The following is a 72089-nucleotide window of genomic DNA, read 5'->3' as shown; positions in this document are numbered from 1 at the left end:
AGGGTTACCTGGCACAGCTGTGGAGCTTGCTCATCTTTCATGCAGCAAAGGCAAGGCATCCCCACTGAGCCAGATAAGATCAGGGTAACACAGAGTTACCAGAGCTGAATGTGTTTGCCTGGAATACACAGGACAGCACCAGTGTACTCTCCTGTGAGGATTGATATACTTCTCTCTTCCAGATCCAGGAAAGGCTTCTTTTCTTTGTGATGCTCGGGATTAAACCCAGGGCCTTGTGCATGTGAGGCAAGCACTCTACCAACTTAGCTATATCCCGAGCCTGGGAAAGGCTTCTTGTGTTTCCAAATGACAATTCTTAATTTTTGATCCCAGGAGAATGGAGGAATTAATGGAGAAATGAACATCTCATGCTTAATATAAAAAGAATGAAGGTAGGTGGGAGGTAGAATCTGTGAACTCTCTGACTACTACATGATTCTTTAGACATTGGCTTTGCTGGACCACAAGGCCAGGGGATGATGGAACCATTGTAATCTGTCCTTCATGCCTCCATCTCTCCAGAACACTCATCCAGGCACAGGATGGTTCCTCTCTTCCCTAGAACAGCAGGCCTAAGGCCAGTCAGGTTCTTTCTTAAGTGTCTTTTTGGAAGAAGTTAAAATAATTTTAGAAGGATGGTTTTGTTTCTCTCGTGATTGCAGTGAAGCTTGAAACTCAGTCCACCCTGGAACCCTGTGCACTGAGCAGTTACCTGCTCCTTGCAGAAGGCTCAGGACATGGGGTGGACAACATGCAATTGCAACCCATCTTACCTCCCACTCCCTTCTCTCCACTGTGGATATCACCAGAGTCTGGTCATAATGTCTGAATGGGCTCACTGGGCATTCTGAACCCTCTTGAATTCACAAGAACAATCCATCCTCACTGCTCACCTGGGACATCCTCAGAGTATGGGCTTTTATTCTCCCCCCAGCCTGGTCCACAACTGACTTGTATTCTGACTCCATGCCAGGAATCCCTGAAGGAGGGCTCTCCTTGTCAGGTTGTGGTTATTTCAGATGCAAAAGTAGATTAGATAATGTGCCTGAGTTTGCATTTGGGGAGACACAGATCATGTGCAGAGCCCTAGCAGCCCTGTGGTCCTGAATGCAGGGCAGTGCTCACAAGCCTTAGTGGCCACCACAGGACAGGATCACTGTTCCTGTCCCAGGGCTTCCATACCAGATTCCTTGGATTATTTATTGTCTGGTGTGTTTGCTCTGTAGTGTCATGTCTGTGGAACATCAACATAGATGTTTTGTATTCTGGAGTCCCAAAGTCTTGACCATGGATAGTTTCTCCCCCATTCATGAAGCTCTTCCTCTTCCTTCATCACTAGAAGAGATTCTGTAAGAAACTCAAATGATCCCTCTCCTAAGAAATTGTCCAACTGCTGAAGGACAAATGATTAACAATTCATTAGGAATTCAAAACATATACTTGTCTCAGGGCAGTTGACATCTAGACTCTGTGACCCTTATGAGTTGCCAAAGATGTGGTTTTGACAAACAGAATGGGCCTAGTGTCCCTGAAGGGCACAGGCAAAGGGTAGGGGCAGGCTAGGCCTCTTCATCTAGAACTTCCAACCCTGATCCATGCTTCCTACTTCAAACCTTCCAAAAGCCCCTGTGAGATGCTCAGCTTCTGAGGGGTATTAGGCCCAGGGCCAACATTCAGCAGTTGGGAGGGTTTTGCCAAAGCCCATGGAGTGCATCAGGAGAGGGTCCAGAGGTGTTGCAGCTCCAGACATCACTGGACCCTGTGTCTCTTTCCAAAGCATCTGCAGGGTGCTGAGGAAGGGAGAGTCCTACCCTGAGCACCCCTGCTCAGACCTGCATCTTCCCTTTAGAAGTCTCAGGTCTCCAAGTTCATATGTGACTAGTGTTTTACTTGCCATTGAGAGAATTTCTTAGATTATTAAATCCAAAGGCAACTTTCTTGGATTATTTTTTAAATCAAAAACAGACCATCTTGGAGGTGGACCAGGAGGATGGAAAATTTGTGACACCACAGGTGAGGCTGAACCAGGAGCTTGGTCCCTGGCTCAGGTCTGGAGTCAGCCGTGGCAGCAGATTTTCAGCACATCACATCTGTGACTCATCCTGACCACTAACACAGGGACTGAAGACAAGGAAAAAGGAAGAGAAAGTGAAGGTGTCTGAGGCTCACCAGCACAGGAATCTTCTCCAGACAACACATACTGTGGAGGTCAAGTTGATGAAGAGAACAGTTTGTTCCTCTGTACTGAGGTTCTCCCAGACCTCCAACTCTCAACCACCAAAAGAGGAGCAGAGACCTATATATTACACAATTTATCACAAAAAATGAGTTATTTTGATGCATGATTTTCTATGTTCTTGAAAGATCCAAGTTAATAAATATATGTTAGGGTGTTCTATAATATTCCCAGCAAGAAGTTTTACTGGGCTGGGGAGATAGCTCAGCTGGTAGAGTGCTTGCCTTGCAAGCACAAGGCCCTGAGTTTGATCCCCAGTACCGCAAAAAAAAAAAAAAAAAGGAAGTTTTACTGCTGAAATCAGGACCTCTTAACTAGCAGATTCTATAGTCACAACACTAGAAAGTCATGCCCCTTAACTTCCTAAGACATACATTCCTGTGATCTTTGTCATATTATTAAAGATGAAGCACATCTTGAAGGAGACTCCTGCAGTCTGTAGGAAATTATCCCCAAGTAGGTTTTGGGTGATGCTGTGGTTGGAGGACTAGTGGAAGCCCTGATTATACACTTACTGTTCCTTATCCTGCACCACACAGTAGGTCCTGGTGTGAAGATTACTACTCAGTCAACCCTAACCTCTGTAGGGCCTGGATACTGATGCTCCTCAGAGTTCCATGGGCAGAAAAGACAAACATTACCCACAGCACAGGCATAATCCAGTAGGAATGCATCACAGCCCTCCAGGAGACAGTGATATAAAACTCCAACTTCCCACAGGTGGCTGGTGATATTTGGTTCTGTTGATAAGTAATCAGATATGCAGATTTGGCAATAGTTCCAGCAGTACCAGTACAGGTGGCTTTGGTGAGATGTGACTCCTGTCATTATCCCCATCCCTGCTTCCAACACTGATCAAGGACCTATCATGCAAATATAGAGAAATACAAAGACAAGGCAATCTGCCCAAAGATGGAAAATTCTTTTACCATGCATTTTCACTTAGCTCTTCTTATGGTTTAAATGTGATGTGTCCCCTAAAAACAAATGTGTGAGACAATGTAAGAAGGATCAGAGAAGAAATGATTGAGTTTGAGAGTCTTAAACTAGTCAGTGAATTAATTCCTGATGAGATTGATTGATGTGGTAGGGTGTGTCTAGAGGAGATTGGAATTGGGGCATAACTTTGGGTATATATTTTGTATCTGGAGAGTGAAGACTCTCTCTTCTTCCTCCTGATGAAAACTCCATCATTACCGCCAAAATGTACCAACCAGATTCACTTTCAGGTTCTGACCATATGTTTTGAAAAAAAAAAATTATATATTATTTGCAAACTTTTTTAAAGACAATGTAGCACTGACATGGGATAGAAGATGTCTCTGGAGATGGTCCCAGGGGTTTACAGTGGAGAAGGGGAACTTGCCTCAGGACCAGCAGGTATCTTTACATATATGATGGAAAAAAAAATTCAGCCTGAGCCAGAAAAAGGCATAGACAGATGTTTATTGAGAAAGGAGAGGCACATTCAAGGGAGAATGAAGGCTGTCTTGAGAGTGAGCAACACTGCATTGGCTGGGGGACCAGTATTTACAGCAGGACTGTATCAGGGGCCAGCCTGGAGATGGAGCCAGGCTGGAGGTGCACATTTTAACCTGGTTTTCCCTGTGCTTGACTGGCATTTCCCTGATTTCAGATGGGCATGGCCAGAGCATGTCCAGATGTTTTGTGCATCTCAATGGTTTCTGCACATTTCCCTTCAGACTCAGTATTTCTCTGATTCAGTGTTTCTTACTGTCTACACAGTCTAAAACTCTAAACTTCATGAAAAATTAAGAATTTTTCATTTCAGTTTTGGATTTCCAGTGGTATTTGGAAAGTTTTTATATTTCAAATCTCCTAGTTCATGCTTTTTAAAAAAATAAGCCCAACATTTGATATTTCAAGAACTCCTTTTTTTAATCAGGTACAGGTAACTGACAAAGTTTTAGCATGAGAATTTTGTATATGATATTAATTTAGATAACCATATTCACTAGCAAAACACCAACACTTTCCCTAGTTGGCCCTGGCCAGCTCCCCCTGAGGAAGTCCACTGTGGGAAGCACTCTCCACTGTATAGGCAGTAGGAATGAGTGGTAAATAGGGGAACAAGGCAGTGGAAATACTCTGCAGCTATGTAGAAAAAATAAAACTCTAAATATGCCATTGAATAAATAGCTGGTATTTAGGGCAAGAGCAACAACCACTGGAAGTGCAGTTAATCAAGTCAGTAAAAAAAAAAAAAAGTGAATAAACAGTCTGTGTTCACAAAGTTGAAGTATAGTGGGATAAATAAAGAGAAAAGTTGAAATGGATAGATAGGAAAACAGGACTGAAAACCAAAACTAAGAATTAAACATTTTTCTTACAAAATAACTTAGTCATTAAAAGATAAAAATAAGGAAAATATAATTTAAAATGCTACTTCTGTGTCTAGTAAATATATGTAAACACAAATTTATTGTGGTCTGATTTCTAGGCAAAAACTTATATGAAGTGAAAAAAACAAATGATTTTTACATGTTGAAGTAATAAGAAAAAAAATCCAAAAGATATGAGGAAGTGTTTTCAAAGAAATAAAAATCAAAATTTCTTCAACTTTGCAGTCTGCAAACCTAACTCTCAGAACAAAGTGCAGGAATATCTAAATGATGATGAAAAGTGATTTTGTTCATGCATATGAAGTAAGGAAATGACCAAGTCAGAAAAGCATGCAGTCCAGAAGCCACAGTGCAATGCAAAATTCTTGAACATACTTAAAAAAAAGAATGTACTCCAGTCCATTGATCCCAGTGGATTGACAGTTGAAATAGAATGGAGTACTTAACAAGAGCTGTGGTATGTGGTATTACAGGCTGCTGGGAGAGAGATCCTCAGGTTTTGTTAGCATAGGGATGAGCTGGGGATGAAGCATGGGGGGATGATGCTCTGCTCCTCCACCTACCACCCCCACACCTCAAGTCCCTTCCTTTAAAACACACCAGTGACCAGTGACCAAAATTGTCAGACAAAGACACACACACACACACACACACACACACACACACACACACACACCAGGCCAATAAAAATTAATAAGTTCTTCCTAGAGTAGAAATCATCAAACTTAGTATCTAAAGTCAATAAAATTCATTTAAAAATTCATTCATCACAAAGGAATAAGTCCTCAAATATAATTCATGCAATGCAACTCAATTCAATTATAATTTTCTTGCAAAAATGTAAAGTAATATTGGGTTAAGAAAGAATATAAAGAAGCATATTTTGCCATTATAATAATTTTAAAAATGGTGCAAGTTAACTGATATTTTTCTTGACAAGAAATATAAAATGGATTTACGTAGGCTAAACAAAAATTTAAATGTGCATATATAATTACTTTCATGGTTAGATTTAAAGGAATATGTGAAACAATGAACATACAAGCTATATGATTTCTGAGATGACAACATGATATCTATTTTGCACTCCTGAGAAAAAACCCAGGTGATGGTGCTGACAAATCAGGGTCCTACCCCTGGGAGGGCACCTGTGACCTGAGGGCCCTCCTCCCCTCTCTGGAATCAGGACCCTCCTGCATAGGAGTGAGCATCATCCTCAGGACAGCTCTGGCCATCAGGTTCCCACAGCCAGCTGTGCAGGCAGCCTGTGCTCCTGGAACTGAAGAGTAATCTACCTATAAGTGTGTGTGACTGCACAGATGCATATGTATGCATCAACAAACAACTATACCCATTTGATTTCTCTTTGGACTTTCATAATTAGATGTGATAGTTTTAATTTGATAATTAAATAAATAATGTTTTTAACATATTTTAAAACCTATTTGAGTGTAAAATTATTTGACCCTTGCTGTGTCTCAAGTAAAATAATACTGATTTTTAGTGTATGATTTGTAATGAAAATAAATTATCTCACATCAGAGATATGAAAATCCATGTTTTTGTCTCCAAGTGGAGTAGTTTCAAGTGGAAAATAAACAATCTGAAGCTTGTTTCATACATACCTTTACCACTTTTAACATTTTTAACTAAAGAAAATGTTTAAGAAATAGGATTTATTCTTGGGACCTATCTCCTTTGTCTCCTGGTTTTGTTGCCTTACTGTGAATCTTTTCTACTATAAACTTCTGCTGTTATTGAAGTATTCATTTATCACAAAAAAAGGATAACAGGATGAAAGAAAGACTGTTTAGACCATATGTCCAGAGGGTGTGTGTGTGTGAGTGCAGGGTAACCAGCTCAGTCTAGTTTGTCCTAGTTGTATCAGTTTTTACAGTGAATTTTTTCTTAGTCCCTGGGCAAACCAATGTGGTTGGCCAACCTTCCTGTTTATAGCTCCTGAGGGTAAAAAAATTGCCTTATTATAATTGTGTCTTTTCTTTACTACTGTTAAATGTTCTATATCCTAAAGGAAGTAGGGGAAGTAAAAAAAATCTAAGATTAGCTAACTATCCTACAAATGCTAGCCTTTTTTGGATACATGCAAAGAAGTAATAATATAGAATCCCCAACCCCTGATATCCAGGGATATGTTCCAAGATCCCCAATAGATGTCTAAAACCATAAACACTAGCACCACCCCCCAGTAATTTTTTTCTAGGTAGCTTCAGTGTTGCCAAAGTGTACTGGAATTTATCCATTCTTAATATTTTATGCCCTGGTGTCTCCTTTGCATCACTATTCATATGCTTTGAAGCTATTATTAAATAAAACAAGCTTATTTGATAAAAAATATGTGATACTGCAACAATCTAATAACTTGGAGGTAGCATATACAGTATGGAGACACCGGTCAAAGGTATGATTTGTGTCCTCAGAGAGATGGAAGAAGATTTTATCCTGAGATTCTGAGTCATGTGCCCAAGGACACATGCTGTGATGTGTCAGAGACAGGATTCAAACCCATGCAGTCTGATTTCCAAGATCACATTCTTAGCTACCATTTTGATCATTTACTCTTTTGAGTATTTACTAGTTATATATTTCTAAAGATGTTAAGATTAGTAAGATAACAAAATTAAACTAAATCAGGGACATTTTCCATGAACAACTCAGAAATAGTATTTTTTTTAAATTTAATCACTAGATGCTATCAAAAATTCCATGACTGCCACATTTACTTCTTCACAGTGTAAAAAAGTGACTAAATTATACTCAGGGCATTTACAATTTATTCAAATTCATAAAGAGTGTAATAGGTAAAGGTCAAGCACTAAACAGCTACACAGTCTAGCCAATATAAAGCATCAAAGATAAGCCAAAGGCAGGGTACCAATGCCTCTTTCTCTTCAAATTTAATTAATGTATTGTTTCATATTTATTTATACAGATAAATTTCTTAAATTTAACTGAAGTTTAACTCAGTAAGGTTAACCCGCATACAGAAACTTCAAACAAGATTAGGATTTCTCTTTATTTGTCCATTTTAAAATTAAGAAAAAGTTAATAAATGTATTGAGAGTGACTTAGTTGTTCAATGTACTTGGCATGATAAATTTGCAGAGAGAATGTCAAATTCTACAGAGAACAGGTAAATGATAACTTAGATCACTAAATTGGGCAATAATGGTTTCTCAATGATTTCACAGATTGAAGGATAGGAGTTAAAAAGACCATGAGCACAGTCTTCACAAAGGTGATTTTCTAACCACCAAAATAACTCAGCATTGACCATTTTCAAAATTGGTTCATGCATTAAGTTATAGAACCCAACTATAAAATATAAACATTGTGTATATCACAAGAGGATATAAATTATCTCTCAGATATCATAATTTGTCTTTTCTAATAATGGGCAAGTCTAGACTGAAGAACAAAAGATTCATGCTTTCAAAAGCTAAGAAAATTCTAAGGATACCCCCTCACTTATAACCTTCCAAGGTAAAACAGCAACAAGCAATAAAACAAAGCATTAAAACATGAAAAATCAATCTGGATGAAGCATGAACTAGTGCTTCAATGGTTGTCTATTTTTACCATTCTAATCAGTCTACAGCACATTTTTCCCCAGGGAACTTTTCAATTTATAACTTTGCTGAGGGTGGAGCTGTACATTTTCTCAACCAGACTGTGGAGCTGAGTCTGTTATGTTCAGGTTTTACTCAAAGAAAATGTATGCTATAAAGAAAGGCTCCCCAGCCCCATCCTCTCTTCTCACTTTTCTTCCTCATACCTCCCAAACTCTGCCTCTGCTTTGCTGATTTCTTATTCATTTCTTTTATATGGAAAACACCTCCTATTGACTCAAGACTCCTCAATAAAGCTGGAATTAGCTGAAAAGTATGATTCCTGTTGACTGCATGCCACCAGGCTCCCCTGACATATTCTCAGCTGCACTTTTGTGGAATCTTATCTCTGTTGTTTTATGGATGTAGATTATTTGAGCTTGCAACTCTTCTCCCTAGAATCTCCCCCTAGAAGGGTTTGTCCACTAACATGGTTTCAAGTACTCCCTCCACACTGAAGAATCCCACATCTGCTTATACAGTCCCAGCTTTCCTGTGAGCTCTATACCTGCGTGTATGTAAATGTCCAGTTAATCATTCTTCCTAGGGTTTTCATACATGTATCAAAGTCATTTGAATCCAGATTTCTTAACTTTAGAGAAATGTATACCAAAGAGTTCAAATTAGGCCCTGCCTCCACTTTACACTCACCCATCTTTAATACCTGTCCATTCTCATTTTGGCATAGCTTTTTGATGTGTCCACTCTGGTTTATTTCTTCTATCCTGTCTTAACCAAGGCTACCAGTGCCAATGGATAGGACATATGAAGAATCTTTCCAAGTATTTTCTTCCAATTTGACCCTTGCATTTCATTATTCAAAGAGCAGCCAGGTTTTCTTAAACCAAATCAGATCATAGCACTGCACCTGGAAGAATCCAAACCTGTTTCACACAAAAAAGAGCCAGGTGATCATGGCCCTGCTCCTCTCACCTGGCGCACCCTACTAATAGCAATGCAGCCATTCTGGCTTCCTTTCAAACCTTGGAACTCATCTGACTCCTGAAAAACTTGGCTCCAAATGGTTTACCCAATGTTTAGCCAAATCTCTGTGTCACTGAGTTCTCTTTCAAATTTTGGTATAAATATTTTATCCTTGGACAGTGCTTCTCTGATCATTTGATTACATTCATGTGTGTGTTTTGCTCATGTTTCTCATTGTACCTTTAGCAGACCATGAATATAGTGAGAACAGAAACCCATGGAATGTGGCATAAAGGAGGCATCTGACAAATACCTGTTAAAGAAAGGAATGCCTTTTCTTTACTCCAAAGATCTCAGACCAGAAAACGGACCAATGAAATGACTCAGTGAAGTATAATGATGAATAGAAAAAGGCAAGAGGAAGGAAAAAGAAAGCTGACTTAAGGTCGTGAATGGTGTCAAAAGGCCATGCACTGTATATTACTTCTGTATTAAGTGTTCAGAGTGGACAAATCATTGAGACAAAGCCTCACAGCTTCTGGAGCTAAAGAAGAGTTATAAATGGGAATGACTGCAAATGGGAACAGGGTTTTCTTTAAGAGTAAAGGAAAATTTCTAATATTAGGATGGTTTCAGTTTCCCAAGAACATTGTCACAGTGGGAGAAGTGAAGGGGAGGGCCGATGGAGCACAATTTCTAACAGTCTGCAGAGGTAGGCAGCACTTAGAAAAGCCTGAAAATTTATTTTGCAAAATCTACCTAAAAACAGTTCTGAAGGACATAAGAAGCAGGTGAATATTAATGTATATTCATGTGTCTAATTAGAGTGTAATCAGCAGAGATGGGCATGGAAATAATAATGTCACCACATGATGTTTACTTTACAGGTGAAATTATGTTTTCCCACCTACAATTTTATTTAACAAATAAATACTTGCAATCATAACTCCAATAATTTAGGAGGGCAACTACTACTACCTTCATCTGAGGTATCCCATTATCTCAGCTTTGTTGAGGATAGTTATCTGACTTGCCCAAGGTCACAAAGTCACTATTTTCAGGTTTGAGGCTGAATCCTTCATTCCAGTGTACTTCATTCAACAACACATTTCCAGATGTCATATGCTATCTTGTTTACTTATTAATTAATTCAATAAATACTTATATACTTTTCTGATAAATATTCACTGCTCAGTATGGGCAATCACTGTGATTAAGTTTCTGAGCCATGTCTTTGCCTCCAGGGATTACAGTTAGTACAATTAACCCAGAATCGCAACGTGTATACATAGATAGGGCAGCAATAAAGAAACACTATTTTATAGCACATAATAAAAGCACTTAAAATGCTTCTTGCTTATGACTGTTGCCATTTCAAAACACTACATGGACGCAAATTTAAGAGTTCAAAAATAGAAAGGTATGATTCAACTAACATTCCAGGATTGATAACTTCAGAATTTATTGCTCATTAAAACACTACTTTAATTATCCTTGTTTTAATTAAAGCAATTATTAGAGTTGGTGAAATGCAATTATGAGCAACTGACTTCAGATATGTAATAGACTAATATTTCTTTAAAAATGCCTTATTGTCACTAGATCTGTGCATGTAAAATGAAGTGACATTTTATTTCAAATGAAAAATTGGTACACAGAATATTAAACTGTTGCCATTAAACACTACATTGTCAATTGAAGTGGAACGAAGTCATTCTTAGAGTCCACCATTCTATGGCTGTTCAGTTTGCAAAGAACTAATTCCTGACCTCACACACACCTTCAATAGCAGCACAGCTTTAGCTAACTGCAGACACTAAGAGAAGATACTAAAGACCTCAGTTACTTCAACTGCACCAGCGAATGATTCAGACCTCAATCTTAACCATTCATCTACTGCCAAACAGTGGCCATAACCTGGTCTAACACTGCCTGTGAGAGAGCCTTTCTCATGCCTCCTGACAATGTCTAAGAAAATATAAAATTATTATAATAATCTTGGCCACTGAGGCTTTCACTATGCACAGGGGGATCCTGTGTAAAGCATAGGACAGGCAACTGAATTAGCAGGCTGGACACTATTTGCTTAACCAACTGACAACACATTAGAAGAAATGCCAGAGAAGGAATTTAGAATGTACATAGTCAAACTGACCTGTGAAGTAAAGTATAGAATCAGGAGTAAAATCAAAGAAAAATACAGGAAATGAAAGATCACCTAAATAAAGAATTAGAAATTGTGAAAAAAAATACCAAGCACAAATCCTTGAAATGAAGGAATCAATAAACCAAATTACAAATTCAATAGAAAGCATCACCAACAGCCTAGACCACTTGGAAGTTGGAACCTCAGACAAAGAAGACAAAGTACATACCCTTAAAATAAATTCAACCACCCAGAGAAGATGGAAAAAAAAATGGAACAAAACTTCTGAGAAATACGGAATAACATAAAAATACCAAATTTAAGATTTATCAGAATAGACGAAGGCATGGAGATAAAATCTAAGGAATGAACAGTCTTTTCAATGACATAATAGATAATTTCCCAAATCTAATGAATGATACGGGAAATCAAATACAAGAGATTTACAGGACCAGAAGTGTACAGAATTACAACAGATCCAACACCAAAGTAAATTATAAGAATAACTGACATAGAGAATAAAGATAAGATTTTAAAATCTGTGAGAGAAACAAATCAAATTACATTTAGGGAAAAGCCAATTTTGATTTCAACTGATTTTTCAACTAAGACACTCAAAGACACTCACAGACTGAAGGTGAAGGTTTGGGAAAGAAAACAAATATCATATATATGGCCTTCATAAACAAGTTGGGGTTTTCATCCTCATATCCAAACAAGTGGACTTCAAGCCAAACTTAGAAGGGATAAATAAGGGTATTTCATACTGCTGAAGGGAATCATACATGAAGAAGATATAACAATCTTAAATATATATTCCCCCCAAAATGGAGCATCTACATACAAACTCTTCTCAACTTCAAGAATCAAGTAGAATACAAAACAATAATACTCACTTACTTTAGTACACCTTTCTTTCCCCTGGATAGATCCTCCAAACAAAAACTAAACAAAGAAATTATAGAATTAAATAATACAATCAATAATTTAGACCTAACAGACATATATAGAATATTTCATTCATCATCAATCAAATACACAAAGGCAGCCCATGGATCCTTTTCTGAAACAGACCATATGTTACAAAGAAAGCAACAATTATCCAATACAAAAAAAAATAAAAAACAGAAATACTAACCTGCATTCTGTCAGATCATTACAGAATGAAACTAGAAATCAATAATAAAATGAAAATAAAAGCTGCTCCAACACCTGGAGCCTAAATAACAAATGGACTGCAACAGAAATCAGGAAGAAAATTTAAAAATGTACTTAGAGGTAAGTGACAACATCTAAAAAACATATCAAAAGGTCTAGGACACTATGAAGGCAGCCTAAAAGTAAAGGTCACTGCATTGAGCTCACTCATTAAAAGAATTAAAGGTCAACAAATAAATGACCTAACTTTACATCTCAAATCACTAGAAAAAGAAAAAAATCAACACCAAAAGTAGTAGAAGACAGGAAGTAATTAAAACCAGAGCTGAAATTAATAAAATTGAAACAAAAGAAACAATTGAATAGATTCAGAAAATAAAAGTTGGTTCTTTGAGAAGATAAATTGATAATTCCTTAGCTATACATTGAAGTGAAAGAGAGAGAAAACCCAAATTGCTAAAATTATGATGTAAAGGGAATATCATGATGGACACTAGTGAAGTACAGAAGAAAATAAAATTGTTTTGAAAATGTATACTTCAATGAAATAGAAAATTATGAAGACCTTGACAAATTTCTAGAGACAAATAAACTACCCAAACTGAGTCAAGAGGACATGCACAATGTAAACAAACCAATAAAAACAATAAAATTGAAGATGCTATCAAAATTCTACCAACCAAGAAAAGCTACATACCAGAAATGAATTTTCAGCTGAGTTCCACAATGCCTTCAAAGAAGAATTAACACCAATACTCCTCAAATTATACCATTACATAGAAGAGAACCCTTCCTAACTCATTCTATGAGTATTGTGCTGATACAGAAAAAAAAAAAAAACAGACAATGACACACAAAAGAGTGAAAACTTCAGATCAATATCCCTGATGAAACAGACACAAAAATTCTTTTAAAAAATTCTGTCAAATCACATACAAAAACACATTAAAATATGGTGCTTCACAATCCAATGGGGTTCCTCCCAGAGATGCAAGGTTAGTTCAACATATGGAAATCAATAAACATAATTAATCACATCAATAGACTTAAAGTTGAGAATCATAATGTCATCTCAAAAGATGGAGAAAATACATTTGACAAAATGCAGATCCACTCATGTTTGAAACACTAGAAGAACAAGGGATAGTAGGAACATAGCTCAACATTGTGAAAGTCTTCTATGTTAAGTTGAAGGATAACAACATTCTAAAAAGAGAAAAAATGAAGCCTTCCCCATAAAATCTGGAAGAGGAAACAAATGCCCTCTTTCACTTCTTTTTAACATAGTCCTTGAAATTCTAGCCAGAGCACTTGGACATATGAAGAAATTAAAGGGATATGAATAGGAAAATTATAATGTAACATATCATTATTTTCCAAAGACACAATTCTACATTTAAAAGACCCAAAAACTCCATCAGAAAATTTCTACACCTTATAAAGAAACTCAGAAAAATAGCAGGGTATGAAACCAATACCAAAAATCAAATGCATTTCTATACATCAGTGATGAATCAACTTGAGGAGAAATTATTAAAACTAGTCCATTCACAATAACTTCAAAAAAATGAGAATCAACCTAATGAAAGAGGGGATAGACCTCTACCATGGAAACTACAGAATCCTACATAAGAAAATGGAGGACATCCTTAGAAGATGGAAAGATCTCCTATGCTCTTGAATAGGCAGAATTAATATTGTCAAAGTGATCATACTACCAAGACTGTTACAGATTTAATGTGATTCCTACTAAAATACCAATGACATTCTTCACAGAACTGAAGAAAGCAATTATGAAATTTATTTGCAAAACAAGAGACCCAGAATAGCCAAAGTGATACATACTAAGAAGAGTAAAGAAGGACGGATCACAATGCAGACCTAGAGAGTAATGGTAACTGCCTCTTGCCACCGACCAGCGGAACAAATGACACGTACACTTCAGAAGTTCATGAAGCAGCTTCCTCTTTATTCAGATAACACCCTCAATATATAAGCAGTCTCTTGCATAAGCAATTGTAATCAGATATGTCCATCCAATCCTATTAAAGGTCAAGAGATCATGAGCTCAAGCATACATGTAAGATATATCTGTCCACACGCTAAGCGGCTGAACTAATTATCATAGAACCAATGGTAAATGCTTCCTGTTTTTCTCAAGGCACATTCAGCATGCCCTTTGGCTCTCTGCCAGTCGCCAACTTAGATGCATGTGGCATAACCCTGGGCACTGGGTCTCACCCGCCATATCTCCCCCTTTCTGTTTATAAAAGAGACAGTGCCTGTCTTAGGTTGTCCATGGCAGAGCAACATCCTTACCCATCATCAAACAATGAGGCTCTAGCCCTCATTTCCTGTCTTAGGTGGGTATGAGCTCCCCATGAATCATACCCATCTTTGACTACCAGTCCAGCATATTTAACCAGTCTTGGGGGGATGAGCTAGCATCAATTGCGACGAGAGCTTGGTGAATAATGGCTGTTTCTCTGCGCCGATGTATATGCATTTTGTATAAACACTATATGCACAGAACAGATACAACACACAATAAACCTCCCATGGACAAAAACCCAAATCATTCTTTACCCCATTGAACAGCAGACCGGAGAAATGTGGCCAATTGTTGTAAAAATAGGAGGATACAGAATAGAAGAGTTGGTAAGGGGTACAGGATAGGGCCACATCTTTACTATCTCCCATAGTTCACGCGAGTATCCTCCATTAACTTGGTGAGAAATCGCCAGCACCATGAGTGGGAGAAGCCTCCTCATCTTCTTCCTGTTTTTGGGTCTCTGTTGAGGCCTTGGCCAATCTCTCCGGCACCCAAATTGGCGATTGTGCATCCTGTGGGAAAAGACAAACAGATCCTCCGATCCAGATTAACACCAGATCTGGGCCTTTCCATTGTCCAGATAGAATGTCCTTCCAGAGCACTGGAGGTAGATGTTTTTTTATTAGGCTCTGAATGATGGTCAGCAGCCGATCGGCCCTCAGAATTGAGATTTATAAAATTTAAGGTGAACAAGGCAACAGATAATTTGTTTTTTGGGGATCTGTATGATGCCCCTATTCCCCCTTTTTGTTTATAAAGCATGTTTTTAAGCATTAAATGGGCTCGCTCAACAATGCTTTGTCCAGTAGAATTATAGGGAATTCCTGTGACATGTTGAATACCAAAGGTGGACCAAAATTGTTTAAAGGCCTGGGACGTATATCCAGGACCATTATCTGTTTTAATTTGTTTGGGAACATCTTTGGTTTTTTCTCCAGTACGAGCAGAGGCCATAATAAACAGTGTGTTATTATTAACAATGTATTTGCTATCAGAGAATAGGTTAAAAGGCTCATGGTGGGTTTTGAATACTTCTATTGCTACTAATAGTTCTGTTTGTTGTGCAGATAGAGTATTAAACAGCAACATTTCTGTAACATTATCTATAGTAATAGCACCCGTTCCATTTTTTGATATAAGTGTAGCTCCTGTAATAGGTTCTTTTTGGGTGATTTAGGGAAAATTATAAGATGTTGACTCCAAAATTGGAGCAGAGAATCTGATGGCAAATGATTGTCAAACACAGCAGAAGTACTAGTAAAGACTATAGCCCATGAATTTGAATTATTAATAAGATATTGTATCTGATCAGTAATATATGGAGTAGTGATTGTTGAGGGATGTGATCCAAAGGTGGAAAGGGATACTTTTAATGCCTTAAGCATTAATTCTGCCACAGATTCAGTAAACAAAGATAAAACCTTGCTAGGGACATAATTCATGTGAACCCATACAATTGGACCCTTTTGCCAAAACACTCCTGTGGGTAACTTACTTGTGGTCATGACAATGAATGATAAAGGGTTAGCTAGGTCAATACGATCAAGATGAACCTTTTCTATGGCTGTTTCAACAAGCTTGAGAGCTGTTCGAGACTTAGGGCTAAAAACCAGCTTAGAAAGGGGGTCAGAATCACCTTTAAGAATATCAAACAGGGGGCCCAAACTTGAGGTGGATAATGAAGGTAAGGTCTAATCCAATTAATGTTGCCCAAATTTTTTGAAAATCATTTAAAGTTCTAAGTTTTTCCACCCAAATGGTAATTTTTATGGGTTTTACCATAGTTACATTTATGAAAGTTGCAACTATGAAAGTTGCATTTATGAAAGTTGCATTTATGAAACTTCCTGGGGGAAGTTTTTGGTGTCTGTCATTTGTACTTTATCAATGGCAATATGTAAGCCCCATCTTTCCAGTGACTTTAGTAAGGAATTATAACATTGATCTAAGACAGGTTTTTCCTCATGAGCTAGGAAAGTATCATCCATATAATGATAGATTAAAAGTTGAGGGTTAATTTGTTAATACACACTGTGGTGGAAATTAGTCTGATTACCTTGCTCTTCATATGGTCCTTGGCCTGTCAGCATGTTTAGATTCCATTGAGGATTGCCCACAATTGCATTATGTCGGGCAGTATCAGAACATAACTCCTGGTTAGCCACCTTCCACATGAGATATTGTCCCCCCAGATAAACATGCCTTTGCTAAATTACTCCAATCAGTCGGAGTAAGATTTTGACTTGCAACATTCTCTAATAAAGAAATGGTAAATGCAGCTTGTACTCCATAGGACATAACTGCCTCTTTTAATTGTTTTACTAATTTTATATCTAATATTTGATGATATCTCTGATTGTTTTGATCTTCAAATACCAGGAATATTGGGAACATTGATCGAGATTCTACATCAGCCCACTGTCTGGGGGCTGTCCCTGTGCAGCAAGTACATGCACCCCTACAACTTGGAAACGAGTGGTGATCTGGATTATACACCAGAGGGTGTGGTGCAGTAGGGGTTAAATGCCACTGAGGGAACTTCTTTTCTAGCTCTGTCTCAGATATCTCCTGTTCTTTAGAGTCACATCCCTGTTCTGAGCCTGAACATCTACTTTCTCTTTTAGAAGCTTGACTTGATTGTTCTTCTTTTACAGTTTCTAATATCTTTTCCCCTTCTCTTAACTGTTCTTGAAATTTTGGTTTTTTGGAAGTCAGACAGAAACGAACTAATGTCCATATTGCAACAACAACAAACAGAAACAAAACAAGAAAAGGTAACAAAAATAACACCTTACACATATTCATTTACTTCAGGGCATCCTTTGCTGTCTCTTGGGACAGCCTTTCGTTACATTCCCTCACTAGGGAAATCTTCCATTACGTTCCCCTCTAGAGGAACCTTCCATTAAAACTTTAAGGCAACCATTTCCTCAAATAGGGAAACCTGCTAGTTGACTGTGCTACTGAAAAATTTTCTTCTTTTTTGTTTGTTTGTTTTTTTGTGGTACTGGGGATCGAACTTAGGGCCTTGTGCTTGTGAGGCAAGCACTCTACCAAATGAGCTATCTCCCCAGCCCAAAAATTTCTTCATTACTTACCTGAGCGCTCACCATTCCCTGTACAGGCCACCACTTGCCACTTGCCGCCAACCAGTGGGACAAATGACAGGTACACTTCAGAAGTTCATGAAGCAGCTTCCTCTTTATTTGGATAACACCCTCAATATATAAGCAGTCTCTTGCATAAGCAATTGTAATCAGATATGTCCATCCAATCCTATTAAAGGTCAAGCGATCACGAGCTCAAGCATACATGTAAGATATATCTGTCCACACGCTAAGCGGCTGAACTAATTATCATACAGCCAATAGTAAATGCTTCCTTTTTTTATGAAGGCACATTCAGCACATCCTTTGGTTCTCTGCCAGTCGCCACCTTAGATGCATGTGGCATAACCCTGGGTCCTGGCTCTTGTCCACCACAGGTAAAAAAAATGGCATGGAATTGACACCAAAAAAGACATGTAGTACAATGGTACAGAACACACAGTGAAAAAACCAAATAAATAGGGTTTTCTCATAATTAAGGCACCAAAATCACATTGAAAAAAAAGATAGCCTATTGAACAAATGGTGCTGGGAAAAAATGGAAATTCATATGTAGCAAAATAAAATCATAACTCTATCTCTAACCCTGCGGACAAATCATCGGAAAGGTGAATAAAGATAGGCACTAAAACAGAGATCCTGCTAATAATAGAAGAAAAGTAGGACCAAATCTCCACTTAGTCATCTTAGAAACTGACCTTCTTAACAAGTCTCCAAAAGCACAAGAAGTAGATTCAAGTAATCATAAAAGGGATGGACTAAAAATAAAAATCTTCTCAGCAAAGAAAACAATCTGTAACATAAAGAGAGTGCCTATGGAATGGAAGAAAATCTATCATATACACCTTAGATAAAGCGATAATCTACAGAATATATAAAGAACTCAAAAACACCAAAAATAACAAGATCAGGGCTGGGGATGTAGCCCAGATGGTAGAGTGCTTGCATTACAAGCACAGTGCCCTGGGTTCAATCCCCAGCACCACAAAAAGCAAAACAAATCAAAAATTTCAATCAATAAGTGGGGCAATGAATTGAACCAACACTTCAGAGAAGAAAAAATACAAATAATCAACTAACATGAAAAATTGCTCATCATCTCTAGCAATTAGAGATATGCAGCTCAAAACCACTTTATGATTTTATCCCACTCCTATTACAATGATAATTTTCTAAAACATAAAACAAACTTTTTGCTGAGGATATATGGAAAAAGGTACACTCATATATTGCTGCTTGGTCTACAAATTGATTTAACCATTCTGGAAATTTTATTGAGATTTCTGAGAAAACACAGGATGAAACTACCATTTGACCCAGTTATCCCACTCCTTGATATAAACACACAAAGGATTTAAAACCAGCATACTACAGTGACTCAGTCACACCACTGTTTATAGCAGCTCAGTTCACAATAACTAAACTAGTGAACCAACATAGATGTCCTTCAACATATGCATGGATAAAGAAAACGTAGTATATGCAGACAATGGAATGCTATTCACACTTAAAGAAAAAGAAAGTTATGGCATTTTCTAGTAAATGCATGGACCTAGAGATTACCACAGTAAGTGAAATGAATGAAACCCAAAATACTAAAGGCCACATATTTTCTGTGACAGGCAAATAGTGATTCATAATGGGGGGTAAGTGGAATGACGAGTCTGGATTGTGTAGAAGGTACCAGGGGGAAAGGAATCAGTGTAAGAAGGAGAATGACAGTAAAATAATCTGGACATCATTATCCTGAATAAATGTGTGATTACACTACCTTTGTGTCTGCAACACTTGTAGCCTCTGGAAGAATTTGTACTCCTTTTGTGTACAATTATTCTGGATGCATTTTACTGTCATATATAATTAATTGGAAACAATTAAAAATAAATTTTTACAAATAAATGTTTGTCACATTCTTTTTATTTATAGGATTTCTTTTCAGTATGATTTCTCTTCTAGTGAGAAATGTATACTTTTCCATTAAAAGCTTTGTCATATTCTTTGCATTTGTATGATTTCCCTGGTGGTTAATTAGTAATATTATTTTATTAAAAGTTTTGCAACAATCTGAACATTCCTAAGGCTTCTCACCAGTATGAATTCCCTGATGTCGAATAAGGTTTGATTTTACATTAAAAGCTTTGCCGCACTCTTTACATTGGTAGGGCTTCTCTCCTGTATGAATTTTTTGATGTCGAATAAGGTGTGATTTTACAATAAAAGCTTTGCCACATTCTTTGCATTGGTAGGGTTTCTCTCCAGTATGAATTCTCTGGTGCTGACTAAGATGTGATTTTTCATTAAAGGCTTTGTTGCATTCTGTACATTTGTAAGGCTTCTCTCCTGTATGAATTCTTTGATGGAGAATAAGGTGTGATTTTACAATAAAAGCTTTGCCACATTCTGTACATTGGTAGGGTTTCTCTCCAGTATGAATTCTTTGATGACAAATAAGGTACGATTTGTCATTAAAAGCTTTGTTGCATGTTGTACATTTGAAGGGCTTCTCTCCTGTATGATTTCTCTGATGTTTAGTGAGTTGGTGATCTTTGACAGAAAGTTTTGCCACATTCTTTATATTGGTTGGGCTTCTCTCCAGTATGAATTATCTCATGTTGAGTAAGGTGTGATCTTTGATTGAAAGCTTTGCCAAATTCTTCAGATTCATAGGGCTTCTCTCCAGTGTGAATTCTCTGGTGTTGGGTAAGGTATGATCTTCGATATAAAGCTTTGCCACATTCTAAAAATTGGTCATGTTTCTTTCCATTATCAATTCTCTGATGGTGAATAAGGTCTGATTTTGCATTAAAAGTTTTGCCACATTATTTACATTTGAACAACTTCTGTCCAGTATGAATTCTCTGCTGGTGAATGAGGCCTGGTTTTAGATAATATAATTTCTGTTGTTCACTTTCACTTAAAGTTTTCCATATTGTCCTGTGTTGTAAATAGTCAAGGTCACACTTTCCATATTTTCCATTAATCACTTTTTGAAATATATGTCTTATGCCCTGGACTGGTAAAAATTCTTTGGTATTATGAGATGTCATTGCTGAAATAAATAAAAGTTTAAGAAAATTACTTAGTAGACTGGATGAATATATTTTGTATATATATCAGGAAATTATAGCAGAGTTAGCAATGTCAGGACAGCAGCAGTGTAGCAGAATAGTAATCCAAGGTAATCATTACTTCAAAAACATGTTACATAAAAATGTACAGTCACAAATATGTTACAAAAATTACACAAATTATTGTAGAGAGCACAATATCAAAGATGACTATATTTCTATGGAGAGCAATATAGTATAGGGAAGGAATGTATCTTACTTTTATCAACCAAAGTCTTTCCTCCTTTCTTATATAGCATTGTGCAATTAGGGAAAAAAATCTATAAGCTGCCTTCACTCTCAGTAGAATAAGGGAAATATAAAACATACACCAGTATTTCTGGCTTCTTTGAAGATTTTGTGAAAACTGGTTTCTGTCTCTGAAGACACAGAGATCTGGAAATAACAGATAGATTTTGGATGATAATACAATGGATATTCAACAAGTTTTAAGAGGGTAGGGAATCTTAAGAAGAAATATAGACAAAATTTTAAAAAGGAAAATATATATATGTGTCTAGAAAATTTTACATAAAAACAAATTTGAGAGACAAAAAATCCTTGCAGAGCCTATGACAATATTACTTAGATGATGCCAATTATTTTCTGATCATCAGGGTATAATGTTAGAAATAAAAAGTGGAAAAGATATTAAAAAATCCACACATACGTGGCAATTGATTGAACAGTCTTGAAGATAATCTTTTTCCAGAATTGAAAAATGAAATTACATGACCTTTGTATTTCTCAAAGTTATCTTCAGACTCCATGTAAATATTCCTCAAAATCCCAGTGATATTTTTTGCAAAGACAGAAAAAACTTATTCTAGAAATTTTATGGAATCTCAAAATTTTATGGATATATCAAAAATATTCAAAATAAAAACAAAATTGGGAGAATGTTTTTTCCTGATTTCAGAACAATAAAAACTGTAAAATTAAATTGGTAATAGTGACATCAATTAAGAAAGATGGACATAGTGAATTCTGAGTGTAATAAGGCCTTGCATATACAACAAATTAAGATATTTGAACACAAAATTTTATTACAGCATTAATCAACAGAGCTATGATGAGGAAGCAAACCAAATATCACTTGAAATGAGTGGATGGAGCAATTTGGAATATAGAAACCACAGAATATTTTTCAAGTTAAAAAGTAATAAATTTTCACAAAATCCATAATCAAGATAAATCTTCAGTACATTATGTTAACAGAAATATGACACTACCACAATGAAGAACATGGGAGAACTCTACAAATATAAGATAACTAAAAACAAAGAAAACAGCAAACATGCAAAAAAACCTTCTGAACAGAAATGAGAATGCCATTAATGATAGAAGACAGAAATAAGCACTGTTTACATGGAATATATATTTATTGATTTTTGAGTTGTAAGCATTCTATAGATATATTTTGTGACAATTTGAATTAATATTGCTGAACACTATGCATAATATAGTGGGAGAGCAAGTATTGTTTTGTGGTTTTGATCACAATTAAAATTTTAAACAACATATAAAAATAAAAAGAATTGTAAAGAGTTTGAAAGGTGCCAGGGTCCAGCCCTAGCAGGAGTCCATGTGTTCCACACTGGTAAACGGGGCATGGGGAGAGAGTGTCAGCCATGGATGGATAATGAAAGATGCAGACTCTAGTTCTGGTGCAATCCCACTTTATTCTGGGGAAGGCTGGGTTTATATACACTTTTCTTCAGGCGATGATGACAGGCTTATGATTAATAAAATCAAAGAAGTTTCCAAAGCATAGGCAGAAATTGTTTTTACCGAAAGATTATGAGAAAACAGTAACCTTACAGATCATCCTTACCTAATCACAATTGTTTTAAGCATATCAAACTACGTCAATGAGCTAATACAATGTTTATTTCCTTAATATCTAAACTCTATGTGACCTAAGACTATTATTATTCTCATGGTTAAAGTGATAGACAAATAATCTCACGTGACCATTTCTACTAGGTCCATCTGGTTAATATCTAAATTGCTGAGTGAAGGGCTACAGGAGGGCAGCGGTCCCAGTGGTTCTCATGGACAAGTTTTTTTACTGAATAGATTACATTGTCTTATGTAGCTCTTTTTCCCAGAACAGGGCATTGTGTACCAATGTTTATTACAGGGGTGACCTATTCTTTGTAGGAAGGAAGGAATGTTGTGAAACCTTATTTTTTTACCCTACCACCACACATAAACAAAGCCATCATCTGGATTAAACCACCCTGTAGGAGACAGGGGGAGATCTATATCTACCTTCTCTAAGGCCTTGCCTTTAAGGGGGTATCAGGGCTTGCCATTGACAAAATAAGCTAGTCCATATCTAGTAGCTACTATGGGAGGTGCTTTGTGCTTAGAACTTGGGGAAACATTGTTATATATAAATTTCTGTGCCCCAACAGGTTCTGGCTGTGCCAGTAAATGCAGTGTTTGATTTTTAACATGATAAAAACATTCTCCTGTAGTGAGGTTAACATCACAGGGTTTCAACATGTGTTTTGTGTCCATGATGTTTTTCTGGAAATTTGTAGAATTATTCCCATCACCTCTAGCAAGATCCTCAGACTGAAGTGAGTAATATATTATTAGGATAACTCCACAGAATAACATCCAAGCTAGGGAGGCATACATCTGGCATACAATCCTTTTAGGATGAGTCTCTGCAATCATCCTTCAGTGGAACTCTGTCAAGCACTGCAAGGAGAGCCAGGCGCCCCGGCAGAAAGTTACCTTTAAAATACTATGGTCTTCATCCTATAAATAAGAACAAATTCATGAATTATATATAAGGGGCATGCATATAATCCAGAATTACTATTGTAATTCTGAGGCAAGGAGGTAATAATTTCAATGCCATCCTCAATAACTGTGTGAGAACTTCTCTTCAAATATGAATATACACCATGTATATTTTAGAAAGTTGTCACATGAATGTTGTATTTAATATGTAAGAATATTTAAAAATGTGCAGAATGAAAAAATAAAAATGCACAGGACATCAAAGAACCAATTGCTCAACTTATGTATAGATGGTAAAACTATCATAAGGAAGACCATTACTCCAAGTCAACTATAATAATATCTCAATGAAATTAAAGAAAGGAACAATGCAAAAACATAAACATCCAAAATTCTCCAGGAAGTTTTTACATATATATAATTAGACAAGTACTCCCAGAAATATAGAAGCAAAGTACTAGCTATTATTACCTGATACTATTGTATGTTATAAAATTATAATATTGCAGTAATATAAAGACTAAGAAATCACAATAGAGAAAATTAGATAGGTAAATCCATATGTATCTAAAGATTGTTTTTATTGTTAAGTGCAATAAAAAGCCCCATATAAATACAATCATATCAAGAAAATTATTTAATATGAATGAATAATACAATCCAACCAAAAGATAAAAATTAGAACCAGAGGCTCAGACCACTGGTTGGGATTGTGTGCAGAATATGTGCAACACTGGAATTATACTCCAGCACCACCCATGAGAAAGCAGATATTAAGAGGAATGATTATAAAAATATAGCAAAATATGAACCTCCTGACTTGATCCACTCACAGATATGCCAAATCAATATTTGCTCCTGTTTTGAATCTGTCTTAAACTTATAAATTAATTAGAGTCATATAGTCTACCATCAGATGTGTAGGAAAGGTTGGGTTATACTAGTATATTAGCATTCCTTGGGCAATGACCCTTATAACTGTGACAGGATATTTTAATTCCACTGTTCCTCTGAGTGGAGGAAGACAGTTTGGGTCATAAATATAGCACTTTTAATTCTAAATTTCCTGTAGTTTGAATTTTAATTTAACTGGTGCACACAGAGAAAGAGACTAGATATACATGATTATAAAGATCAGAGAAAAGGAGTGGTTTCTAGGAAAATGTAAGAATCCTGAGTTTTACTTCATAGGACCAGGAAAGAGGAGTTAGAACTCATGGGTCCCAATTTTTCCTAAGACATTTGTCAGCATAATCTGCAAATGGCTGTTGCTAACAGTTGAACTTCTTTCTATTCATCACCAAAGAGTTAACAAGGGAAATACAGTCCATGACTGGCAGCACAAGTGGAAGTGAAGTACTTCATGAGCCCTCTCCCTCAGCTCACCTCACTAATAACTCCAGGACTAAGCAATTATTTCTGTAAGGAATTTGTCTGAAATTCAGATTTTTCCATTCAATTGACTACATCCTAATCCTCCAGGCTTTGGGAGCAATGACAAATGCACATGTGCATATCTCAGTATATCACAAAGAAGAGACTACATATTGGTATGCAAGAATTTCCATGAGCTAAAATCCCCACAAGGAGCTAAAAAAAGCGTTAAAAGAACAGATCCCTGTTTATTTCTAAAATAGGATCACATCACCTTCTTTCAATGAGTATAAGACAGCCTCAGTTCTAAAAAACTTGCATCATAAATATAGTGCTCCATTCAACTATAAGAGTTTCTGTGACTTGAGAGCACCTGTTAAGAATGGCTACTATCAAAAAATGGAAGAATACAAAGTACCCCAATTATATGGAAATGGAAGAAAGAAACACTTTAAACTGCTAAAAATGAATTTAGTAAAACCAATTTTTAAAAAGTCTTGAAAGTTGAAAGTTCTTTAAAAATTTACAGAATAATAATTCTGGATGCATTTCCAAAGTACTTGAAATCAGTATGTTAAATAAATGGTTCCATTCTCATGTTCACTGTAAGAGTATTCACAGTAGCCAAGGTCAGGAAACAACTGGAGTACATTTTGGATGAAGGGTACCCCAGGAGATTTCTTCCAGCTTTAGAGCATGTAGTTACTTCCCTGAAAATCTATACTCCTTAAATTAAGTCTGCTGTCTAGTAAGATAAGGCCCAAGTACTGATATTCACTGGACTCTCAAGAGACATCAATTGTGCCAGCTGTGGGATGCTCATATCAGATAGTTCTGAAACACAGTACTATGAAAATATAAGAGAGAAAAGGAGAACTTTCTCACATAAATTCCATCAGGGGAACTTTCAACACAAAGATATTTTGACAAGGTATCTGGCCTTGGAGAGACAAAAGGAGAATACAAGCACATAGTTTTACAAAGGTCAAGTGATTTTTCTCTACTTTTATATCATGTGAAATTCTCATAAATAATAAGAACAACAAAAGCCTTTGCTTTTGTCTTTTTTCAGTGGTACCAGGGATTTAACACAGGGGCATGTTAAATATGAGCTACATACCCCGTCTGTGTTTTAAAAACTTGAGACAGGTGTTTCTAAGTTGCCTCTGCTCACCCTAAATTTCTGATGTTGATCTTGGAATTATAATCTTAGCCACCTGAGTCTCTGGGATTTTATACATTTTTCATTGAACCCAGCCAGAAAACAAATCCTATAGAAAGTTCTATCCAGTTCTTGATAAAAAATAATAATAATAATAATTAAAAAATAATGTGCTCATTTGAAATATAATATGGAAAAATAATTGATAATATTGAGGATAGGAGAAGTTGTCATTGAAAATATGAACAGGGAGCTAAAATTTTAGGATTTTATTGACATATATATAGAGGTTTAAGCTGTGAGACAGCGTTCTGGATTTCACATTTTGCTTCCCATACATTTAGAATACTCAGGAGGATTCAACCAGGTTGTCATACACCTGTAATCTTGTAAACCTGTAAACTTGTGAGTCTTGTCACAAGTTTAAGGGCAGACTCAGCATCTGTTTCAAATTAAAAATAAGAAATTCCATGGGTGTAGCTCAGTGGTAAAGGACCTCTGGGTTCAAAGCACAGTATCATCATCCCACCAAAACAGAAGAATGAGCTCAGGAAGAAGGAAGAACTGAGAAATGTACAGACTAGAGATCACAACTCTCCTCATGCAGGAAAACAATACGTGGAGTTGTGAATCTGATGATCTTCTCTCTCCACAATCCACCACACAATCTGGGAATGTGCTGGAATGCTGGCATGTATGTGCTTAGAAGTTCAGATAGTGGCTGAAAATATTCTGCAGAAAGATGACAGCCTACTGCTGACATATGCCCCACTTGAGTGGCAAGTGAGGATTCACGATTAAAGATCAACACCTTATATTGCAATTTGGCCTTAGACCTAACCACCAGTCTATGATATATTTCTTCCTATGGTGAAAGCCCTAAATGAGCAAGTGAACTTGGAATCAAAATAAATTTTGTTGCCAGGCATGGTGGCACACACCTATAATCCCAGCAGCTTGTAAGTCTCAGGTAGGTGGATTTCAAGTTCAAAGCCAACCTCAGCAACTTAGCAAGAACCTGTCACTAAATAAAATTTTAAAAGTTCTCAGAATGTGGCTCAGTGGTTAAGTGCCCCTGGGTTCAATTCCCAGTACAAAAAAAAAATTGTTTCTAATTTAAAAGCCCAAACACCTCCACTACATCACATGACTCATACAGCTTTTCTTATTATTTTAGAACTTGGCTAGTGGCACTTATTAAATAAAATCAGGATTTCTAAGGGTGTGTGTGTGTGTGTGTGTGTGTGTGTGTGTGTGTGTGTGTGTAATTTTAATATATTTTGCTTGCTTTCTTGTATCTGGGTTGGAATGGACCACGGTCAGCATTTGAAGGGAGAAAACCTACCCTCTGGTAGTTTTCTGCTTACAGCTCCCTGTTTTCATTCAGGACAGTGTCTCTCCAGATTATTGAACCTGAGAGAAAATACAGATAAGGTGTATTTCTCACCTGAAAGAAAAGCAGGTAAGAGAATTGACTCAACATTTGTGCATACATAGAATAGGCACATACATTCCATATAAACAAAACCTTCTTTTTTATACCTGATTGTTTATGGGGCTTCCTTTCTAGGACCAGGAAATCCTGGTTCAGTTTATAACAAGGAATGACACCAGCCAGAAGTAATCTGAACCCTTCTGTACAAATCAGAAAAAAAAAAAAAAAAAAAACAAAAACAAAACAAGGTCTCTATGTCATTTTCTAAACAGCTGATAGAGGCATGGAGCAGACAATCCTTTTATTGGGGACATGAAGTAAAAGCAGTGCAAGGAAACACAATTAGTTTTATCACCTTGAACCACCAGTGAAGTGGAATTTGGAATTAAGGCAAGGAAGATTCAACATTTTATGTTGGAAATATAAATGACATTGATGCCTACAGTGAAAATGTTATTACATACATTGAAAAGAAAATTTATGTGAGTGACAGATAATGATTAAACAATTAATTTCTACAGTGTTTTGCAGGTGGTTTGTCAGCCAGGGCCATAGCACATACATGTGTTACTAGCCTCCATGAAAAACATTTTCCATCTGTGTTCTCTAAAATCATTTCCCATTATAGAGACAAGTAAACACAGGTTTCTAGATATTAAATGGCAACCCAGTTGCACAGAGAACTACCCATAGACAGAACCATATAAAATTTCTTCAAAGCTCCTCAAAGGCTGATTTGCTCCTGTTGTAAAGATGTGTCTGAGAAAATATTTTCACTCCATTTTGAAGAGAGAACCTAGAGAAGACATTCCAGGAACAACACAAATAGTTTTTTCCTACTTTCATGTTAAGTAACTCTTCAAAAACTGAGTTATCAACCTAGATTCCTTATGAGGTAAGAGTGTGGAGATTAAAGGGTGCAAAAAAGCACATCACACGTCCAGAGTCTGAGTATGTCTAAGAAGAGAAGTAAATCTAAAAGGCTCATAAATTTTAAAGAAAATATATGGAATTATTTCTAAAAATAAATGTCCATTTGTTGCTATCTCTACAACATATCATTTAGAAAACAATAAATTATAATGCATATTTCTTGGAATGCCAAATATTATCCTATATGATTTTGTATTAAAGCCCAAAATCCAGATAAGACAATGCATGATTCACTGTCCAAAACATTAACAAAAATCTTCAAAGAAGGAGTGGATATTTTTGTGAATGTGTCACTCCACAATTTACATAACAATGATGTTGAGGAAATATATTCATTTTCCTGCAGCCATAGGGAAGTAAGATTTTTCTTACTTATATATCCTGTTAGAATTTCAAAATATAAGTCCTAGATTTCCTTGAAATAAGCTTTAAATACAAAATATATGAGATATCCACAATACAAACTCAGGGGAATAAAAATGGAAATTTTTTTATTAATTAAATGCAAAATTTTTATTTTCTTGAAATCCAATTCTATCTTCCTTTTTGGATATATTTTCTTAACTTTGAAGCCAGAAACAACAACAACAAAAAAAGTGGGAAAATGCCTTGATCTGTCAATTAATACAGGGGATAGCTATATCTAAATCTTCAATAATCAATATATTGATTCAAAATATTCAATATATTGATTTGAAATATTCAAAATATTTAGAGAAATATAAAATTCCATCACAGACAAAATAATATTGATGATGATATAAAACACATGAATATTTATAACCTCAAGGAGTTTATTATTATTTGTGGAGAAGTTTGTTATTGAAGATATATTTTGCTCACTCTCACAGAGACTTCCTAAAGTTGCAGCATATGTGACCATGATAACAGGTAAGAACAAAACAGTACTCATCCAAACACCAACCATACAATCCCATGGGCATGGTTCAAGTGAATATAAATTTTAGAAGAGATAAATAATTACCTGGGAAAAATGGTTACTAGTATCCAAATTTCTAGTTGTAGTACATTCACTTTAAGAAACAGTATAAAACACCATGATTAAGTTTTATATGTGTGCAATATGCGTGTGATATTGCACATGTATACATGTTTACAAAGAAAAAATGTAGGACTTATGAGAAAATAAATATGATCAGAAGCACATGAAACACTTACTTATATATTCCATCTGTAGATGATAAAACTCATCATTACAAGGAAGATAATTTTCCCCAAAATTTACCGACAATATACCCAGTAAAGTTGCTATGTGCCTATATGAATATATCACAGTAAATTCTACTTTTATGTGTATCTACAAAGTAGTGATGTATAAAACTAAAAATGAATGGAAGAGAGAATGTAGGAGGAGAAGGAAAGAGAAACTACTGGGTAATGAAGTGGAGCATATTCCATGCTTATATGATTATGTCAAAATGAACCCAAATATTATGTATAAGTATAGTGCAATAATAAAAAAAACAACATGCTTTACTTTTATTTAAATACGTAACCATAAACTTCTAAAAATCATCCACAAAATTATATATAATTTTTAGCCACGAAATTTTTCAATTATAAGAGCAAAAGGAGTACTTCTCTTTCCCAGATATTCATGTACATTGTAAAACTACACTACTACAATAATCAACAAGGAATCATAATATAAACAAAATTCACATATGAATCCATATGTATGTAAAAATCATATACTTAATTGCAATGAAAAAGTCTATACAAATCAAACCATATCAAGACAATCTCAGCAAATAAGCTAGACCCTGTCTCAAAATAAAAACTAGAGCTATAACTCAGTAGTGAAGTATCCTGAGGATCAACTTCCAGCAACATCCACACATACACACAAAAAGAAAGAAAAAGGAAAAGGAAAAAGAAAGGAAAAATGAAAATTCACTGGCTCAGGAGGAAAAGTGGTCCTTACAGACCACAGCTGCTCTCCTTCAGGAAAATGGCATGTGTAGATTTGATTACAATAATGAGCCCCCCTGTCAATCACCAACATCTGAGAAAATGCTGGGCCACAGACACACACCTGTGTGATAGTATTTGAGGATGTCCTGCAAGGATAAGGAAGGCAGTGAGGGGTCTCTGCCACTGACATGTTCTTCATCTGGATGGCCAGTAAGACAGAGGGTGCACTGCCCCCAAAGGAGGGCTCAGGCCTGCAGACTCAAGAGACTGTGGAGAGTTCCAGTTTGCCAGGTCTGGTTTCTGCCACAGCCAGTACCACTGTTCCAACAGCCTCCCTGCCCAGGCTCATCATGCCACTGCCCACTCACCATATCCTGGTGTTAAGGAGCCATTTCTTCTCCATAGGGACCTCCAACCCCTGCACAGCAGAGCAACCTGGGGATCCTAAGCAGGAGAGTGAAGCCTAGAGCTGAATGGCTAATATGGTGGACTCAGGAGAAATGGAGAAGGCAGCAGAACCCCACTTCCAATTACCTGTCAGCACACAGAACTGGACAGTTCTAACTGCTCCTGATTGGACAGGCCTTCTTACCATGCCTCTAGGGTATGAGACCAGGGAGCCTTCCCTGTGAGTGAAAGTGAATAATAGCCAATGCACATGAATAAGAACAGAATGATAGGTCATTGGTTGCAGTTTTTTTTTTTTTTTTCTTTTGAGGTCTGGGAATTGCATTCCATAGGCTCAGGCTGCTGCTATTTTAAGACAAGATTTTCTTTCAGAAGTGGGATCTAGTCTAACCAGCAGAACATTTGAATTTAACCTGGTGCATGTTTTCATTTCAGTTTATGGATTATATACACCAGTATATTATTCAGGAATGAAAATAGTATACTGGTAATTAATATAAAATGTTATTTAACTATTCTGCTCTCTGGTCTTGTTAGGAGACAGACTAAACTTTAAATGGAACAACCCCTTAAGGCAAAAATATCCAATGAAAACAACACCTAAGGTGCCAGGGTAATTTAAATATCTCTAATACTCATATTGATAGCATAAAAAGAAAGAGTTGGAATTGATATAAATAGCATAATGCAGCCTTTTGAGAATATTACCTTCATGTGATTTATAAAATACTACCAATAAAGAACATGTGCTTTTGGAACTACACCCTCAAGTTTGACTCTCCAGCATACTTTATTTTACAATAGTCACATGCAAGTTTTGAGGGATATGGATACCCTGATATCAGGGACTTAAAGGGCCTAGTACATCACTTTAAATGCTAGCATTGAGGGATAGATTTCCCTAATATTATTGCTCCTCAGGCCCCAAAATTATAAGAAACAATACCCTGAGTGGAAGCAGGAAGTTCCAACCAGGAAGTGTCCAAAAGGAGATCATTCTTTCTCACTTCATTCTGACCACAGGTTTCACATTGCAGACATTATAGAGCAGAAAAATGAAGATGCCTAGGGGTTAGGGACACTTAGCCTGCAATCTTCCACAGTCCTGATTCTGTCTTTTAAACACATGAAATGAAATTTTATTTGGCAATTTGGGTTAGGCCTATTGGCCAAGATTTAATATATGTTTCCTCCTGTAAATGTATTCCCACAATTAATAAGTAGGTGCACTGGGACTCAGGATAAGCTGTATCTGATTCCAAAACCAAAATAGTTACACTGATCACAAAACTCTTGCAATATTTCTTGTTCTCATCAGACTATAAAAGTGACAATAATTCAAAAAAGCAGGATATATGGTATATGTATATAAAATCCACTACTGTGTATTACATAGCACAGCACAAAGAGAACATTCTCATATAACTGTATCATCTTGGGGTTCCCATTCCAGAGTCCAGGGAATCCTGATTCATTTACCTCCAGGGCAAACGCCAGCTAAAATTTATCTCAACATACCTTTACATATCAAAATATAGGTTGATGTTAAATACGTGGAAAGTTAAATCAAGGTTTATTAATTATAAAACAGGCTGGTCTAGAGGAACGTAAAGGACCACTAAGCCCTATGTTTTCAAAAAAAAGTGAGACATGCACTGTAAAATCACGCAGCAGAACATTTTTATTGAGGGCGTACAGCAAATGGAGGCCAAGTAGGAACATACAATTAATGGAAGTACCATAAAATATCAAAGAAATTGAATCTGGATTGTAGACAAACAAGAGTTGGCATATTGTGTCTGGGCATGTGGATGATATGAGGACTCTGATGAAAAGGTTTTAAGATTTTGAAAAAAATAAGTGGTGATATGTCAGAAAATGGTTAAGCACTATCTACACAGTAACTTCAAGGTGTTTGGACACTTGTGGGAGCAACTAATATTAACTATTCCATGAAGCCTTGATCCAAATGAGTCCTCTAAAATCATCCAATTGTAGAGATAAGAAAACACAGGCTTGTAGCTATCAAATGGTTTCTCAGCATCATATGTCAGACTAAAAACTGCCCAGGACAAAACTGTATGAAATTCCTTCTAAGATTCTCCAAGTCTGGTTTACTCCTAATATGGGAAACATATATCTAGAAAAATAATATTTCTTCTCCATTTTAAAGAGAGAGCCTAGCAAAAACATCCCAGGAGGTCCGTTTGAATTGAGACACTATTGTTTGCCCTTTTCTCATGTTAAGGAAAGTCTTCAGTAACAGGTCAACACAAGTTCAGTAACAGGTCAACCCAACAGGGCAAATGATCCCCCCATAAAATAAAGAAAAGCAAGCTCAGGAGGAAGGAAGAACTGAAAGCCCCATAGACCACAGTCCCTCTCATGCATGAAAACAATACATGGCATTGTGAATCTGATGATCATCTCACTTCAAAATTCATCACACAATCATGGAAGGTGCTGGAATGCTGCCACATATGTGCTCAAATAGGACTTCAAGTAGGAGCTGCAGATATTCTGCTGGGATAGGACAGGACTTCCAGAGTCTACTGCTGACATATGCCCCATTTGACTGTCCAGTGGGGATTCAGGGCTGACCTTCCCCAGAAGAGGACTCAGGTCTGCAGACACTAGAGACTACCACAGGGATTGCAGTCTGAAATATCCAGTTCTCACCATAATCAGTGCAGCCAGTTTTAAGCAGACTTACCCCTCAGTTTCAAGATGCCACAGCACACACACCTATTACTGGATTTTGAGGGGACCAGTTTTCTTTCTACAAGGTATTCCACCATCTGTATGGCAGAACAAACCAGGTTCCCTGAACATAGAGGATATCCTAGAGATGGATATCAACACTAGCAGGCTCCAGAGACAAAAGCCACACCAGTTTGTCAAAGCCTGCTCCTCTTTGCTGCCTGTGTGCTGGATTAGACAATGCTTACTTAAGGGCTCCTGAGTGGACAGGGCTTATGTTTTAACATAATCAGACTCAGTCTAGTGAGTTTTCTAAGAGGGGGCGACATCAAATACATAAATGAATGAGGTCACAATGGCAGGTTCTTGCTGTAGCTTTTTTTCTTTTCAGGTGCTGGGAATTGAAATCCAGAACCTAAAGCTGCAGCTAATTTAACACAAGATTTACTTGGAGAAGTGGGGTCCATTCTAGCCAGCAAGACATTTGCATTTAACCTTACATATAAGTCCTTTTCAATTTGTGGATTATATGTGTCTATATATTATTCATGGTTGGAAATAATAAAGTGACAATCCTATAAAATTTCATTTACCTTCCCTGCTCTCTTTTGTGAGAAATGAGATTGAACATTAAACTGGGAATGAATCCCCTAAGACAGTAATATTTAATGAAAATAATATATGAGTTTCAAGGGTAATTAATAATTTTCTAGTATTCACATAAAATAAGTAGTAGTAATTAAGATTAATAACATAACCCAATATATCCATTATGTGAATATTACCATTATGTGACCAACAAAATATTACTAGTTTAGTATATGTATTTTTGGAACAGCACACTCTGAAAACTATGTCAAGCCTCCAGAATATCTCAGTTCACAGAAACATTTTCAAAATTTGATAACTATGATTCCCCTGATCTCAGGAAGATGAAGGTCCTGACCACTCTTTTGTAAGTTATAAGTGAAGGATTCAGTTCTTTGCAGTAGTTGTGGCTCATGTGTTCAGATACAAATCTTGGAGCCTATTATTTAAATGCATTAAAGGCAAACTTTTTTGTAATTTGGCCTTAGACCTAATGTCCATTCTATGACTTTTTTTCTTCCTATGATGAAAGCCCATCAATAAGAAAGTGGGCTTGGAATCAAGGTGAATTTTGCTGCCAGGCATTGTGAGACACACCTGTAATTTCAGTAGCTTGGGAAGCTGAGGTAGGAGGATAGCAAGTTCAAAGGCAGCCTGAGAAACTCAGCAAGACCCTGTTACTAAATAAAACATAAAAAGGGCTGGGGATGTAACTCACTGGTTAGGGGCCCCTGGGTGTTCAATCCCAAGTACAAACACACACACACACACACACACACACACACACACACACAAAGTATCTAATTTGAAATCCCAAATACAAATACCTCCAATATACCACATAACTCAAACTACATTTCTTATTAATTTAGGACTTGGTTAGTGACACTTGTTCAAAAAAGGATTGTGTGTATGTGTGTGTGTGTGTACATACTATATTATACATCTATATATATACATATATATATCATTTATAATATATTTACATATATATATTGCTTGCTTTCTGCTCTCTGGAATGGAATGGACCATGACTAACATTGGGTGGGAAAATGTTCACTTCTGGAAAATTTCTTGGTAAAACTCTCTGCTCTCAGTGCAGTATCTCTCCTGTTTTTGGAACCTGAAAATAAAAGAAATATTGGTAAGGAATTGTATTCCTCACCTAAAAGAAATACAGGCAAGAGCTTTGTCTGCACCTATGCCCATATATGTGTGTGTGTGTGTGTGTGTGTGTGTGTGTGTGTCTGTGTGTGTGTATGCCTATTTTTTATATGTGTGTAAATATATATATGAATATATATATTTATATATACATATATATTATATGCACATTTCATATACCTGATAGGTTATGGGACTCCCTTTCCGGGACCTAGAGAAGTCCTGGTTCTGATTATAACAAGGACAGGCACTAGCCAGAAATAATCTGAACCCTTTTTTTTTTTTTTTTTGCGGTGCTGGGTTCAAACCCAGGGCCTTGTGCTTGCAAGGCAAGCACTCTACCAACTGAGCTATCTCCCCAGCCCCTGAACCCTTCTTTACCAGTTAGCAAGTAATACAGGTTTATAAGTCTTTTCTGTACACAGCTGAACATGGGCAATAGGGGCTTGGAGCAGTGAACTCTTACTGGGGACACAGAGAAAAAAAGATAAGGAGAAACTAGTTGAACCACCAGAGAATTGGAACCTGGAATTCAGACAAGGAAGATTCAGCCTTTAATATTTGTTAATGTGGATGACATGGGTGGCTAAATACATGTATTAGTGGCTTACATAAGAGCATTATCCATCTGTGTCCTCTAAAATTATTCTCATTGTAGAGATGAGACAACTCAGGTTTCTGGACATTAAATGGCAACTCAGCAGCACCCAAAAACTACCCATAGACAGAATTGCATGAAATCCCTTCAAAGTTCCTCAAAGGCTTGTTTGCTTCTGACATAGGGGATGTCCATCTGGAGAAATATTATTTTTTCTTCATTTTGAAGAGAGTGCCTACAGAAGACATCCCAGATGTAAAACAAATATTTTTCCTTCTCTCATGTTAAGGAATTCTTCAGAAACAGCTATCAACCCAGATAACTTATGAGGGTAAATGCTTGGAGATTACATGATGCAAAAAAGCACAACACAGGGCCAGGGTCTGAGTATGACTCAGGAAATAAATAAATCTATAAGGCTTATAAGAAATTGAAAAGAGAAATTATGTAACCATTTCTTTAAAATAAAAGTCCTTTTGTTGGTATTGTCATAATATATTATTCAGTAAACAGACATTTATGCATATTTCTAGGATTTTCCTATTATTCCATATGATTTTGTATTAAACTCCAAAATCCAGATAATAGAATGCATAATTCACTGTCAAAAAGAAAAAAAAAAAAAAACTTCAAGGAAGAAGAGTGAATGTTTCACTGAATGTGTCATCCAACAATTTACTTACAAATAATTTTAAGAAAATATATTCATTTTCCTGCAGCCATAGGGAAGAGAGATATTTCTTTTTTTTCTGTTAGAATTTCCAAAGATACACCCTAGAATTCCATTTGAAATAACCTTCAATATAAACAGAAAAGAAACCTACATTATATGCTCAGGAGAAGAAAAAAGGCAATGTTGGGAACATGAGGTGGAAAGAGGCTTACATTGCCTATGTGAGAGGTTCTCAGGGCCTGAACTGTGATACTGTGGTTAGAACACTAACCACACTTGGCTCAATCACTGTGGTATCCTAGCCCCCTTCCATCCTCACCCACATTTCTTTCCTCTTATTTTTTCTGCCAGTGACCTTTCAGCCCATTGTTTGTAATCTCTGCACATGTTGTAAGCCCATTGGGTCCAACAACTCTCAGAGATATTCTGCCCAGTGACTGCTTGATGATAATATAATCCTGCCCATGTTACAATAAAGTTGATCAAATTCTCTGAAACTGATCTCTAGAGGCATTTCTTCAACTCCATTTCCACACCCTCCTCAACTATTTGCTGGGTTTCAGCTGGACCAAGAGATCTCACAAGGCAAATATTTTTTTAAATAATTAATACCCTTTTTTTCTTGAAATCAAACTCTATCTGCCCTTTTGGATTCATTTTCATATCTTTGATTCCAGAAACTACAAAGAAATGCAAACAAGAGCCTTGAACTGCCAATTAATACAGGGGATATCTAAGTGTTCAATAATCATAAAAAGTTTAACATCTTTAGAAATTAGAGAAATATAAAATAAAATTCCATCAGAGACAAAATCAAATAGTATTGATGAAGATACAAAACAAGTGAATACTCATAAACTCGAGAAGAGTTTAAGTTATTTAATTGTGGAAACTGTTTTGCTATTGAAGATATATCATACTCCCCATCACAGAGACTCACTGAAATGACAGCATATGTGACTATGATAATGTAAGGACACAACAGTATTCATCCAAACACTTGTAACCGAGGGAGATGATACAAGAGAATGTACATCTTGGAAGAGGTAAATAATAACTTCAGAGAAAACTGGTCACTAAGGGCCAGTCACATTTTGGTCACAGTATATCCAGTTTTTAAAATAGTATAAAACACCATGTTTAATTTTTTGTAGATGTAATATTCACTGGTATTTCACATGTATATATGTTCAGAAAGAATGTACATAGATTTTATAAAACAATGAAAATCATCAGATGCTCATTAAAGACTCCCATGTGTAGATGATGAAACTCATCATTACAAAAATGAAAAATATCCCCAAAATTAAAATACAATATATTCCCACCAAATTTGGTATGTACATATATGAATAAATCACAGTGAATTCTACCTTTATGTGTATCTATGAAGCAGTGATTTAAAAAAAAAAACTATAAATAGATGGAAGAGAGGGGAAGGGACAAGGAGAAGGAAAGGGAAACTAGTGGGTACTGAAGTAAAGCAAATTATATTCCGTGCTTGTATGATTATGTCAAAATGAACCCAAATTTTATGTATAACTATAATGCAATAATAAAAAAACATGCTTTTCTTTTAATGAAATAAGAAACCAAAGTATAAAGTTCTAAAATTCATCCACAAAGTTATACAGAACATTAGCCAATAAATTTTTCAATTGTAAGAGCAAAAGAAATACTTATCATAACTGACATTCATGTATATTATGAAACTATACTATTGCAATAAGGAATCACAATATAAATGAAATTCATATATACATCTATATGTATGTAAAAATTATATACTTCATTGCAATATAAAAGTCCAGATAAATCAAACCATAAGGCCAATCTCACCAAGTTAGCTAGATTCTGTATCAAAATCAAAATAAAAAGTACTAGGGATATAGCTCAGGGTTAAATCTTCCCTTGGTTCAAATTCCAGTAAGAAAAAGAAAGAAAAAAGAAAGTAAAGAAAAAGAAATAAAAAATGAACAATAAGGTATTTCAGGAGGAAGCAAGGTTCCTGTAGACCACAGCTCCTCTCCTGAAGGAAAACAATATGGGGATTTTATTATGATAAACGTCCCACCAGTCAATCACCAGCATCTGGGAAGACCCGGCTGCAGGCACACACCTGCCAGATAGTATTTGAGGCAGGGTCTAAGGATGCCCTGCGAAGATAAGAATGATGGCAGACACTGCCCAGAGTCCCCATCTACTAGCGCCTGTTCCCACCACAGCCAGTCCCACGATTCCAACAGTCTCCCTCACTCAGTCTCCCTTCCCAGGTTCCTGATGCCACTGCACACTCACCATTTCCTGGTGCCTAGGACACAGGCCTGTCCCTAGGGATCTTCAGCACTTGCACAGTAGAGTAAACCAAGACTCCAAGGGATGAGGGTGAAGCCTGTAGCCAAATGGCAAAAATGGTGGACTCAGGAGAAAAGGACCCCCGGCCAGATTGTGGAGGCCAGCCACTCCTCCCTGGTTGCACACAGGATTGGATAGTTCTCACTAACTGCTCCTGATTGGACAGGGCTTCAGACCGTACCCCCTGAGTCTGAGTCCAGTGAGTCTTTTTTTCATTGTTGTTGTTTTTGAATGACAGGGAGTATTATCCAATCCAGGCATTAATAAAGCCAGAATGACAGGTTTGTTGGTTGCAGCTTTTTTCTTTTGTTCTTTTGAGGTCAAGGAATTGTACCTCAGAGCCTCAGGCTGCTTCTGTTTTAAGGCAAGATTTTCTTCCCAAAGTGGGATCTAGCCCAGTCAGCAGAACATTTGTTTTTAATATTGCACATAAGATCATTTCATTTTATGGGTTATATCCTGTTTATCAATCATGAATGAAATTAATATAATGACAATTACTATAAAATTTCATGTGACTTTTCTGCTTTCTGTACTTGTTTAGTAGACAGACTGAACTTTGAACTGGTAATTAACCCCCTAAAGCAACAATGTCCAATGCAAACAACACAGAAGGCACAAGGATAATTAAAATATTTCTAGTATTCACATTAATAACATAAAAAGAAACAGTTAAAATTAATATAAATAACATAACCTGGCACATCCAGAATATTATCTGTGACTAATAAAATACTACTAATAAAGTATTTGTGTTTTGAGAACTACACCCTCAAGTTTGACTCTATCATAACTCAGTTCACAGAAGCTATATTCCAGATTTGAGAGCTATGAGTCCCCTGATGTCAGGGACTTAAAGGGCCTGTTCTATCTCTTTATATGCTAGAGTTGATGGATACAGTTTTCTACTAATATTTCTCCTCAGACTCCATAAGTAGGAGAAACAGTGTCTTCAGTGGAAGCAGGAACCTCCAACCAGAAAGTGTCCAAAAGTAGATCATTATTTCCCACTTCACACTGGTCATAGTTTCTTTCCCATTACAGATATCAGACAGCATAAAAATGAAGGTGGGGGAGCCCAGGAGATTAAAGCCACATAGCCTGCAATCTTCCACAGTCTTGACTCTATTGTTTAAATACATTAAATGCAAACTTATTTGGCAATTTGGACTTAGACCTGAAGGCCAGGCTGTAATATCTGTTTATCCTGGTGGACAAACTTCCACAACTAATAAGCATGTGGCTAGGACTCATGATGAGCTGTGTCTGACTCCAAAGCCAAAATACCTCCATCATATCACAAGGCTTTTCCAATGTCTTAATATCATCAAAAAAGCAGGATTTTCCTGGTTATGCTCTGGGCATCTCCTTTTAGCATCTCATGCTCTTTTAGAAATATCTCTTTTATAATACATTTTAGCATATTGCTTTTTTTTCTGTAATATCTGCTGATGGCATGAGAGATCCAATATATTTATTAATTTGACATTGGTTTAAGATATTTTGGTAGACTTTAAAATGTATGAAATCGAAAAGTATAATATGATCATATCCAATTGTGTTATATGTACAGTGAACCCAGTTTTGATTTTTAATAGTGAAGTGTTTTAATTTAATTGCTAAATGTATACTTTTTTCTTATGATATGTGTAAAATGTATGGATAAACTTGTGATAAATAAGGTATCTGTTAGGGTGATTATTTGTATATTTGTTATTGTAAAGAAATTTTAGTGTAAAATTGCCTTGGTTTTAACTACCTTTGGGTTAATATATGTACAGTGCTTATAGCAGAGTCTCGAATGTAATGAGTCAATAAAGTTAAAAAATTAAGTGAAACAAAAAGCAGGATTTTGGGGGGTTGAGGATAAAGCTCATTTGGTAGAGCCCAAGTCCCTGGATTCAATCCCCAGCACTGAAAGAAAAAAAAAATAAAAAAGCAGGATTTGTGATATATGTATATAAAATTCAGTCTTATGTAGTATATAACAGCATAACATTCTCATATATCTGTGTCATCTTGGGCCTTCCATTCCAGAATCCAGGGAATCTTGCTTCAGTTTATATTTAGGGCAAACACCAGCTAGAATTTAACTCAACACCCCTTTACATATCAAAATATAGGTTGATATTCTTAATCAGGGTTTATTAATTATAGAACTGGTTGATCTAGAGAGATGTAAAGGAACACAAAGCCCTATGAGTTCAAAACAAAGAGGGACACCGGCTATAGAGGCATGCAGCAGAGTGTTTTGTTTTGTTTTGTTTTTTATTGACAGTATGCAGCAAAAGGGAGGCCAAGGTGGGGGAGATATATAACTATTAGCAGTACCATAAAACATTAGAGAATTGGAATCAGGATTTCAGGCCACGAGGAGTTGACATTGTATTTGGGCATGTGAATGACATGAGTGTCCATGATGAAAAGGTTTTATTTCTGAAAGAAAATACGGTGTCACATAATGGTTAAGCAGTATCTACACAGTAGCTTCAAAGTGTTTTGTCAGCTGTGGAAGCAAAGCATCTACTTAAATCAAATACCCCCATGAAGACATGATCCAACTGAGTCCTCTGAAAACATACAATAGTAGAAATGAGAAAAAACAGGTTTCTAGGTATGAAATGGCTTCTCAGCAGCATGTGTTTATACTGAGAACTGCACAGGGCAGAACTGTATCAAAATCATTCTAAGCATCTCAAAGTCTGGTTTGCTCCTGATATAGAGGATTTCCACCTATGGAAATATTATTTTTTTTTCCATTTTAAAGAGAGAGCCTAGAGAAGACATCACAGGAGGTCCCTTTGACTTGAGAGACTAATGTTTATCCTATTTTCACATTAAGGGAACTCTTTAGAAACAGAGCTATGTCAGCCCAGGTTCCTTATTGGGGCAAATGCTTGGAGACTAGATGGTGCAAGAAAGTGTAACACAGGGCCCAAAATCTGAATATGACTGAGGGAAGAAAAATATCTAAATTACTGATAAATCAACTAAAAGATAACTCAAGCTTATCAGTTGGGAAACTCTAAGAAATGGAACACAGTGATTTTGTTTGCCACATGGACAAGAGATTAACCAGGAAAAATATTTTTTAAATGCCAACACCCAGATAATTCTGGATGCAGAGAAGTAGCTTAAACCAGACCTTCTGTAGCAATGTAACTTCAGCGACCCTTCTGTGATGTAATCTGACTCTAGCTATTAAAATGCTACATGTACATATCCCTTAACTCAGCATTCCCTTTCCCAGAAGTCTGTCATCACCAGAAAACTAGTTTTTTATTAGCTGAATTGTGCCCCTCCCCAAATCTTATATATTGATGTTCCAAATCCCGAGTGCCTCAGACTGTGATTCTATTTAAATATATGTTTCCTAAAGGTATGATTAATTTAATCCAGCTAATTGGTATAAAGTCTAATCCAATTCACCTTTTCTCCTTTAAAAAGCATCAATAAGGACACAAAGCATAGAAAAATGTCAGGCAAACACAGAGACAGAAAATGACAATATAGATGTCAAAGAGTGGACATCAAAGGAAATCATTCCAGCAAGCACTTTGATATACAGGACTCTGAAATTAGAACAAATAATTTTCTGTTTAACCCCATTTGTGGCATTCTTGTAACAATCCAATGATACTGATGTAGTTTATTAAGACACATATACACTGTTCCTGCATCATGGCAGAATGAAGGAACAATTGTATCACATCACATTCCACAAGCATTGAAAGACTGAACTGCTGCAAGGAATGATATTACTTACTAGAATATTATAAAGCCATGTGAGAACATTCTCCTTACCTGATGGGACTATAGAGATTTTTTTGTGGTATGGTAGTCATTTAAAACATGTAGACTGCTTTTACCTCATGTGTTTGTGTAACTGTCATTCATGCTTAGGCCAATACTTTCCTGATAAAGGTGTTAGTGCTAAGTCTTGTAAAAGAACTAGGAGTACAGTGGAGATGACTGGTATATGGGTTACCTGGGGCAGGTAGCACCAGAAAAGAAATATTCAATACCCAGTAATCATTAAAAACAATGTGGAAATATCTTTATGTTCTCTGTTATTTCTACAAGTGTGAAATCTGGAGATTTACACCTACTAGATTGCCAGGAGGAGTAATACAGTCTAGATTTCTTTAGGGATGGGAATATAGGTCATTCAAGTGGTAAATTCCTGGAAAGTGTTTATGGGAATCCCCATACTTGAGTATTTTTCCTGGACCTATCTTGGACTTCTCCAATATTTATGCCTGTGGAGATCCTTCTCCAGAAGTCTCATCTAACCTTCGACCAGAGATATCATTGTTGGTTTTGTGGTTCACTTGTTCTTTTCCCAAGGAGACAAAATTAAGAAGTAGCTCCACCATGATCTGCATGGGACTCTGAAAAGAGATTGTCCTTCATGTTGGACAATAATTAACTCTGGTCATCCTGGCTGACTCCACAGGGGACACTCCCATTGAAAATATTTATACCCGAATTAGGTATAGATGAATATATGTATAGGCTTCCATATATTGGTGACACTTGGTTACAGAATAAATTCTTTGGATAAATATTTGAGTATAAAAATCTAGTATCCAATACTTAAATATCCACCCTACCCATCATTTTCAGTGGTACAAACATGAAAGTTCTGCCACAGTTTCAACATGGAATAATCTATGCCTATTATTATAGGTTCCCTAATTCCCCACACACACACACTCACAGATAGTGAAGGTCAAAGTTCATCTCAGATATAATCCCAGATGAGAACTTGCCTTGATTGGTCATCTCTAGGCTCCTCTCTTTTACCTTTGTGTGCCTCCTGATAAGTGGTCATAAGGGTTTGTTTTAAGGGCTAAGTCAACATCTGAAAATACACCCACTCTGGACATTTTGATGCCTAGAACCTTGGAAGGTTTGGATACATTAGGAAAACATCTTGTTGTGTTGCACATCTTCGAACACATGAGCTGAACAAGGGACTGTTCATAGAATGTGGGTTCCTGGTTACCAGAGTTCTAAGTTCTGTTGGGTTGTAATGCTAAGAAATTGTCACTTCTTCAACATTTAAATACCTGGACCTACATTCATAATAAAACCTCACCAAAGTGTCCTTTGGGGTGCTGACTTGACTTCTTCTTATCAATCCAAAATTATACATACAGGAATGGCCTTTCAGCCCCTTGGGGATTTATCAATGTATGGCTCCACTATGGTGGAGGCTCACAGTAGGCCTGGAGAAGACTTGAACTTGAATGCCTACATTAGAACCTATTTTCCTCAAACAGAGATCAAGCTATATCTTGAGACTGTATTCTGGCTGGAGGTAGAAAACCACGGTCATTACAGAAGGGGCCTGTTAAGAGAGTCCAGAACAGTTTACAAACAAACCATGTGCCTGGGCTTGCTAAGTTTGCTGGTGAGAAATATCTGCAGTGGCCATATGATGGCAGCCTTGCACAAACCAAGGTCAACCTGGGTGCTTTCCCTGGATCCCAGTCTGTGGGCACTCATCTGCCTTCCTGAAAAACTGCCAAAGTCCCTGCACAAGTGTGTATCCTTAATTGCAGCAGAACTCTCTGTGCTTCTCAAGGGAAAAAAAATAGCATCACAAACTGCTCACCCCAGTCTGCTGGTCTTCATGCAAACAGAGCTGATCTGTTTCAAAAGGAAGCTATGTGTGCTATCTTGCTTCCCTAAGCGTCAATGATGCAAAAAGTCACATAATAGAGAGACTTATTGTTAAGATGGTCTCAAGGGTCTCTTTAAGGAAAAAAAATTTGGCTTTCACTGTGAGTCCAGGAAAGCTCATTGCAGATTTTCAAAATTTTGTAAATAACTGGATAGACATGCCAATAAATAAATAAAAACTCTCCCTAATCCACTAAAATGTGTACTGCTTCTCTTTGCCCTAGATAAATGCGGGAAGCCTTGAGATTCCTTGCTCCCTGGGATCACTCCCTTGGATGAATGGAGATGGGAATAGAGTTCTCTCTGCTTCTCTGTGTAGCACCCTGAACATATACCTTCCTCTCAGTCCCTGACACCTTTGGCATATCTCTATTGGGATAGAAATTCAAATATATTGGAATATACCTGTACACATTTCATCATCAGGCTGTGATTATAGCAATTTGGTTCCACATTTCTTTTCAGTAATTTTGAATTTTGCTTGTCAATAACAGCATAATAAGGTATTTTGGTGATCAGTTTTGCTCCATTTACAAATTGGGAAAAATATTTCTCTTGAAGGATTGCCTGAGAAATTTCAGGCACATTCCCAGAATTCCATGGATGCAAGTAACATTTGTTTAAAATGGATGTGGGATGAAAAGGGGGAAGGTAGTCAAGGGCAGGACAGAAAATGCAACATATTGGGACTGAAAGCCCCACCTTCCCCCATGGAGTGTAGCCTAACAGGATCTAGGCATGGTCCTCAGGTTTTGGTGAGAGAGATAGGCCATTTCCCTAGCTAAGGCCATTTTCCTAAATGCAATTTCCCTGGTGAAGTCAAGCTTAGACTGGTAACAAATATTCCTAAGATCCTCACAGCCATGGCATACCACAGGCCTCTGGTAGTCAAAACTTGAGGTCAGTACAGACTTGTATTATGAAGTCATCCCTTTCAGACACATTGGATCAGATGCTGTGGTGAAGGCTGGCACAGACTCTCAGCCAAGGAAGGCATGGCCCAATCTCTCCTAGGATTTTCTGGCCAGTGCAAGTAGCAACACCAACAAGAAGCAATGACAGTAAGGAGACCAGGGCTCTAATTTTATTCTAGTGTTAACAAACAGTACATCAACATGTGGGTCCTGCTGAGGGGGGTGGGGCAGGCAGGAAGGAGAGAGACAAAAAGAGGCACAGTGAACTATAGCAGTGGCTGGCAGCATGGTCTGGTGACCTTGAGTTCCATTACAATGCTAGAGTAGCCAGAAGCAAAAGGTTCACTTGTGAATATTCAGCCTGGGTTGTAAACCTTATGAGGTCAGGGCCAGGGCTCAATGCCCAAGCAGCATTGACACATTCAGTTCCACTTGAATGTCAATTTTGTCTAAATATTTACTAATAAATCCCTCATGATGACTTGAATTCTGCAAAATTCAGTGCCATTCTTCTAGCATGGCACCTCCCATGAGTCTCTGAGTGGAGACAGGGAATATAATTGGATCATATCTTTCTATATTTCTACACACTGTCCCACAAGCTCACTAGTACCACCACACTTGCATATACTTCAGATATTTTGCTCAAGAAAAACAGCATCAGATAGCACAATAGGAATCTCATCATACATGCAATTACTGTTTTACACTTGAACATTACCTGAATCACTTAAACCATCCATATTTTTAGGCCATTATTCATAAGACTGCATGATAGTTTGCAGAAGAGCCATATCCAGACATATTATTCTTTTCAATGTTTGGATTCCTCCTAGTTTTCAGCTATCATTAAAATAATCTGTAAAATATAAAGACCTTAACCAAAGGAGTAAAACCAAAGAGTGATGGTAGAGGAAGTATTTGTTATTGGGGAAGGATTTCTGTTCTCTCCCATTGTTATCCCACAAGACCAGCCTTCCCTGTAATCCTGTTTCCTTAGTGCAAACTCTGCCCTTGAATTGTTTGGACCTCTTTCCCCTTAGCCTCCTTGTGTCTCTCATGCCTACTCAGCTCTCCTTGTGTTGTAGTTCTGCTGAATCTGGGCAGCTGAGAAGCAGTACCCCCTCCTGGCCACCCCTACTAGCATTTGAAGAGGTACCAGAGGTGGTCAGACTGAAGCTCAGTTGAGGAACAGGACTGAGCAGCAGGGAGCAGAGCAGCCACCTGTGAGAGAAAAGGGTTCAGGCCACTGCCCTGCCTCCTCTAAGACACAGTGACCCCATATTGCTTTCTGAAAATGATGAAATTTAATCTATATGCAGCATCTGGTTTGAGGTTCCCTATTGACAGGATGGAAAGTATTGAAGTCTTCTGGATGAGAGCTGGGTGGAGTAGAGCTGTTTAGATGATTGCTATTTCTATAGAATCATTAGTCTATCAGGTCATGTGGTTTATCTCCCAGGTTAGAGAATGTCATTGTGACTACGTGGGTGTACGACAGAAACTAGATTATTCTAGATGAGAAGTTTGTCCTTGGAACTATGAACTTAATGTAATTTGGGTTGGAAACTTGTGCTAGGAGTCAGGGGACATTGATCCAGAAATTGTGCAAGATAAGGAGACAAGGGCCCTCAGAACTGACTTCCTTCTCTGTACAGTGAGCAGCTTCTCCCTCATACTCTCAAAGGCCCTTCTTCCTTTTGGAGTTGGTGGCTCCTCTGTCTTCCCATGGAGATTGGTCTCTGGCAGACATTTCAGCAGCACCTGAACAGAAGGAGAGTGGGTCAAGATGTGACTGTGCTTAGTCTAGAACTGCCTGGCTTCCTGGGGACACTGTGAAAACCTGGTTTCTTCTTCAGAGAGCACTTAAACAGTATAATCACAGAAGAGGTAAATTAGAAGTTATGATATGACTGAATTGTTAGGCAAAATGGTGCTAGAAGGCATCACAGCCTCTGAATATCATATGTCTGCAAGGGTATGTGGTCAGAAACTAAGGATGCAGTGGTCAGAACTAGAAGCCTGGCAATGAGGCCATGTTTGGGGTAGAAAATCCTGACCACCTTATTGTGAGGAACTGTGACTTCCCTCACCTTGTTCTTAGAGTACAAGGGACACTGCAGGCATGCCTGAAAAATTACTTGTGGCAGAGGAGCATAGAGTCATGTGTTCTCTGGTGTGACTTGCTGAATGTAATTCTCCAAACTGAGCCTGGAGATCATGGCCTCAGATATGGGGTGATTTTAAATGGTGAACAGTTGGTGAGCATTTTATTTAGTATTTCTATGGAATTTTGAAATGAATTTTTATTTGAGGCAAGGAGTACTCATTTTGATTGAAAATTGCCATTGACAGTTGTGATTTTAAATATATTTTGTACATATAACAGATAAGGTGAATTAAGAAAAATAAGTAAACAAAAATAATATAAGTGCCAAAATTGCAAAGTTGACATGGAAAAAATATGTATGAAAACCTGTAGAAGACATGAGTAGGCAGGAATCTTCCCAAACTCAGCAACAAACTGATTGGTGCAGGGTCTCTGTGAGGTGCTGTCAGGGACTCTTCATCCTTCCTGCTTTTCCTCTTTCTCCTCTAGATCTACAGTAATCTTCTAGTACCTGAGGGAGACTAGCAATGATCTGGAAGGCCAAGATTGATTCATAACACACTTTGGAGACTGGATTTGGCTTCATACTCTGGCTCTATCACTTTGAAGGTCAGTGGCCTTGGGAAGGATGATTTACTTTCTCTGAGCCCTGGTCTCCTCATCAATGAAGTGGGGATGTTCTGGTCTCTGGGTTCTTGAACAGTGCTATGAGCTGACAAATACAGAGACTTCACAGCTTTATGAAGTAAACAGTTGTTCCCCTGCAAATCAGAGGGGAGTCTGACAAGAGGGTGTTATCTTTCTACAGTATTTGTTTTCTCTTCTTCCAGAAGTAGCTCCTAATTTTATCTGGGCTCTCCCCCTGCATTTCACCCCATGGGGGTGAGTGGGGCAGGTGACAAGGCCTAAGAAGTCACAGCATTGAAGGCCCCTGAAGAAGGAGACACTTAGCCTGCCAAATTGGCTTGAGTTGGCCCACACAGATTAAGAGGCCTACAAATGACTGGTAGGAAGTAAGCATGAAAAGCTTATTGTCATCTATTGTGTAGAGGGGAGGCCATAAAATGGAATGGAAACTGAGAGAGGAAAAGACATTGGATCACTGAAACCTGCTGTGCCTGCTTTCAGAACTACCCACAGGGTTTTTACTTGTAAAAGAACATAACCCCCCCTACACATACACACTACCTTTGCCTATGTTAGAGTTGGTTTTCTGTCACTTGAAACCAATAGTATTTGCAGACCTATCATTTTTCTCAATTCCCTTTTGTAGTAATGGAGGGAAAAGAGAATGACAGTAGGGAACAATGGAAGATTAAATCTCCAAAACAATCAAATAACCCAATTAATAAATGTGCAAATGAACTAAACAGACACTTCTCAAAAGAAGAAATACAAGTGACCAAGAAATATATAAAACGTTGTTAAACATCTTTACCAATTAGGGAAAGAAAAATCAAAACTATATTGAGATTTTACCTCACACAAGATAGAATGGCAGTCATCAAGAATGAAAACAATAAATACTTCAGAGAATGTGGAGAAAAAGAAAAACTTTCATACAGTTGGGAGGAAAGTAAGTTAATGCAAGCACTATGGAAATAATATGGATGCTCCTCGAAAGACTGGGTGTGAAACCACCATATGCTCCAGCAGTACTGCTCTTCACTATTTAACCTGAAGAATTGAAGTCATCATGCTACAGTGGAATGAACACACATGCCCATGTTAATAGCAACACAGTCCACAATTGCCAAAATATAAAACCAGTCTATTATCCATCAATAGATGAATGGATACAGAAAATGTGGTATATATATATATATATATAATGTAGTTTTATGCATCCATAAAGAAAACTGAACTTAAGTCTTTGCAAGAAAATAGATGGAACTAGAGATCATCATATTAAAGGAAATAAGTCAAACCCAGAAGGTTAAGAGTTATATGTAAACTACAGAGTAAAAAAGAAAACAAAGCAGGTGGTAAATCTTCTAAAAATCAAAGGAAGATCAGTAGAGAAAAGTGACAAAGGAGTGGGATGCAGGGAGAGAGGAGGGAAGTGCTGGGGATTGATATTAAACAAATAATATTGTTATATTGTGTGCATGTACAAATATGTAACAACGAATTCTAGCATTATGTACAACTGAAACCAGTCTTAAAAATCAGGATTGGGTCCTTTTTCTTCCTTCATTGAAGATTAAACACCGAAGAAGTGCCAAGGCAAGAAAAAAGTTTCATTTAATGAATCAAATGGAGACAGTGAGAGAGAGAGAGAGAGAGAGAGAGAGAGAGAGAGAGAGAGAGAGAGAGAGAGAGAGAGAGAGAGAGAGAGGAGAGAGTTCTCTGGAAAGAAGGAGTCCAGTGCTGATGCCCAAAGGAGTGAGGGTAAATTTTCCCTTTATAAATTCTAGGTTTCCTTTTTTCTCATGTCCCCTCCTCCTCTTATCTTGCCTCTGTGGCCAAAGATGACCAAAAGGGCAGTCAGAGAGCCAACAAGGTGGTGATTGCTTTTGTTGGAAGATGTGATCCTTCCTCTCTCCCAGAAGCTGTCAGCAATCAATTGATGGTGAGTGGTATCTACCCATCTCCTTTTCTTTGGTAATCAGCTATTTGCCTTTCGCCCTGGCCTCACAATTATAATGCACCAAGAAAAATGTGACAAAAAACGTTTAAGTCCATACAAGCTTTGAGAATGGCCTTATACTGGCCACATGTTGAAGCATGACTTTACACAGTCCCAGAGACATGTGTCTGCCATCATGGATCACTCCCTATTCAAAGAAGGTTAAAAGTTACATTTTGCTACTGTGCTGGTATGTAGATGAATATAATCCAGGACAGAATGTATTTATATATTTTTCATAGGATTTAAAAATAAAACATTTCCGTGCAATGTAGGCACTCTGCCTACTGTCAACTCCAAATGTGCTTGCTTTTTTCTGTATTATAAATAACATTTTTGTAAGTGAGCATTCATTTGAAACCAAAAATTGCTTTCTATTTTAAGGAAATCATTTTTCACTAGATCTACAGTGCATATTAAGAACCACATCAACTGAGGCATATTTCTTGAGTAAATAGAACAGGTATAGCCCTGTGGATTCCTGTTGGTGGGGTGTCAGAGCAACAATCACTTCTGATTGGTCAAATGTAGTTGCAGTTTGATTGATCCAAACAGGAAGGGAGGGAGGAGCTCAGAGCACTGCACACCTTTAATTGGCTAAATGCAGTTGTCTTATTGGACCCAGCATTGGTCAGAACCCATGTGCTGGAGACTGCAGGGAGGAAATGATCATCGTATGAAATCATGCTTGTTGTACAGTGCAGAGGCTTCCCCTTTGTACTGGTAAATCTCTAGCTTGAAAAGCATCACGTGTAAATCTTAGCAACAAAGTAATGAAAAATTATGTATATCTTGTAGAGTCACCTAAAACCTGGCCTCGGGGAATATGAATGATGAGAATCCTTGCATCATTGACCATTTGCATGTTGCAGTGGGAAACAAGGGCACTTGATGCTCAGAAATGGGTCCAAATTTATCTCCTGGTAAACCTATCTGCTAGAGTGTGAGAAGGGCAAAGACACTCCTAGTGTTTACCTCTATTCTTACACTATCTACCTTTGACTCTTCTGGAAAGAGCTGGTAGACTGAGGTCCCTGAAATCTTGACAGTGTATCTGGAGCAAGATCAATGCAGATCATGAGAATTTTCAAATGTTTAATGTTACAGAACTGGTGATTTCTGGGAAATTGAGACAGTTAAAAGGCTCCTCTTCAAACCCCAATTCTTGTGATCAAGTCATAAAAACTTCAGAAATGTCACTCAGAGTAATAGAAATGAGTTTATTGAAGGGATAGGACAAGGGAAAGGGACACTCTGGAGGAAGAGAGTGAGTCCTCTCAGAAATGAGAGAGACCATGTGCCTCTTCTGCACTCTAGTTTCTTTAGAGAGTCCTAGAGAAGTTTCCCAATAGTCCCAACAATGTCCACATCTTGATTTTTGACTGACAGCTTAATGATTTCAGACTGTCAGTCCCCACTGCCACAACAACCCTAGGTGACTTTCACCCATGCTGACGGTTTCTCATTGAATTCTTAACCAAAAATTCTTACAGATTATATGATTAGAAGGAATTGTCTTTATCATCATGAGTTTTGGCATCTGGCCTGTGGAAAGTGTCACTAAAATCTTCCTTCCTTATCAACATTTACATCAGGACTGTATTTCTCCTGCAGAAAATTGGTAGTTTCCTGAGGAATATGACATCCTGTCCACTTCGGCCTGGCAGAGTTGCAGGTAAATTGCTTCTTGAAAAAGAAAGCAAGTGGGAATCAGCACAGTGGGCCCACTTTATAAAATTATTCTCTTAAATTCATGTGCTCACATCTGTCTGTCCCCTATCATTTAAGAAGAAATACTTCTGCCTAAGTTATACTATGGTCGAATGGGTTTCTAAGAGTGGGTCCCAGACCAACTGAGTTTCACCATAGAACTTGATAGCAATGCAGATTCTCAAGCCACACTCCAGACCTATAGTATCAGATGAAGAGATCCTAAGTTTCATGATCTCTCCAGGTACACACTTGCGGTTGACCACCTGTTTTGGTATTTCCTCCAAGAACACGATCTTTTTCACCACTTTGAAAAACCCTTTTTATGATGATCTCACTGACTGACACTGCAGGCAGACAGGCTTCCAGTGTTAGTCAGTTTCAGCCCAGGTATACAGACCCTGCACAAGGCTGCACAAGCTGATCCCTAGCACCCAAGAGTCCAGAGTATCCTGTTGCAGTGTCCTCTTTAAAATCCACAACCACACCCAAGATTAATAGTCAAGACCCTGTAAATGTTTTGACATTTACTTCTCTTCCAGACGTGAAAGCATTAACTAATCTGTGGTTTAATAAGTTCTAAAAACCATGTCACTGCGCCATGCTCACGATTGGGAGGACTAAGACTGAGAGGACCATGTTTTTCCTGTATGGAAGATCCTGGGTCATGGTGTGCAGATCCCTGCAGTTTCCCCTTGAGACCACTAGATGGTGAGAGTGCACCTTTCTGCAAAAAATGAAGGGCACTCTGTAGTCACTTCTGGCTTCTCTGAGCCCCATCAGAGTTCCAAAAGTGTGAGTATGCTGAGGACGATTTTACTGTGATGTCCAGGAAGTGATTTGCAGCCAGGGACATTGACTGAAGGGAGCAATGACCTTGGTACTGCAGCAGGAAAATCCTTTAGAATTTACCCATCCTAGTCCCCATGCACATTAGGCTGAACATGTTCCCATAGTTCTTAGTCCTGGGGGTGGCAGAGCTCTGGTCACAGGCCCTGATAATACCAATCAGTAGGAGGAGAGGTCATAAAGTCATGACAGACCATTTTCTTCTCATGGGAAGTCTAATCCGATTGTAAGAACAACCAGGAAATAAAATTACCTGCCCTTTATAATGCTTTAAAGTGTTCATTGGGAAGGTAACTGAGGAAATGGAAAGAAAACTAGTATTTGAATCACCAATCCAAGTCTAGCTCTACTACAGACTATTGTGGGCTTTTGTCTTCTCCTTTGCCTCTTCTGTGATCCAAATTTGCAGCCATGATCAAAGAAATTACATGCAATAGAAATAGTGCTTGCACAATTCCCATTTTCCAGGTGTAGCGACCTTCCTCCCCTCCCACCTCTTGCAGCCCTTCCTATTCCTCAGCACAAAGATGGGGAAGGCATAACAGAATACAGAGGACTTGGTGGGCTCCCATGACCCAAGTCCAGGGACTCGGGCTATGGATGCAATTGTCCTGGCTCTTTTGAGAAGCTTTGCAAGTTTGGCATTCTTGTAAGGGTAACTTAGGTTTGTTTTAATCTGGTATGGTTAGACTCACAGAAACAGATTTGACACTCAAAGACTGCTACAGTTTCCATAAACAGTTGTGCCAGGAAATATGGGAAGCACCAGGGTTGGTCAGGACACAGGGAGTGTGGAAGGTGAGGGAGAACTTGGGAAAAAGACTTTATTTTATTTGTTCAGGAAGAAAAGAGGAGGCAGCATAAGCAGGCTTAGGATTAGTATGTTTCAATAAATTCAGTGGGCTCTAGTAGACAAGGACCATCACTTGTTCTCTGGGACTTGGGCTCGGTATGATTAAGGCAATCAAATAGTGGCACAAGAGGTTGGAAGACCAATAGGGAGGGAATTGGTGGTGTGGTAACTGGATCAATTTGTGTAAGGTAAACATGCTGGAGAAATGGCTGACTCTCTTGATATTAGCTATCTCCAGGAAGGCATGTCCTGGGTGGAGTGGCATATGTCTGTAATCCAAGTGACTCAAGGAACTGAGGCAGGAGTTGAGTCTGGGCCATTTTGTGAGACCCTGTCTTAAAATAAAAATTTAAAAGGGGCTAAGGGTCTAGTTCAGTTGTGGGTGAGTTGTAGAATGCTCCTGAGTTCAATCTAAATAACCACCCCCAATGCACATGCACACACACACACACACACACACACACACACACACATGCACACTCACACAAAACAGCGTAGGAAGGCATGCCCTTCAGGATCAGAAAAGCCCCAATATCAAAGATATAGTGTACCAACAAAAAATGGCATGGTTAACGGAAGTAGTTTCCATTCCCAAAAAGGAAGAAAGTGTAACTCTGCAAGTGCTTCTAGCAAGCCTGCTCTCTGGTGCCTCTAGTCCAGGACCTGTGTTTATGGTCTTTCAGATCACATGCTTTGGACTCCAGACTCCTGAGTGACTGCAGAGCATGAGGAGTCTTTCATTTTAATGGAGAACCTCCCAGTTTGAAATAAAGCTTGGCCAGCAGAGCAGAGAATGCAGATACTCATCAATAATCTGTCCTTTTATCCTCAATCTGGAACGAGTTCAGGGTGCTTGGGACAAGAACAGACTTCTGAGAGAGAAGAGGGCAGTGAGCAGGATTTGTAAGACATTGTTTCTCACTGGATTTTATCTTTTCTCTAATTGCAACTTTGAAGAGGAAGTGAATCACCATGTAGACCACTCCGAATGTATGGGATCAGAAGAAGTCAATGGGTTTTCTTTGCAGTTGGCATGAGAACTTCCCAAGTCACCAGCTCCAGTATGGTGCAGTGGATTCCAGTGGCTCTGCATGTTAATTTGTGTGTGTGTGTGTGTGTGTGTGTGTGTGTGTGTATGTGTGTGCATGCAGCTGAAGTGCTCGATGGCTCATTATGCATGTTTGGGATAGAGGAGGAAAGACTACTTTCTCAATAGGGGGTTACTATTTACAAGGAATCTTGCCTGATATTCAAGGAAAGGCATCTGGCTTCAAATCAACTACTGGACTTGAACTGGAAAATTTTTGGTAGACTGGCTAAACTCATTGACAGATAGACTGTAGCACAAGAATCAGGCCCAAATTATTAATTCCCTTGCCCCCAGGTTTTAATATGCCATGTGTCTTCCTCTCCCCTTCTTTTTTTCTTTTATTCCCTTCCTCACCTACTATAAAACAATCACTGTTCTTGAAGCACTGGGGACAAAATAATGAACAAAAGACCCAGTGCCTTCATGATTAGCACTGATGAGCTATACCAGGGTTCCTGATCTTCAGCATGATTAACATGAGAGACCAGATACTTCTTTGTGTTGAGGGACTTCCCTGTTTATGATGATGTGTTTAGTAACATCCATGGTCCCTACCTAATAGATAACCTAGCACAGATACCTGCAATTTTTTATAGATAAAAATGTCCATAGAAAGGTCCAATGTCCCCTTGATGTGACCACTGCCCTGACTGACATCTGAGGCAGAGAGCTAAGTTTACACCTGCAGTGGAGTTTGCACAGATGTCTCTGTGGCTACTTAAGTTTGCTCAGGAGTCTACTACTGCTCATAGAGTCTGGATTAGCAGGACTTGCAGTGGGTTTTAGTATATGTCTGTTGTGAGACTGTTATTGACCACAGGCTACCAAATAAAACCCTGGTCAAGAGAGGCTCCATCTTAATATCATGGTGGGTTATCATGGAGACATTTCAGTGACAGCAAAAAACAGAAGTCAGCAGAGGTATCTGAGAATAATTTAAAGACTAAAATGGTCTTCCCTGTTATTCCCTTTCAGCCTGTCCTTCACCTTTAAATAACTCCACGGTAAGAAGATGAGCCTATGGGTGGCAGGCCTGCATCCTACTTTTTTTCTACATAAAATTCCAAGTCTTCCTGTGTCTCTGTAGCCCCTAAATAGGAGGCAAAGAGTGTAAATGGCTTTATTTGTGACTGAAGCAGGAGTGAGCCTCAGCTTTTGCCAAATTTACCCCAACATTTGTTAAAGGCATGTGTCTGCTTCCCAAAACATCTCACAGAATGGTACCATCTGATTCTGGAATCCAGTACAGAAGTTACTCTCAACACCCCTGCTTGTCCATCCCCCTGTTGATCTGAGGTTCTTTCTCTGTTCCTCTGTACAGTATTATAGGTAAATTAATAAAACTGTTATGATTCAGATATGAGGTGTCTCCCAAAGCCTCATGTGGGAGACAATGCAAGAGGTGAAATGATTGGGATATGAGAATCTTACCCTAATGAGTTAATCCTCTTGAATAAAATAACTGGGTTTTGTTTATGAACACTTCCTTCCTATTCTCTCATAATGTAGACAGCATTCAAAAATGTGGGATAGCAAGTTCCACTAGCAATCTCCCTATGCATGCATATGGACATTTCATTCTTTGCTATCAGACTGCTCCCTTTCCTCCATGGCAATTCTCAAGGAGCTAACTGCTTCTCCAGTGTTCTCTCACTGCTCCCTGTAGATAAGCTTTATAGCACTAATTCTACTATTCTATAGATGTCATTCTCAGTTTGCTTATATACTCTGCAAGGCTGTGGCTTCCTAGGTAGGATAGAATAAGTCATTCTTCTGTATGAGTTCATTGCTGAGTGAAATATATAAGTGCTGTCTGTTCAGTTAAATATTTCCCAAGGATAAGATAAAAAATGTTAGATTGGGACCACAGTGCTGGACAGTATAATAATGAGATTCAGATATTATCAGATTCAGTTGTACCAAAAGTATAAAATGTTCAAGTATACAACATAAATAAGAAGAGGGAGAAAAATAATGACAGAAACAGAAAAACCTGCTTTTAAGCTAGTCTACATGGAAGTAACTTTGATAGTTGCCATGTTATTTTTTACATAAAATACTTTTATTTTAGACATGCAATAAAGTTATTTCAGGATCTGCTAATTACCAGCAAGCAACTGTATACAGATAACTAGAGTAACAACTTGCTACCGATTAGCATATAGCATTCAAAGCAAACAGGCATGAGAAAATGCATATTTGTGCAAAATTGAAACCATATGAACAATATATTGTAGGGCAGGGGGAGGGATGGAGGGAAAAACTGTATATGAAACATCAGAGTTCCCCAATGTTTTAAATGTAGTGCATTACAGCAAGAATGGTAAGAATAGAAATAACAGATCTATATACCTACCTAATACAAAGTTTGCTGGTAGGTCTTTCAGTGGTAAACCAGTTGAGTATCTTCTGTAATTATTGTGTAATAACAACTTACTGAACTCAGCCTTAAAACTCCCTAGATATAAATAATGAATAATCTGGTACTTTTCCTTTTATAATAAGTTATGCTTACAAGTTTTATTACGAGCATATACAGTACTGATCAATGTTAAAACAATGTTTTGTATTTAGAAACATAAAAGTATAGTTAATAAAGTATTAAATATTTATATAAACACAACATATTAGGAAACCTTTAACTAGGAAAATACAAACATTTAAGGGATCTCACTTTGGGATATTCTCTCTTGGGGCCTGATGGCTTCTACACATTATATGGCCCACTGGGTGCAGGTTGGGTGGGACAGTGCCTGGGTGACTCACTGTCCCCCAGCATAGCTGGTACAGGGTTTGGGCTGTCTGCACCAGGAAGCTCTGGACCTTGGAACATGTATTCAACCAACCATAGGAAACAATTATAACAGCTGCAATGCAGAAATATCCAAATCCTATGAATTTCAATGTAGTTGGAGTTGATATGCTGGACAGACATATAGATCCCTCTGGAAAGCTGTGCAGGCACAGACTTCTCAGCATACTGTGGGGAATTCCTTCCTTCCCTGAAGTCTCTTATTGGTGCAGCAAGAATCAAAACAACTGCAAGAATATTCTGTAGTTGATCCTGTAGAAAAAACAATGGAACTTAAAACTACTTGTTGAGGGCCATCTTGGACAAGATGGTGCCTGGCAGTGAGCCAAAGGGCGCTGGCTACCAAAATAAGGAAGTACCCCAAAAGGCTGCTTGCTTACTAGTTCCTTGGAGACTTATGATGTGTTAATGCCAAGTTCAAGGATTGGCTATCTAATATCATGCCGCGTGTGGACAGCTTGTGATTTATATAGTGATATGCTGGCATTCCTCTGCATGCTCTCCTGCATGAGAGAAAGCTTTGCTATAATTGGCTGATAAGCTAGGAGCCTGGGGGAGGAGAGTGGGAGAGAGAAGGAGAAGGAAGATGGGGGAGAACAAAGGAGACAGAGAAACGTGGAGGACACAATAAATCTCATCAAACTAAAGATTAGTGATGTCTCCTTTCTCCATGCCAGTTCCGCTGGACAGAACAAGTGGTGACCCATACAGGGAGCTTCTTTCTCCTGCATCCTTCCAGGTAAGTAACTTAAGGTAAACTATAGGAAAATTAAGTAACTTAAAGTAAGCTATAGGAAAACTGTAGCATAGCCTCCTGAAAATCTCTGGCCAGAGTGTATAAGGGGGAGGTCACATAACCCCGGCGAAGGGGTCACATAACCCTGGGGGAGGGGTCACATAACTCCAGAATGGGGTCACAAGTGGTTAGAAATCAAATGATAAGAATCATACAAGATGTGCTTAAGGCTAATGGGACTGCCGTAAAACAATCTACTGTAACAGCATGTGTAATCACACTGGCCAAGGTTAGTCCTTGGATTTTGGAAGAGGGAGTGCTAAATATTCCACAATGGGAACATCATAAAAGGATCTTATCAAAGCAGAAAAGCAATCCCTGTTACCTAGAGGTACTTTTCCCATGTGGCAGCTCATTAAGGAATGTTTAACATCTGAGAAAGCAGAATAAAAACTTTATTAAAAGAAGGAAATATGTGTCTGGAAGAGATAAAGGAACAACTAAGTGTAACTTCTCATAAAGAGGAAAAAGAGGAGGAGAAGCTTACTGGGGAGGAATTAGAAAGAGTATCAGGGATGTGGTCACCCCCATCAGTTATGCCAGGAGGAACACCAATCCCTTCCTGGAGGCAGCAGCTCCCCCCCAGGCAGCCTGCCCCTATATCCTCCAAGGGACCCTTGGGAGGAGTTAGCTCATGCTTTAAATCAGATGGGTTTTTCACCACAGGGAGAAGAAACCCCCATTAAGGAAACCTCAGCAGTCCCACAATTCTTCCCTGTGCTAGAGGACCTAAATAGACAAAGATTCCACCAACCTCTAGTTTTCAAAACATTAAAAAATTTAAGGAAGCAGTGGCTATGTATGGTCCTCAAGCTCCATTTACAATTAGTATGTTGGAATCAGTATCGGGACTAAATCTAGTGCTGGAAGATTGGAAAAGGCTATGTAAAGCTGTACTATCAGGGTGGAAAACTGTACCTAGTGTGGAAAACTGCATGGCAGGAAGCCTCATCAGAAATGACATGCTGTAACGCTGCCACAGGCTTTCCCCAAAGAAATGTAGAAATGCTAACAGGAGAAGGAAACTATGAAGGTATTCAACAGCAGATTATTTATGATCCTGTGGTGTACACAAAAATTGCTGCTGCTGCCACTAAAGCCTAGAAATTAATTCAAGAGACAGGAGATTTACAGGGGCAGTTGGCCAAGGTGATTCAGGGAAGTAACAAACCATTTGCAGATTTTGTTAATAGATAAATCCAAACTGCTGCTAGAGTATTTGGGTATTCAGAACAAGCAATGCCCTTAATAAAACAATTAGCTTATGAGCAAGCAAATAAATGGTGTAAAAAAATTATAAGACCATGGAAAAATAAAGATTTAAGTACCTATATAAAGGTCTACAGGGATATCAAAGATGCAGTCATTACAGGACAAGTAATAGCTGCTGCTCTTCATGGGCCAAATCAGGGGCCATCAAGAGCTAAAGGAATAATATGCTTTAAGTGTGGGCAAGAAGGGCACTTCAGAAAAGACTGCCCTAAAGGACCCACAGGACTAAAGCCCAGGGAATGGCAAATAGTCCCACTATGTGTCAAGTATATGTTGGCAAGGCTATATGACAGATTAGACAGAATTATAAAGAACTTTATTGTCTCCATTATATGGATGATATTCTTTTGGCTCATAGGAAACAGGAGACTTTATTTAGGGTATTTAACAATATTATTGATACCCTAGGAAAATGGGGATTACATGTGGCCCCAGAAAATGTGCAAACCCGCAGCCCTATTACCTTTCTAGGGCATCAAATATTAGATACCTGTGTTAGGCTACAAAAGATTCAATTAGCCACGAGAAAGCTTAAGACTCTAAATGATTTCCAAAAATTATTAGGTGATATAAATTGGATAAGGACAAATTTGGGAGTCACCACTGGTCAACTTAAGCCTTAATTTGATATTCTCCAAGGAGATTCAGACCCTATATCTCCCAGAAATTTAAGTCCTAAAGGTATAAAAGCCATGAGGTTAGTAGAACAAGCTTTAAAAAATGCTCATAGTGATAGAGTTGATCTATCCTTGCCTTTTAACTTCATAGTGTTAGATTCTGAATATACTCCTACAGGTCTATTATGGCAAGCTGGACCCCTGATATGGATCCATTTGCCAGTGTTCACCAAAAGTGTTGTTTTCCTGTATCCTGTGATGTTGGCAAATATATTTGCATTAGGACTTAAGACAGTCCTTCGAGTTTTTGGAGTTCATCCTCAGACAGTTATTGTCCTGTACACGGCAAAACAGTTTGAAATACTAGATAACAATAATGAAGATTGGGCAATTGTCTATTGTTCCACCATGGCCACATTTGATAATCACTTGCCAAGTTCACCTATTGTCAGCTTCTTCAAAGACATCCTGTTATTTTCCCTCAGGTTGTTAAGGCTCAACCTATCCCAGCAGCAAATACAATCTTTAAAGATGGCTCCTCCTCTGGTACAGCTACAGTAGTTTCTGATAAAGTACAGACTATTACTACTTCTCATAAGTCTGCTCAAAAAACTGAATTAGAAGCAATAATAACTGCCTTACAAACATTTCCTGAGGAACCTTTAAATATTTATACTGACAGTCTCTATATTGCCCAGCTTGTGCCACGGCTTGAGACAGCTGGACCCATTAGTCCTCAATCTACCTTACAACAATGCTTTTATCAAGTACAAACTCTTCTGTGGACTCACAAAGAACCATTATATATAGGCCATATGAGAGCACATTTAGGCTTACATGGGCCTTTAGCTCAAGTAAATTATACTGCAGACTTAGCTACTCGAGATCCTCATGTGTTTAATATTATGCAAGAAGCAATTAATTTCCATAAAGATTTTCATGTCAATGCTACTACTCTCAAAATAAAATATAACATTATAAAAGCACAAGCCAGAAATATAGTAAAACAGTGTCCTGCCTGTGTGCCTCATTTATTTGTTCCTCATTTTGGAGTCAATCCTAGAGAACTCCTTCCAAATCATATCCCTGAATTTGATACTTTAAGATTTGTACATGTAACTGTAGATACCTACTCAGCATATATATTTGCTACCGCCCATACAGGGGAAAAGACAAAAGATGTAATCAGTCATTGCCTTCAAGCCTTCGCTACTATGGGAAAGCCAAAATCAGTTAAAACAGATAATGGGCCTGCATATACTTCTTCTTCATTTCAACAGTTTTGCTCAAAGTTTAATACCTATCATTCTACAGGATTGCCCTACAATCCACAAGGACAAGCTATCATGGAAAGGGCTAATCAACATTAAAAGTCTGCTTAACTAAACAAAAATGGGGAATAGGGGCATTAGCCCCTCCCAAGAACAGACTTACCCTTGCTTTATTCATCCTCAATTACTTAAATTTGGATGCTATGGGCTGATACTGTGGCTGATAGACATTTTAGTGGAAAGTCTGGTGGTCATCCACAAGCAATGTGGAAAGTCATCTTGACTGGGTCCTGGAAAGGACCTGACCCAGTATTAATTTGGGGGAGAGGATCTGTTTTTGTTTTTCCTCAGGACCAACAACAACCTATCTGGGTCCCGGAGCAGTTGGTAAGAACTATCTATAAGAAAGAAAATGGCACTGAAACACAAAATGATGGTGATGGTGGTAAGCCTGCTGTTGGTAGCTCTTCCTAAAACTTTTGGGGATATATCACTCATGGCACACAAGTTTTCCCTCAATTATTTCCTAGTACAGAACTTCTAGGTATCCCTTACCTACCAGCTGATTCCACTGTAAAGCCACTTAATACTAGTCTAAACTTTAAGTTAAGAGGTAATCTTTGCTTCCTCTGGTTAGCCACCTCAGAAACCGCCATGATACAGGGAGGCAATCTCTCTCTCATTCAATAAAGGTGCAGTCAAAAGCAAGCCTATATAAAGGGAAGTAATACACCTGTTTATAGTTATACAGGGTGCGACGCCAATTTCACTTCCTTTAATCAATCTTTATCCCCTACTCCTGTATGTGTCATATCTCCATTTGTGTTCGTTCTAACAGTACTAAGTTTAATATTAACATTACTAATAACAATAATAATGATACTGAGGTCCTTAACTGTGCTAACCAAAAGTGTAATGCATCTAGTTGTTGGGATGCTTCATTATTTCCTTTGGCTGTGATTGCCAGGATTCCTAAATTTATTCCAGTCCCAGTGACCTTAAATCATAGTGAGTGGAATTTTCTACCCGTGAGAGCAAAAAGAGATTTTGGTATATCAGCCATTATAGCCATCGCTGTTGCTGTGGCGGCTTCTGTGGCTGCTGCCACTGCTGCTGGCCTTGCCCTAGGAACTGCTATTCCTACTGCTCACATGCTCAACAGTCTGTCAGGAGCCACTGCCGAAGCATTGACAGCCCAGGAAAACATCAATACACATCTCACCATGGGAATTCTGATTCTAAACCAAAGAGTGGGCTTACAACAAGAACAAGTGGACATGTTCACTGTTACCACACAGACAGACTGTCTAGTACATGCCCAAGTATTATGTGTTACTCCCATACCCTATTCTAATATTACTGCTGCTGAAAATCTGTCCAAATAGCTTGGAAGCATGCTTAATGGGACATGGACTAAAGAGTTTACTAATTTGACTACCCTATTAAGAAATTCTATATTTGTGGTAAATAGTACTCAGGTCAAGGTCCTGGGTATGCCAGAAGACATTAGTTTCTTACAGTCAGCGTTACAATTTGGTAAACAATGGATGGGAAATTTTGCTATGATGGTATTGTTGTTCTTGCTGTTATTATTGCTGCTCAGATATCTGTTGTCTCTAAGAAGTCATCAAAGATGACAAGCCTTAGTGGTATGACAAGCCCTTATGGCCATGGACCAAGGCTCTGATCTGCAGATTTGGCTCTCCCAATTACAGGACTGGAAGTCAAAAATGGGTAAGAACAGGGTGGACTTTATACCAACCTAAGACAGGGATCAAAGCATGCCAACAGCTCTTTGACTCCCAATGATGGGTAAGGATAAAGTCTGACTCTGGCACCTAAGACAGACACAGTCACTGTCCTTTTCTTTTTATAATAAAAAGGGGGGGGCTGTTGAGGGCCATCTTGGACAAGATGACACCTGGCAGTGAGCCAAAGGGCACTGGCTACCAAAATAAGGAAGTACCCAAAAAGGCTGCTTGCTTACTAGTTCCTTGGAGACTTATGACATGTTAACGCCAAGTTCAAGGATTGGCTATCTAATATCCTGCTGCACGTGGACAGCTCGTGTTTTATATAGTGATATGCTGGCATTCCTCTGCATGCTCTCCTGCATGAGAGAATGCTTTGCTATAATTGGCTGATAAGCTAGGAGCCTGGGGGAGAAGAGAGGGAGAGGGAGGAGAAGGAAGATAGAGGGAGAACAAAGAAGACAGAGAAACCGGGAGGACACAATAAATCTCATCAAACTAAAGATTAGTGATGTCTCCTTTCTCTGCACTGGTTCAGCTGGACAGAACAACTACTAATATTCCTTTACAAATACTTCAGGGGAGAAGAGACTTACATAAAAATTAAATCCTTAATACGCAGAAAAGACAGTTCTGATTCAGGAAGCCATCATCTCTGTGCAGGGAGTCAACCTTAGCAGTTACCTGGAAGGGTTGATAGCAAGCATGATATCTTGCAATGCTGGTAAAATCTAAGAAGCAATTGAATGAGTAATATATAAATTAAATGCTGAGATCAAATAGTTGACAGCTTTGGCAAGAAGAAGCATAAGAATACTGATGGTGGTGGCAGCATTTGTAGAGAAATGAAAAAGTCAGGATATATCAGGTGCCTAGGTCTGTCCAAGCAGACAATGCATTTTTTTGTCATTAAAAACTACAACAATATATTAGGTAGAATTTTAAATATAATCTGGAGTATGGCTATATGATTTTATATCCAAACAAAGATACAAGGCTTCTAAAATCCAAGGAATCATCTGAGGTTAGTGAGCTTGAAATGACTAATTTCTAAAATTCTAGTATTTATGTAAAAATTTAACAATTTTTTAAAAGAGTACTTGGGAAAATTTGTATTGACATTGACTCTCCTTAAAATATAATTTTAACACTTTTCAGATTTTGGGACCGTACCTGACTCTGGACCAACCTCAGAACCATGCAAGATCACTTTGGTAATACAGAATAGAACAGCATGCATGAGGGAATTCACTCTAAAAGGAGAAATCATATAGTTTTAAAATACATTAAACTGTATAAAATAACCTGCTATCCTAGAAAACATTGTTTTGATATGATACTTAATGATAATTTTGGGGTGAAAATTATTACTGTCTAAAACATGACTCCAACATAAATTATATGTTATTGTATTAAAGAGTACTGAATTGCTTTGCCAAAGTTTCATAACTTAGTAAAGGTATTACCTTACTTGAATTTGATTTAGCATGCAGTACTCTGGGCTAGTTATGTTAACTAAAAAAAAAAAAATTCACTACATGAGTTCTGCAGCACTCTTAGAACACTGAAGCAGAACAGCTTTTCAGATCTTTTCACATTTGCCTAACTTATAAACGGCTATTGTCGAAATAATGGTTTTGAAATTGCTAAGGCATGATATGTCAGGTTATTTGAATATAAATACGTATTGAGGTAATTGTGACTACAAAACATCTTTTTTATATGGAGAGCCTTACATCATTTAAAATTGCTCAGATAATGTCTTCATGTGAACCATAAATCCCAAGTACTTAAAGTTTTACATTATATGGTTCCATTGTGAAGTTGTGGGGGTATTTGGGGAGAAAAAATGAATACTGGAGGGTGTGGAGTGGCCCAAATTAACCACTGAGTGAAGTTCACTGCAGGGTTTTTTTTTTTTTTTTTTTTTTTTTGATTCATTAAAAACAAATGGGGTAAAACTTATTTCTCTGGTTGTATATGAAGTAGATTCATACCATTTGTGTAATCATACATGTACATATGGTAATGATGTTTGTCTCTATGTGTCCACTGCAGGTTTTTATTATGAGATATCCTTATTTATTTTTCCAGAGTGGTTGTGATGGGAAAACAATCCAAAAAATGTATTTTATTTAAAACTACAGGGATGGGGATATAGCTTAGTTTGTAGAGTACTTGCCTGTGAAGCACAAGGCCCGGGGTTCAGTCCCTAGCATGGCAAAAAATAAAAAAAATAAAATAAAATAAAATAAATATATATATATATATATATATATATATATATATATATATACACACACACACCCGTAATACATATAAACTTTTAGGTATTGAAATAGTCTTAGAGTTTTTGAACTATACAAATAAGATCAATATTATATATGGAAAGGGGTATCACTGAGCAATATATAGTGCAGAAGAGACATTTCTGACACAGCTTTCTGAGAGTTCTTAAAGATATTGATCAATGTCATTATTCGGCACAAATGTGATTCAATAATTGTGGCTCTACAAAATTTCTCAATTGAATATTTTAACCTTAAATATTTTATACTGGTACTTATTAATTTTAATTTCTTATATTATCTCCACATTCCCTTTTATGAGATACATTAGAACATTCTAACTCAGTGTGCAAGATAATCCCACTATAGTTCTGCTTTTCTTCTTTCTTCCCCTTCAGCAGTTGAAGACTGAACCACATGAAATACTATGGCATTGCTTATTTTAACAGAGTACTTTAGTCAAAGTCTCTTTGGTAAACAATAATGAATGCTATATTTTCTCTTATAAAATAATTACACATGCTTCATTAATTGTAGCCATGAATGTGTTAAAGATGAACTATTATTCAAAACATTCACATGTCATACCTTGTCAAAGGAATTTAAATAATTTGTGAACAAGTTATATCAAGATCATATATAGACTGATATAATACAGGAAAGAGAAATTCAAAAAGGAAAAACATACAATTGTAATGGTATTAGTTCTGAAATAGTCTATTATTATTTAACAAGATAGTCACCAAGCTGAGGATATTTTCTTTCATAAGTATATCAGCTCTCTATTTTCTCTGTGAAATTCTGCATATTTGATGAGTAGTCATTTAGGGCACAAGGACATTAATATATTCATGCTGTGGTTCTTATAGTAGATCAGCCTGCTCCACTGCTTTAAGAACGGTTTTGGATGTTTTCCAAATTTTCCCTACAAAGAAACTCATCCGAAATAATATAGGCCTTCTCAAAATGAAAGATACCAAATTCACACACACACACACACTGCCAAAATACTTGACACATAATTACACATAACAATGGATTATTTCCAGGGAAATTTCTTCATTGTTCTGATCTTCAGTAGCACAGAATAAAAGAGACTAGCATATTTTTTGTAAACCATTGAAGGAAACTGAACATTTTAGGTTACCTTGATAATTGGACTGGACAAATTTTTATAATTTTCTTCCTTCTCTTTGTCTGACAGTGGGACATATCATTTCTGCAGTCTAAACTTTCCCTGATAACTGAAAAACAACATAAACTGTATGGCAACTGTTGGCCACAGACATGGGGGAGCTCAGCAAGGGTGAAGCTGAGCTGTGGGATAGCCCTTTTTGCCTTGCCAAGGAAGAGAAGATGTGTTCCTGTGGGAAGGCAGTTTTCAAGAGATGGAACACCTGGCACACTGAATTGCAATAAAAATGAGAATGGGTTTATGTGAGAAATATATCTAATTAAAAAACAGGAAGAATAAGAAAGAAGGACAGGGCATTGGGGTTTTATAGCATAGTGCCAAGAAGTTTGGGGTATCATATGTGTTTAATTTCCACAAGAAGTTTCATGGATTTTATACCATTTGAATATAAAAAGAGAGCTCTATAAACTTACTTCTTAGTGTGGCTGACCCTCTTCTTTCCTATCCCTAGCACATAAGCAGAAACAACAATTGTGAACTCTGGACAAAGGAACAAAAGGAATCCTACCCAAATGAATTAAACAGTGACTAAATCAGGTCATAGCACTGGACTGGGCTAGGCACAGGTTTTCTTTCATCATTTTTTATGAAGACAGGCCCCAGGGTAGAGGAGTAAAAATATCTTAACACAAACCTGTAGTCTGGCTGCATGCAGATGTACAAAACAGATAGATTTTCTAGGTAATGCAAAGTGAGGACTAATGAAGAAAGGAGAAAACCTGAGAGTGGGGAACCCAAGTCTTGTGGATACCTTCTCTGGCTAACATCTGATTGTAAATAAATTAAAGCTAACAGAACTGAGATATGAAGATTCATGAAGATGGAGTTTCTGATGGTTGATCTAATGACAATTTTAAGAATTTATAATGTTTGAGGCTAGATCATGAAAATAACATAGCAAAGTTGTCTGTGCATGTGTGGGGGATGTGTATAAGGCAGGTGATCCATACAACTGGACATTGCCTTATAAAAACAAACACTACCCAGTCAATGTGAAGTTACCATTTGAGTTTTGTCATTAATAATTCCAATCTGCCCTTCTGTTGTATGATTTTCTCTAGAAGTGCTCAAAGTTCACCAAAAGGAGGGATGTTATCAGCATAGAGTAAAGTAATAAGTATCAAGAAGCTGAGGTTAAGAAAAATCCAATAGCTAAAGTATTCTCAGTTAAGCTCCATCAGACCTTTAAAGAATAACTAATGCCAATTCTTCTCCAATGATTCCATGAAACAGAGCAGCAGAAAACACTGTCAAATTTATTCTATGAAGCAAGTACCACACTGATACCAAAACCAAAGGGATATCAAGGAAATAAAACTTCAGAACAATATTCCTGACAAACATAGATGTAAAAATGTTGACAAATTCTTGTTGAATGACATTGCAAAACATTAAGAAGATAATGCACCATGATCAAGTGAGTTTCATCCAAGGTATGAAAGGTTTCTAAAACAATATATGCCATTCAGTAAATGTTATTCTTTTTCCAGCTGATACACAGGTACTGAAAGGTAGGTTGTGGTGGTGAGGCCTGAGGCAGAACAATATTCTTTAAGAGGCCATCTTCTTCAACATGACTAACCTGTGTTGACTTTCTGTTCATTACACCATTGGAAGTCATTGGGTGTTAATGTCATTCAGCACAGACTGAAAAATCAAGATTCTTGCTGAAAATAGCAAAAGTATATGAAATTTAGAAAACTTTTTAAGAGTTATTGTTACTTAGAAGCTGGTGTAATGGTGCAGACATTTAATTCCAGCAACTGAGGAAGTTGAAGCAGGAGGATTTCAAGTTCAAAGTTAGACTTGGCAATTTACAAAGATCACAACTCAAAATAAAACATGAAAGGGGAGGCACAAGTTGGTGGATTAGAGTAAGGTAGCATATCTCCTAGTTCAGCTATCCAGAACTCAAGCAGTGGTAATACTGTTTCTACCTGAGGCTTAAAGTGAAAAATCCTGAGACTGGAGGGGCAGTCTGTCCTAGCTGAATCAGAGACTCTTTGACTCATTAAATGCATCTAAAAACAAAAGGACCCAAATGTATAAAATTACAAGAGACCCACACAAAGACAAATTATTATGAAAATCCTTAACATACAGAATAAGAATAGAATTTTAAAGACTTTCAGGGAAAATGGCAGGTAACTTTCAGAGGGAAACAAATCTGATCTCAGTTTATTTCTCAACACAGACCCTCAATGATAGGAGGTCTTGAAATACTATGTACCAAGCTCTGAAAGAAAATTGATGGCAACCAAGGATACTATTTTCAGAATAATTAAGTTTCAGAATTTACAATGAAATAAAAACCATCCATATTAAACAAAAGTTAAAAGCAGTGACAACTAGAAAACCTACACTACAAAACAGACAATAAGATATTTCATGAAGAAGAAGTGGAAACCAGTGAAGGGAAGAACAATACTAGAAGAATAGTTAATCAAAGGAGAAATTAATTCAGATAAAAAAACAGAAATAATTCAAATAACAGGAAATAAAATCATATCTCAAATAACATTGAATTTAAATGGTATAACTCATCAGTTAAAAGAAATAGACTGATTGGATTCAAAACCAAGACCCCAAAATATGCTGACTCCAAGAGGCTTACCTCATAGGAAAATACTAAAGGTAAAATGATGGAAAAAATATTATTTACATGGAACTGTTATACAAGGAGATATATATATATATATATATATATATATATATCCTTATATCAGATAGAGTGGACTCAAAGCCAAAGTTAAACAAAAGGAAGGAAGAAGGTCATTTCATTCTACTTAAGGGAATTAGACATCAATGGGACATAACAATTACTAATATTTGTGTCTTAAACAATGGAGCATCTAAATACATCAAACAAATTCTTCACAATTTCAAGAATTAAACAGACCACAACACAATAATACTGGGTCTCTTTAATGCATGTCTATCACCAATTGATAGATCTTTCAACCAAAACCTAAAGAAGCTTTAGAAATAAAAAATACAATTAATAATCTAGACATAACCAACACATATAGAATATTTTATACATCAATGACTGAATACACTTTCTTCTCAGAAGCACATGGATCCTTTACTAAGGATATTTTAGGCCACAAAACAACTCTTTGTAAATACAAAAAATAGAAATAATATCTTGCATTATATCAGATAATAATAAAATGAAATTAGAAATCAATGATAAAATAGAACCTACCCTAACAAATGGATAATGAATAATAATGAATGGCTAAGGAAAACTGAAGAAATCAGAGATGAAGTTAAAAAAATACTTAGAGGTAAATGAGAATAGTGATGCAACATACCAAAATCTCTGGGACACTATAAGGCAGTTCTAATAGGAAAGATTATCACACTGAGCTCATTCAATAAAAAAAAAAAAAGAAAATCACCAAGTAATTAACCTAACATTACATCTAAAAGTCCAAGAAAAAGAACAAATCAACACCCAAAACAGTAGAAGACAGGAAATAATTAGAATCAGTTTTGAAATCAATGAAATTGAAACAAATAAAATTCAAAAAGTCAATAAAAATTGGTTCTTTGAGCAAATTAATAAATTTGATAAACCCTTAGTCAGGCTAATGAAGAAAGAGAGAAAATTCAAATTACTAAAATTCATAATGAAAATGAAGTAGCACCACAGACACTACTGAAACTCAGATGATAGAAACTATATTGAAAATCTATATTTTAATAAGATAGAAAATCATGAAATCACCAAAAAATTTCTAGAGAAATATGAACTATCCAAATTAATGAAGAAAATCACAGAAAATATAAACAGAACAACTTCAAGCAATAAAATTGAAGATGTCATCAAAAACATACCACAACGAAAATTCCAGGAATGGATAGATTCTTAGCCAAGTTTTTCCAGACCTTCATAGAATGTGTTACATTAATATTTCTTAAATTTTTAAATAAAATAGAAATGGAGAAAACACTTCCAAACTCATTCTGTGAAACTAGTATTACCCTGAAAACAAAACCAGATAAAGATACAGCAAGGAAAGAAAGACCAATTATCCTGATGAACATAGATGCAAAAACTGTAAATAAAATACTGGCAAAGAACAGACTAAAAGGTAGAGCACCATGATCTATTGAGGTTTGTGCCAGGAATGCAAGAATGGTTTAACATACAGAAATCAATACACATAATTCATCACATCAACAGATTTAAATATAAAAATTACAGAATTATCACAATAGATGCAGAAAAAGCATTTGACAAAATTCAGCATCTATTCACGCTTAAAACACCAAAAAATTAGAAACATTCCTCAATATTGTAAATATTACATATGCTAAACCAAAGGTCACTATCATTCTAAATGGAAAAAAAATTGAAAGTATCCCTGATAGAAACTGGAACAAGACAGGAATGCACTTTTTTTTACCACTTCTATTCAACATAGTCTTTGAAAGTCTAGCCAGAGCAATTAAACAAAAGAAAGAAATTAAAGGGATATGAATAGAAAAAGAAAAACTTAAACTATCCCTATTTGCCAATGACATGATTCTAAATTTAGAAGACTCAAAAAACTCCATGACAGAGCTTCTAGAATCCATTAACAAATTCAGAAAAGTAGCAGGATATAAAATTAATGCCATAAATCAATTGTGTTCCTATATACCCTTGATGAATCAGCTGAAAGCAAAATAAGGACACTAGTCATTCAAAATAGCCTCAAAAAATACTTGGAAATAAATCTAAAAAGAATCAAAATACCTCTACAATGAAATCTATAGAACAATAAAGAAAGTAATTAAAGATGACTTTAGAAGATTGAAAGATCTCCCATGGTCTTGGATAGGCAGAATTAATATGTCACAATGACATACTACCAAAACCATTATACAGATTTAATGCAAGTGCTATAAAAATTTCAATGATTTTCTTCATAGAAATAGAAAAAGCAATTATAAAATTTATTTGTAAAAACAAGAGGCCCTAAATACTAAAGCAAGCCTTAGTTAGAAAACTGAAGCAGGAGGCATCACAACATCAGACCTTAAGTTATACTACAGAGCTATAGTAATAATAAACAGCATGGTATTGGCACAAAAACAGACATGAAGATAAATGGAACAGAATAGTACACATAGAGAAAAACCTATATATATGCAGTTATCTCATAATAGACA

Source organism: Sciurus vulgaris (assembly GCF_902686455.1).
Source record: "Sciurus vulgaris genome assembly, contig: HiC_scaffold_630_arrow_ctg1, whole genome shotgun sequence".
NCBI lineage: Eukaryota > Metazoa > Chordata > Mammalia > Rodentia > Sciuridae > Sciurus > Sciurus vulgaris.
This window is presented reverse-complemented; position numbering follows the sequence as displayed.